This window comes from Theropithecus gelada, chromosome 6 (genome assembly GCF_003255815.1).
Source record: "Theropithecus gelada isolate Dixy chromosome 6, Tgel_1.0, whole genome shotgun sequence".
Taxonomy (NCBI): Eukaryota; Metazoa; Chordata; class Mammalia; order Primates; family Cercopithecidae; genus Theropithecus; species Theropithecus gelada.
In genome coordinates, this window is record NC_037673.1 from 30478063 (window position 1) to 30550151 (window position 72089).

A 72089-nucleotide genomic window follows, 5' to 3' on the forward strand; every position below is an offset into this window, starting at 1 on the left:
TGGCTTTTGTATAGTTCAAAAATGTTCATAATTGCAAATTGAAAACAAACTGATCAAGATCCAGATCTATGTATCTGTCTATCTATCTGTCTATGGAAATCTTACAGAGAAACGTAAACTCAGATTATCCTTTGTCTTTGGTTAAAGATCCTTGTCTTCTCTAATAATTTCTCATTCCTATTTACTCTCCTTTATGTTTGTTTCATTTTAAAGATATGTGGTATCAGCAGAAATTAAATTAAGTGAAATTATGTTATTTGAAATATTAGATCAATACTTAGTTATCAGCATTTAATTCTAGATTCTTAATAATAAGTAGCATTAAATATGCCTAACAATGTCTAGAACTTTGTAGGTTTTAAATAAATTATAGATTTATTTTTAGAATTACTTTTAATTATAAATTATTACTTTTTGTTTTTATTAGTTTTATTTTTATTAATTATAGGTTTTTAAGAATTTGTAATAATTTTACATCATATATTTGAGTATGATAGATAATATGATGATACAATCATATATAACAATTATATATCAATTATATATATAGTTATAAACTCCAAAAACAGTTTTAAAGGATATTTTAGAGAAGATGTGAGTATGACATCATCATAATAAAAATTTATTTATTCATCATGTTTCTAAAAGTAATGTATATCATGGTATTAGTTTACTCTTAATGCATCAAAGACTGCATTCTGATTATCTTAGCTTGTAACAAAAATTAACTGTGAAAACCATCAAGTAATCATGACAGTATTCCTTAATATGCAAATGGATACAAATTCTGTGTCATTCACATAATGTTAGATTCACCTAAAGGCAAGATCTCTTTATCACAATTTCTCAATTATTTAGGGGATAAAGAGGTAACATTTTGCATGACTTTCACAAACCACAGAAATTTGAAAATATAAAAATTATAGAATAATTCACGGCATTTGTTAAAATGTATTCACAACACTAAATTGGTTACATTAGGAAATGGATAATTTAACTCCTACATAAATTATTCAACTGAGTATGAAATCAGTGTTTCTAAAGCAAAGAAATAGCAGACATAATGCTGATCATGTTCATTGTTCTTTATGAAACATGGAATTTTCCTACGCCAAGATAATTTTAAAATACTTCAGTTTGTGTATTATCAGAATAAATTATTTATATGAAAGAGATGTAGGAAAATAGGCAATAGATAAAAATAATTAGACATTCAAAAAAGAAGGGGTTAAAAACCCTCAAGATAATTGGTATCTAGTGAAAAAAGATTCTGGCGAGCTAGAATTGCACAACTTTCCTGAAAGTGAAACGGGTTCCTCATATAGACCTTGCTTCAGCATTCTAGGAAAATTTCTTTTCCATTACAATCATGTATTGCTTAGCAAAGAGAATACATTCTGAGAAATGCATAGTTACGTGATTTCCTTATTGTGTAAACATCGTAGAATATATTCACACAAACCTTAGGATATAGCCTGATACACACCTAAGCTATTTGGCATAGCATACTGCTCCCAGGCTACAAAACTGAACAGCATGTTACTGTAGTGAACGCTGTAGGCAATTGTAGCACAATGGTAACTATCTATCTAAACATAGATACCCTTAGAAAAGGTACAGTAAAATTACAATATACAAAATAAAAATTGATATACCTATATAGGTAGCTCCATTATAATAGGGCAAATCCATTATAATCTTATGGAACCACTATTGTATATGGTGGCCTGTCATTGGCCCAAATATTGTTATGCAGTACATGACTCTCCCTACTTTCACATCTTGGAGGCTATTTCTTCTCCTAAATCCCTTGGGGATGTGTATGAATTACATGTTGGAAAGTAAATTCTCCCTGGGGACTTCAATTTTGCCATCCACTTTCTGCTTGCTCATGACTAGAAACTTAAAGATTGCTTTTGGGACTGAAAAAATAGATTTTTCAGCCCAGAAATATCGTTTCTTTGATAACATATAATGATCTCAAAATGTAGTAGGTATTTAGTCTATTTGCTTGCAGTTGGTTCTGTGTGTCAATAACCATGGGTAAACTTCTTTTCTGGACTTAACAATTATGGAAACACCATCGTATTTACTGTCTTCATTCTTTTTCCTTAAAGCTTGATTCTTGGGATACAGAAGCAGCCAGACTTTTTAGTTTTGTGGAGCCTCAAATTTCTGGATCTTTCTATGTCTTTCTTTTTCTGTTTACACACAGGAAAGTTCTTACCCAGGTTCATCTGTTCTTTGTTAAAACAACCAGGAACAGGTAAGATATATCAATATAATTGCTCTCATCTCAAAGCTACAAGCACTGTAGCCATTTCCCTCGAAGGCACTGTAGAGCATTTTCCTTCCATGTAGCTGTAGATGACAATTTTAACAAATGTTTGTCTAAGGTCTCACAAGGTCTCAACCTGTAGCATCAGATTCTCTATAGCTGTTATGTGACCACTAGGCCAAAACCACATATTTCTAAGTCTGCTCTGTTGCACTCATTTCTGGTTTCAAATAATGTGTCAGGCAGAGTTCAGTGGAGGAAATAAACTTGTTATTCTAGGTAGTTTAAACATAAAGAGGAATATAGTGGAATAGGTTCTTACAAAGTCCTGTAAAGTATAAAGAAGCATCTTCTAGCCCAAGTCTCTTAGAAAACCAAAAGAGTAGAGAACTGGCTCATCATGGAGCTACTTCCTCTGAGACCACTGTTGGAGCAGTTTCACTGAGGTCTACAGCCACCACCACTGCCCTATTATCTTGGACCACAAGAAACTAAAGGTTAGGCAGTTGAAGACATGATCCAAAGAATTACTGTTTCAGAGCCACAAACCAATGCAACCCTCACTGTTTCTTGACACTCAGGAAGCTGGAAATAAATGCTGGAACTTGCTTCTGGAAAATTACTACCTTACTAGCTGATGTGCATGGGGTTTCAGAGGGAGTCACCTTTCTCTAACTTGTGTCTTTCAAATTCACATTAAAGAGTTTCTTGGAACAATTTAATTTTTACCAAGAACACTGAACAAAAAAATAAAGAAAATCAACTCAAAAAGATACCACAGTGGCAAAAGTCAAGGAATAAAGATGAGGATCCCTGTAGTATGACTGCTGTGGGCTGCATCCTAAAGATGTCCTCCAAGAGTTTTACCCCCTTGTTGTTCAATCAAATGCTACTCTGGGCGCCAATTATAGGGGATTTTGTAGATGTAGTCAAGGTTGTGGTTCTTAAAATAGAGAGATTATCCTGGATTATCCAGCTAAATCCAATCTAATTCCATGAACCTTTTTTTAAAGCAGAGAAAAATCTATAGCTGGAGGCAGAAGAGATGCTGTGGAAGGGGAAGTCAGAGAGATTCAAAGCATGAAAAAGACATTACCTGCTGTTATGACTTTGAAGATGGAGGAACAAGGCCACTCGCCAAGGTACAAGGAGCCTCTAGAAAGCTGAAAAAGATGTCAGCTGACAATCAACAAGAAAGCAAGGACCTCACCCTTAAGACCACCACGTGAATCTGAATTCTGTGAACGACTTGCATGAACTTGGGAGCAAATTTATTTCCAGAACCTCCAGCAAAGGAATCCAGCCTTGGTCAAACCTTGATATTGGCCTTGAGAGACTCTAAGCAGAGAACCAGCTGAGCCACTCTGCACCTAAGCTTCTGACTCAGAACATTGTAAACTAATAAATTTGTGTTGTTTTAAGCCACTAAATATATGAGATTTATTCTGAGTAATAGAACATTAATATGCTAAGATACCATTAACACACTACACACAGACACACACTCACACACACACACTACAATAAAGGGTGGGGGGAGGAGAGGATTCAGAGAACAGAGTAGTCAGTCTTGCCCAGAGTTTTCAAAGAAAATTCCATGGGATATGGTCTATGTAAGGCTTAAATAAGTGTAGAGAGGTAGAGAAGAAAGAAATATTTATCAATGAGGAAAATGGCCTGAGTAAGATACAGGTAATTCAAGAGACTATGTATCCGATCAGGGATTTTTGTTTGTTTGTTTTTGTTATTTCTTGGAGAAAAAGATGATAGAACTGATGTTGAAGGATAAAGTTGGGAGGGAAAAAATAAGAACAGAATGTGGAGGGCTAGAACAAGAGTCAGCTAATATATTTTAGAAAAATAATTATATCACAACATGCAGCACACACAAGAAATAGGAGACCTATGAGTATGTGTCTAGAAAAGACAATACTACCACAATTTTCATGAATGTGTTTCTGCTTACATAACTGGTGCATCAGTTTGCTCCGTCACTGGAATTTTCTCCCAACCTGTGGAAATCTCCACCATGGACAACAAGCTTCTTAACTTTTCTCTACATAGAATTACTGCTGATGTCTGTCTGCATGAACGTTCAATATTTGCCTAGACTTATGGCCATGTCTAAACCATAGTACATATGATTCAAAAGTAGATCAAGTAATAAAATTCGACATGACTGTGTAAGCCTGACAAAGGTCAAGAGAAAAAAGCTATATTTTCATTCATTTGCATATTGACATTGTTAACACGTGGACATCATCTTTTCCCATAACAAATGGCGTGCATATAACATAGTAAGTCTCCATCTCTCAAAGTTATCTCATGTGATTCTCTATTAGGCAGCAGCTGATTTTTATTCAAGTATATTTTATTAATCTTTAAAAATCACCAGATTCCCCCATTCTACTTTCATCTACAGTTTTTAATTTCCCAATAAACTATATCAGTATGACTAGAACACTCAAATATTATCTATGTGCCTTCAGTTTTGCTTGCCAGTTGTAGAACGCTGGTGCTGGATAAGCATTTGTAAACTGAGAAATACAATTGCAAAAATAAACACATACAAAGCCTTTTAGCAAACTGGTGGATGCCTGTGGAGCTGCCATCCTCAGATGATGCATCCAGCTCATTCATGCCTCCAATTGGAACAGCATTAAACAAAAATGCACGGGATTCAGGTCCAAATATTGGTACATGCTAACAACAAATTCTGTGTACTTCCTTCTTCCCTCCCTCAAATGGCAGCATTTCAAGCTAAAATAGCTTTTTTAAAAAAAGACATCAAATTTTTCATTACATTGTATCACCAACAACTGACTTGCTGTAATGTCAAATATATTCAAATTGGCAGAATCAGTTACACATGGGTAAAGATGCATCCTTAAATTTTAAAGCAGACATTTAGTAATTTTAATTCATTATTTTAATTTGACCCAGATGACTCAAATATCTTAAATATCGATTATTAACGCTTTCTTTTTGAAAATTAAAACTTTTTTTAGAAGGACATTTTCTACTATTACATAAACTTTTAAGTATGTCAAAGGGAAGGGGCACAACATCACCCCTCTCTTTACATAGCAAGAGTGACGTGTACTCCAGCTCCCAACAAGTTCCGCATCTCCATCTGAGACCACCTCAGCCTGGATTTTATTGTCCATATCACTATCCACATTTTGGTCAGAGCCATTCAACAAGTCGCCAGGAATTTTCAGGCTTTTCCACATTTTCCTGTTTTCTGAGCCCTCCAAACTGTTCTAACTTCTGCCTGTTACCCAGTTGCAAAGTCACTTACATATTTTTGAGTGTCTTTACAGCAACGCCCCACTACCCAGTACCAATTTATTACATTAGTCTGTTCTCACACCACTAATAAAGACATACCCAAGACTGGGTGATTTATAATGAGAAGAGGTTGAATGGATTCACAGGTCCACATGGCTGGGGAGGCCTCTCAATCATGGCAGAAGGCCAAGAGGAAGAAAGACACGTCTTGCACGGTGGCAGTCAGGAAAGCTTGCATAGGGGAACTCCCATCTATAAAACCATCAGATCTAAACCATCAGATCTCATGAGACTTATTCACTACCACAATAACAGTATAGGGGAAACTGTCCCATGACTCAGTTATCTCCACCTGGCCCTGCCCTTGACACGTGGGGATTATTACAATTCAAGGTGAGATTTGGGTGGGGACACAGCCAAATCATATCAGGCCTCAAACAGTTTAGGAAGTTTATTTTGCCAAGGTTAAGAATGCAAGCCCAGGAGACACATCTGTACCTGTCTCCCAAGATGATTTTGAGGACTTCAATATTTAACCAGGAAAGGGCAGATATTTAGGAAAAGAGGAAGAAATGTTTAAAATGTATGCATAGATAAGAGATAAACAGTTGCATTCTTTTGAGTCTGTGATCAGCCTTTCAATGAATACACAATTTATATGTCAGAGAGGAATAGAGGAATCTTCACTTACGCCTTCTTCTAGCTTGGTGAATCTGCATTTTTACATCAGAGGAAGCAATCAGTTATGTATTTGTCTCAGGTGAGCAGAGGGATGACTTAGAGTTCTGTTCTTTGTCCTGCACCTGTGAAGTTAAGCTAACAGTTTACATCGTCGGGGCAAAATTCAACAGAACTATTTCAGGGTAAAGATTTTGGGACCCACAAGGAATTTTCTAGAGGGAAATATGTAAGGAAAGTAAGTAGCTCTTTTACCTTTGTAGATATCTTATTTAGGATTAAAATGTGAGCCAGGTTTGCCTCATTCAGTGTCCAGCTTGACTTGTCCCTTTGGGTTAGTGATTTGGGGGTCATGAGATTTATTTTCTTTTCACAAATAAAAAGAAAAATCTGTCAGATTGCCACTGCAATTTGAAGATGCTTAGAAGATGCTGGAAGAGCTAGTCTATAAATTACTGTAGACATTAACCTTTGGTTTTCTTATATTTCCATAGAAATGTCTCTTATCAAAGATCTGTTTGCCTGTATCATATATAGAGGCTTAGGCCATTTATTTGCAGTGCCACCTCCTGGAATGGCACACTGTTGTTTAACTGAACTAATCTGTTCTCAGGACCAAGAGACAGCTAGAAGATATGGGATGATATATTTAAATTTGCTCTTTTCTGCTTATCCCAATTTGTCTTTTAACTCCTTTGTCTATTTGTATCAGATAACCTCTAACCTATAGCTTCAAATCTATCAGTGTGGCTTTTAGTATGTAAAACTTTTTTAAGTTTCAAAGAGGGAACTGAAGGAAATCAAAATATTTTACCCTAAAATATATTTCCTTGACATATTTTGTGATGGCTGTCAGAGGGCCAGCAAATAGAAGGGTCCCTGTAAAACTGTCTTTTGCATCTGTAGAGAATCTTCTATAATATAGCAAGGACTTCCCTTGTCTGGATCTAGGAAAGATGAACTGAGAATCTTACAGATTTAAAGGTTTGGGAAAAAACAAACAAACGAACAAAAACACTTACCGTATATTCTTTCTGAGGGCTGTGACCTGTGAGGTTTTATCTACATAACAAGATTACCTTTACTAGTCAAGTCTCCTCTTCTCTCTCTCCCATAACCTGTCTTGCCATGTGATTTATCACCCTAACCTGTTTTGCGCCATGTTCCGAGTCCCCAGTCTTTCTCTAACCTGAAGATGGCATGTAAGTTTCTGCACCTTATTGGGGTGTTGGGTTCTTCATTCTGAAGGCTCCTGTGTCATGAAAAACTATCATCAAATACATGTGTATGCTTTTTCTCCTATTAATCTGCCTTTTGTGAGTTGATTTTTCATTGGACCTTCTGAAACAAAGGGGAAGCTTTTTCTTTGCCCCTATAGATAGAAGGGGAAAAAAAAAAAACCTAGAGGGTTTCATTACAAAATACCAACTTCCCTTGCTTCATTAAGCACCAACATAAGAGAATTTCAGACTTGATTTTCTAATCATTCTCTTCTGCTTGCACTTGGAAACATCCCCTGCTGTCGCCTGAAAAATTACTAGCAATGTTCTAAACACAGAGGACCAGAAAAACCTTTGTCTGTTTGTATTTGTCTATAACTAAAGCAAAAACAAGTTTTCCTTTACTTTGGCTCATGTTGTCATCAAGACTTAATTAGTATTCTAGTTATTACCGAGAAAGTTTAGCTTCCCAATCCAAGAAGAATATGCTGCTATTCAAAGCTATTATGGCTCCCCATGCAGAAAACTTACATTACAGTATAAACGTATGGCTGGTCATTGTCTGGTAGTCCCTCCAGTTACCCTGTTTAACATTCTTTTGTGAGCATTTCTAAATATTGGCTTTATGCTTAAAATGTGCTTAAAGATAAAATATTTTTTTCCTTTCTAATATCTGTGAAGTCAGTCAACTAGGATTTACAAACCAAATTAATATATCCCTGGAGGTCCTCACCAATAAGAAATAAAAACATTAAGAAACAAACTTACAAAGCAGAAACCTCAAACAATTGTCATGTAACCAAAAGCTGAGGGCTCTTTGGAAAATCAGGGGGTTTCTTTTAGACTCAGCATCATCAAATCCTTCACAACTTTAGAAAGTATTAGCACAAGTGAAATTATAGATGATCTTTGGATGTGATGTACTAAATTATAATCTATGAAATTAAGTCTCTCTCCAGAGTCTCTTTGTTATCATGTACTGAAAATACTTTTTTATTCAAAAATAATTAAATTGTATCTTTTTCAAGAACTTACCTAAACCCTGATGGTTTACTCACAACAGATATTACTCAACACTTGAAGAGGGCCATATGTGCTCTAATTTAGAAACTTAACAATTTGGGGGAATTTCTGGAAAGTTTTTGTGCTCTTGTACACTTATAATAACTTTATGCAAAATAGGTTATCACAGTTAATCACCTTGACATGGCTTGTATTGTGAATTTTAAAGAGGATAAAATAGATAAGCTCTGGAGAACTTCAAACCCTTGGAGATACAATTTAAAGGAAGTGGGGTCGATAAGAATTAAGGAAGTAGAAATATTTAGTAACTGAAAACACTCAGGTGTATTGACTTACAGAAGAATCTAGGTATGAAATCTACTTAATCACACAAGTCCCAGACCAATAATTATTGTTATACATAATTATTACAAAGAAGAGATTCTCACTTATTCTAAAGCTTTGAAAATTTGCCAATAATTGTGTGTTTCTCCTCTAATGAGAAGCCTTAACATGTATGTGTTATCCAATCTCAAAGGAAATGAAAACTAAAAATGGTTCCAATCTAAGGAAAGATTACAAACAGCACTTCCTGATGTGAACGTGGTTTTCTTAAATTTATAATCAGAACCCACTGGAAGTCTTTCAGACACAGATAAGAAATGTTCCTACAAAATATGGGGAACAGAGACTCATCTGTTATCTCCGCCTCCACCATCCATAGAAATTTCTAGGATCAGATGCGCAGGTTAATAAATACGCTGCAGTGAAGATTTTTCAGTGTGAGATTATTAGGTATGTATCCAACCCCTGCTGCTTTCAGCCCCAGGTTTGAGAGGTGGGTCATATGCTCTTGCTTAAGTTTACCAGCTCAGTGGTATTTCAGCTGAATGGACCACCTGTCAGGCAGAAAATGTGACCCAGTGGGAGGTCTGCACTAGCATCAAAAGTTATCATGAAACTCGTTCATTTGTCTTCTTTCTATATTTAATCAGCGTTAGGAATGTTGGAACATGGTAGAAATGAAACACATAGCGTTTTTCTTCTTAAGCAAGCATGTTTTAGAGTTTGGGAGCCCTAGATTCTTCTCATAGGAGTGACTGTGAGCTGTCAGGAAGTAGCTTTCAAGCACAGCAGGAACCTTAATGAACAGTGGGAATAATATCTCCATATGCGACTGTGAAGACTGAGAAAAAAGCAAGATAATAGCAAACGAATGATATTATTGAAAACATGATTTTAAGTGGAACTGTTGAAATGTGTTCCACTTTGGGGAGGCGGCAACAGTTTGTTACAGCACACAAACCAGCAAGCATTTTTTTATTGTGTTCTTATGAATTTGTGATAAGATGCCAAGGTCTGAACATATGAAAAAGCTAAGATGATAAATAGAAAGATTAATGTCCTCAGGAAAATGAAGTAGTAGGTGTTTCAGAGCACATGAAAAATTTTAATAGTTTTTTGTATCTGAAGCTTGTGATCTTTTATTTGATAAACAAAAAGTAAGACACAAAACAATTTGATTCAACTTTGCAATATATTTACCTTATTAACAATAGCGGGGGCCGGGCGCGGTGGCTCAAGCCTGTAATCTCAGCACTTTGGGAGGCCGAGACGGGTGGATCACGAGGTCAGGAGATCGGGACCATCCTGTCTAACACGGTGAAAACCCGTCTCTACTAAAAAATACAAAAAACTAGCCAGGCGAGGTGGCGGGCACCGGTAGTGCTAGCTACTCGGGAGGCTGAGGCAGGAGAATGGCGTGAACCCGGGAGGCGGAGCTTGCACACCAGCCTGGGCAACAGAGCGAGACTCTGTCTCAAAAAAAAAAAAAAAATCTCATTGAAATTCAATGGCTATTCAGAAATTGAGACAAAAACAAAAGGTAATGGTTCTCCAACTGTCAGAGGCCTTTGAACCAGAGCAACTCCATCTTGAATAGGGGCTGGGTAAAATCAGACTGAGACCTACTGGACTGCTTTCCCAGGAGGTTAGGCATTCTCAGTGACAGGATGAGATAGGAGGTTTGCATAAGATACAGGTCACAAACGCCCTGCTAATAAAACAACATGCAGTAAAGAAGCCGGCCCAAACCCACCAAAACCAAGATGATGCTGAAAGTGACCTCTGGTTGTCCCCACTGCTCATTAGATGCTAATTATAAGGCATCAGCATGCTAAAAGGCACTCCCGCCAATGCCATGACAGTTTACAAGAGCCATGGCAATGCTCAGAAGCTACCCTATGTAGTCTAAAAAGAGGAGGATCTGCAGTTTTGGGAAGTCTCCATCCCTTTCCCCCCGGAAAGCTCATGAAAAATCCACCCCTTTTTTAGCATATCATCAAGAAATAACTGTAAGTACACTCAATCAAGCAGCACATACCACTACTCTGCCTATGGAGTAGCCATTATTTTCTTCTTTTACTTTCTTAATAAATTTGTTTTTACTTTACTGTATGGACTTGCCCTTAATTATTTCTTGCATGATATTCAAAAACCCTCTCTTGGGGTCTAGATGGAGACCCCTTTCCAGGAATACAACTGGTGGTCATGGAATGGTAGTACATAACATTTTCATAAAAAGCAAATGTCAGAAAGAAAAGTGTAAGCGGTCTGAAATGTTTTTAATTTAAAAGGCAGTTTTCCTTTGGTCTTCCCAAACGAAACTTCTTAGGCTCTTATCCTTCTTTAGGATAAGGTTCTTAACATACCTCAGGGATCAAAACATTACTCAGTTTCTTGGAGGACAACACATTTGACTCTACCCATAACTTGGGTGTGGTTCCCAGGAAGTCAACCCTGAGGACTGGATGTGCTTGCAATTGATTTATCAAGGATGGGAGGTGTATTAGTTCATTTTCACACTGCTGATAAAGACATACCCAAGACAGGGCTATTTACAAAAGAGGTTTAATGGACTTGCAGTTCCACACAACTGGAGAAGCCTCACAATCATGGTGGAAGGCAAGTAGGAGCAAATCACGTCTTACATGGATGGCAGCAGGCAAAGAGAGTGTTTGTGCAGGGAAACTCCCCCTTATAAAACCATCAGATCTGGTGAGACTTATTCACTATCACAAGAATGGCACAGGAAAGAACTGCCCCCCATAATTCAATTACTTCCCAGTGGGTACCTCCCACAACATGTAGAAATTCAAGATGAGATTTGGGTAGGGACACAGAAAAACCATATCAGGAAACCAGGAAAAACTGAGGAAAGAAAAGGGGAAGTAAGGACAGTGAAGAGGAAAAAGACAAGCAGGAGCAAGACTGCAGAAAAAGACCTAACTTCAATGCAATTGTAGAGCACAACTTTGAAGTGTTAAATATGACTCAGAATTTGTCCTTAAAGTCAAAGGAGATGAACTGTGCTAGTTCCATTCCAATCCTTGAATAAAGACTCTCTCCAGGTGGAACTACAGGTGTGCACCACCACACCGAGTTATTATTATTATGACGCTTGAAGTTCTAGGGTACATGAGCACAACGTGCAGGTTTGTTACATACATATACATGTGCCATGTTGGTGTGCTGCACCAATTAACTAGTCATTTACATTACGTATTTCTCTTAATGCCATCCCTCCTCCCTCCCCCCACTCCATGACAGGCTCCAGTGTGTGATGTTCCCTGCCCTGTGTCCAAGTGTTCTCATTGTTCATTTCCCACCTATGAGTGACAACATGCGGTGTTTGGTTTTCTGTCCTTGCCATAGTTTGCTGAGAATGATGGTTTCCAGCTTCATTCATGTCCCTCCAAGGGACATAAACTCATCCTTTTTTATGGCCGCATAGTATTCCATGGTGTATATGTGCCACATTTTCTTAATCCAGTCTATAATTGATGGAAATTTGGGTTGGTTCCAAGTCTTTGCTATTGTGAACAGTACTGCAGTAAACATACGTGTGCATGTGTCTTTATAGCAGCATGATTTATAATCCTCTGGGTATATACTCAGTAATGGAATCACTGGATCAAATGGTATTTCTAGTTCTAGATCCTTAAGGAATCACCACATTATCTTCCACAATGGTTGAACTAGTTTACACTCCCACCCACAGTGTAAACACATTCCTATTTCTCCACTTCCTTCCCAGCACTTGTTGTTTCCTGACTTTTTAATGATCACCATTCTAACTGGTATGAGATGGTATCTCATTGTGGTTTTGACTTGTATTTCTCTGATGACCAGTGATGATGAGCCTTTTTTCATGTGTCTGTTGGCTGCATAAATGTCTTCTTTTGAGAAGTGTCTGTTCATATCTTTGCCCACCTTTTGATGGGGTTGTTTGATTTTTTCTTATAAATTTATTTAAGTTCTTTGTAGATTCTGGATATTAGCCCTTTGTCAGATGGGTAGATTGCAAAAATTTTCTCCCATTCTGTAGGTTGCCTGTTCACTCTGATGGTAGTTTCTTTTGCTGTGCAGAAGCTCTTTAGTTTAATTAGATCCATTTGTCTATTTTGGTTTTTGTTGCCATTGCTTTTGCTGTTTTATTCATGAAGTCCTTGCCCATGCCTATGTCCTGAATGGATTTTTTAAAAATATTTTTTATTTTTACTAGAGACAAGTCTCTACTAAAGGCCAGGCTGGTCTCAAACTCCTGGCCTCAAACTGCTGGCCTCAAGGGATCTTCCTGCCTTGGCCTCCCAAAGGACTGGGATTACAGGCATGAGCCACCACTCCCACCCCTAGCATTCTAACATACTTGTGCCACTTACCATTCAGCTAACCACATGCTTCAGTTCCATCTGTATAAAAGAAAATTGAAATAAAACATATAACTGCATCAGTACAATTGTTTTTTACTCAGTATATATGAATCCTTGTTAAATCACTACATCAAAGCACTGAAAAAGAAAATATTAACAAGTGCAAATAAATTGTAAGATAGAAATGTGCTATGAAAATATGAACAGCAATAAAACTGGCTTGGGATCAGAGTCTACATGAAGTTATGTCTTTGTGGCCTTACCCCTTTTCTTGACTTTTTCATATGTATTTTCTTCAGGTATAAAATATAAAATGAACTTATTAATCCTCTCACCTGGAAATTAGCCTTTAAAGTATACAGAGCTAGTTTGAAATATGTGTGGTTCACTTGAAGTCGTTAGTTCTTCGGAATTCTATTCTACATAATATTACCTTTATTGAACAATAATTCACTTTGTACAATTTAAGCCACATTTCATATTCCATTCTGAGATCTTTAACAAAGAATGAAAGAAATAGAAAATGTGCTATGTAAGAAAATTTTCTCTAGGTCACTTCACCCTACACATGTACTGTCATCTAGACAAGTGCTATTTCACTGTAAGCAATGAAATCCCCACTCTGGCTGTGTGACTGTCCCCAGTGATCACTTGCTCCTGTGATGCCCTTCACATTCAGTTCCTTAGCACAGACAATCTGGTCATTACTTGGGAGTCCATAATGCCCCCAGGACAGAGGAAGAGGCCTGGCATTATTCCAGTTCACATAATTGTATTCTTACTACCTAACATTTCCTCATATTTCCAATTAAATATGGCACTTCATTTTATCAAATCCCTATGTGCCAGTGAACAGTTGCTATGTTCTAATTTGTTCTTCACCTCATGACAGGTAATGTTTACAAAGTCTGTAAATGTACAACCTTAAATGACACTATGTAAATATAAACAAATCAGTTTCATCACAGATCTAACTTTGACGGTTTATGAGGGAGCTACAGGCTTTCCAAGCCTCTTTCAGAACATCAGTAGTTTGCCTGGAATCATATTTGAGCACTGTCCAAAATTTTGATGTCAAGTGACCTTTCCTGTTTAATGGAAAAAAATAAAAAAATTGTATACCTAGGGAATCGAATCTAGATAGATTGTTGGTTACAGGAAGTAAATGATGGAAGCACATTACATAATACTGGAAGAGGCCATAAAACCCCATAAATGCCACTGCTTTCTAGGTAATTATACAGAATAAAAGACTGACTAGCACATTGATGAGTTTACCCCTGTATATTTTCAACTCAAAAGAAATAACTGTGGCTCTAACATAAAAATCTCAACGAGGGTTTCTGGTCTCATTGACTAACAACATTTAATCATAGACTACGTTTATAAAGCTATCTTATACTTCATTTCAAATATCTATACTTTAAACCATCTAGAAACACTTTGTTCGGCTCAATTCTCCCAAGGACCTTTAGTGATGACATGTGGGTAAGGCGCCAACTATGACAGGCAACAACGATTTTTATGCTCTTTGTGGTGTTTAAATAATACTTAGTCTGTAATCAAACAAGTTGAATGCAAGCGTACTGTTTTATTTGATTCTTTTTGCCATGTCTGAAGATCTTCTCCTTGCAGTTAAAGTATAAGGCCCTCAGGCTATATTTCTATATTTTTTTAGCTTCTAGTGGAATTGAGGGCATGAGGTACCTGTAACATGGGTACATACAGATGAAAAAAATATCTAGCCCTCGGAGTTAACTGATTTGCGTAATCACAGCCAGGTAACGGAAACACCAAATCAAATTCTAAGTTTTCTGATTCAGTATACAGTAGGCATCCAACTCCATTGCAGAATTCCTCCTAAGAGAGGGAGTTTGCCCTTAATTCTCAGCTGCTTTCTGGCTCACCTCTCTGGACAGAATATTTCATGAGGTAGAGCAGGCTATTTCAACTCCAAACAGCTTTACTGATTGGAGAATGAACCTTTTGATAGAGGAGATGGACATTAGAGATAAATCTTATCGGTACATAGCATCACTAGGGGCTTTTCTGATTGGTTAGGAAATCCACTCCAATGAAGACATAGAACAAAAGCTTATTCACTTTTAGGCAGAAGCTAATCAGTAGCACCACTATCACCAGCTGCATCTCAGTGTTGGGGCATTTGCAGCACATTAGTCCTTGGGGCAATTAAAATGTAACAACAAGCAACATCTCCTCTTTGTATAGAACAAAGCCTGGCAGAGTATGTAGTCAATGCATGTTCACTGATTTTGATTGCATTGCTCTCTGGAATCATAACATTTCTAATATGCTTATATACTCATTCAAGGAAATATAATATAGAAACATTAGAGGGAAGTTGTGGGATGAATAGTTTCCACTTATGAGGACCACAGAGATGCTGCAATTTTGGGGAAGAATTGAGTTTCAGTGATGGACGGGAACAAATAGAACCTATTGGGGAAGAAGATCAGGATGGGATAATTTTGTTTACCAACAGCCTGTATTCCTAAAGATGTATAAGGATTAAAAACGGAAGTAGATTTTAGGTATCAGACCATATATCATGCACCTCACATGTAGTACCTTCTGTGGTCATTGAAGCAAGCCCATGAAGTATTGATTTCTAGCCTATAAAGCTAGAAAATACATTGCAGGCTGGGTGCAGTGGCCTGTAATCCTGGCACTTTGGGAGGCTGAGGCAGGTGGATCACTTGAGTTCAGGAGTTCAAGACCAGCCTGGCTGACATGGTGAAATCCCAACTCTACTGAAAATACAAAAATTAGCTAGGCATGGTGGCATGTGCTTATAGTCTCAGCTACTAAGGAAGCCGAGGCAGGAGAATTGCTTGGACCTGGTAGGAGGAGGTTGCAGTGAGCTGATATCACACCATTGTACTTCAAATTTAAAAAAAAAAAAAAATGGAAAAAAAAAAAAAAACCTAGAATTCACAAACAAGTCTTTCTCACGTGAAAACTCTTGATTTCACAGTTTATCCTGCCAATAATGAAATACAAGACAATATTCAGATAAGCTCGTAAAAATGTATGTCAGTTATACTTAACAAAGTGATTTTCTAAAAGTATATAGGGGTGTGTTCTGAATTTAAGAGTTGAAATGAAATTTTTAAGGGAAGAAGATTAAAATGGAAGTCCAGCAGGGTTAAATACCTCTCAAGGTTCAAATGGCTCAGCCCAAGGCTGCCTATCAGCAAAGGCCAAAACTCTGAAATGGTCCTCCAGGGAGTCCTATGAATACTGGTGAGTCGTATAGGTTTTCTTCAATATACCCCTCCCTAGCTGGATGGAAATGGGGAGCAATTAATTTGAGAAAGTTCAATCTGGGTAATGGGCATGAGGAAGCTTTGGGTCCCACATGTACTGTGAGAAGTTTGAAAAGACCAAAACTCTGAGGTTTCCTCATCAATTACAGAGAAAAGAAAGAAGAGCTCTGGCTACAAGCTCAAATTCGGTAGATTCTAACCCTGGCTGTGTTTTAACCCTTGAATTTGCTGGAGAGAATAAATACTGTTTTGGTGTTTCAGTCTCAAATATTCTGATTTTAATTTGTCTATAGTGAAGGAAAAGCTCAGATTTTTGATTTTCGTTGTTGTTTGTGTTTTTCCCCCTTAGTGATTAGCTTTGAAAGCTAAATTGGAGAACAATTCATAATTATTTCCCTCATTGTGAATGGGAAGGTAAGTTTATGAGCTATTTCAGAACCCCAAGAAAAGCATGAATACAATCATTGAACTATAAAGTCTGGAATTGTGATAACTTCAAATATCTCAAAACTACATTAAAAACCCCAAAACTCGAACAGACAATTCTACATTGCAAAAACCACATAAGAAAAAGCATTACAATTTTAAAGAAGAAATCAGTCTAAATGTCACTTTTGAGAAGAACATTCTGGTTTGGGTCAAAGAGATAAGCAGTTTTATTAACCTGTATGTAAAGTTTAGAAAATTAGACAAAAGTAACGTCAAAGGTACATAACCAAAGGAGGAAACCCTATTCTTCTAAAATATTGATATTTTCCTTTGTCTTCTTGTGTTACTTGATTAGAAAACTTTTAACCTTTCTATTGTGTATTGTGATAACAGAAATGAAAAAAAGTAGTTAAGGGAATGCTTGTAAGTTACAGACAGAGAAAAGAACTTAACAGCTGGTTTGGTAAAAGACAATTTTCAAAACATACATTTATTTTTACTGTACAGCAAACCATTTTAGGGACTAAAATCCCTTGTTGTTAATAAGATATAGAAGGCACATTCTAGCTGTTCTATCTCTAAGCATGTGGCAAAATTTGGATGTTTTTTAAAAACATTTTGCAATGCAAGGCAGAAATAATTAGGTTCAGCCTTCTACTAAGATTATCAGTTTACCCATTTGGTTATTGAAGGCTCAATTTTGGCAAATCACCACACCACAAGATAGACAGAGGCTTTAGTAGTAAGTACGTACATTTGCAGCTACTACATTAAATTTAGTAAATCCCTGAAAATTAATATGTTCTGCCTGCTGAGAGAAAGCTCAACCAAGATATTTGCAGACACTTGGCATTGTTCACTTTGAGAAGCTCTACTAACCAAGCATTTGCCAGCTTTATTAATTCTTCCTGACTGTTGAGTTTTCCCAATTGTTTATTTGTTCACTACCATTAGCAGATTTCTTTATAAATCCTCTCAATGCTGCCATATGTTGCCGCCTACCATCAGTCATGAGTGGACTGGAGCAGCCAGCAGAGGAAATTGAATTATGGCAGAATTGAGGAAAAATGTAACTATTTCTTTCTTACTGAAATACAGTTTGTTCTTTTCAGCTGGTGATATGGAATTAAGAATTGTGCAATGAAACAACTGTGGTACCCATCCAAATGAACTGTCCACTTTTTATAGAAGTTAAAGAAGAAAACATCTCATAGCTCATGTGCCAGCATTATAAGTCATTTTCAATGTGTTTCTTTATATTTTAATCCCAAATTGTAAATAAACTATATGTTTTGAAAATATTATTTTTTTGAAAATGTTTCTGAGTAAATCTTTAGGCAACTAGATTGCTTTGTTCTTACTGATTGTTTTAATAAGAAATCACCACAATTAAAAATTTTTCTTACCATCAAGAGAAATCTATTGAAGCATCTTCAATAACATTTATGATTACATATAAGATAATATTTTTTAAATACTAAGGCTGAGCATGGTGGCTTATCCCTGTAATCTTAGCTCTTTTGGAGGCTGAGGCAGGAGGATTCCTTAAGCCTAGGAGTTTGAGACCAGCTTGGGAAACATAGGGAGACCCTGTCTCTGTTAAAAAAATAAAAATCAAAAATTTAAATACTAAAATAATACAGATGGTGTTTGGAAATAACAGGTTACAAGGAAGAATTACCTGCTTGAAGACATAACATAATTTTACTGTAAAGATATACTCATTGTTTGGATTTTACATTCTAGATATTCAAAGAAATATCACTGTGGAAAAATACATTACCTTTTAATTCTTTTTCTGCCCCAAATTTGGTTTATTTTACTAGTTAATTTACACACGCCATCTATGTTGTTTTATTTCGTCAGTTAGTCCATATTTACTCTGTGCCTAGTAAGTCCAGGAGAGAGAATAGCAGGTGCTTTGAGTGGAAAGTACATTACACAAACATCAAGGATATGTGTGGACAGAGGAGCTAGCAAAGGGAAGCAAATAGGAGATAAAAATAAGAGATATCAGGGAAACAAAACTGGACTTTTACTCTAAATAAGGAGGGAAGCTAATGGGCTAACATAACAGAAGGAAAAATTCATGTTTCAGGTGTATCTCTGGCTGCAATGTGGAAAATACTGACAAAGGAGGGATGAAGAAAAAAAAGGAAATGTGGAAGCAAGTTTGGCTTTAATTGAACAAGGTAAATAATGGTGGTGTGGTCCAGAGTAATACCGACAGGAGCAGGGGAAAGGGGACAGATTTAGGGTATACTTTGAAGGCAGAGCTATCAGAATTTGCTGATTGACTGGATTGTGAGGAAAAGAGAGTAGTCAAGGATACTTCCCAGGCTCTTGGTCTCAGGAGCTATAAGTGTTGAATTACCATTTACGAGATGATGAAGACAAGAGAAGGAGGTTTAGGAGCAAAATGAGGACTTTGTTTTCAACCATGTTGATTATAAGATGTTTATTATGGAGCCAAATGAATCTTTCAGATAGTCAGCTTCATATAAGAGTAGACTTTAGAGAGCAACCTAGCTTTACCGTATAAATGTGGGAGTTATCAGCATGGAGATAAAATTCACAGATACGAAATGAAATGATACAATTTACAAAATGAGTATAGATATGAAAGAAGTTCGTGAAGTAAGCCATAGAGCATTTCAAGGGTGAAAGGTTGAGGAGAAGACTGAAGTTCAACAAAGGGGAACTAGGTGAAACAGATGGTGAGGTAGGGAAGAGCCTATCCAATAATTATTTGAGACCAAGTGAAGGAAGTATTTCAAGAAACAAAAACCAGTAAATGACTCCAAATTTTGACAACGGTTGAGTACCACAGGGGTGAGGATTAGATTGAACTAGATTGGATCAGATTAGAGTAGACAATTTGGAGGTTACTGGTGATTTGGAGAAAGCTGTTTCGATGGAATGGTGGAGACAAAAGTTGGGTTGGACTAAATCCAAATGAAAATGAGAGGAGAGGACGCAAATAAGAAAAGTATAAATCACCCTTTGAGGATTGTGAACCCAAAAGTATCTGAGATAGGTCTCCATCAATTTAGAAAGTTCATTTTTCCAGGGTTAAGGATGTGTCCATGACAGCCTCAGGAGGTTCTAACAACATCTACCCAAGGTAGTCAAGGCACAGCTTGGTCTTGTACATTATAAGGAGACCTAAAACATCAATCAATATGTGTAAGATGTACCTTGGTACAGAAAGACAGGACAACTCATAGCAGGGTAAATTATAGGTACGTATAGGATTTATTTAAATTAAGATAATGAAGAAAGAAGTAGAAGATATAGTAAGAAAACGAAGAGAATTATGAGAGAAAAAATGATAATCGATGATACGTTTTTAAGTACAGATTATACACTACAGAAGGTAAATAGGTATTATAGGTAAATAAGATACAAAATTTTGCATTCTTTTGTGCCTTTGATCAGCCTTCCACTGAGTACACAATTTTCATGTTAGAGAGGGATAGACAAATAGTCACTTAATACCTTAGACTGGCTCAGTGAACCTGTATTTTTACATAACAATAGGACCGAAAAAGCAATCAGGTATGTATTTGCCTGAGGTCAGCAGAGGGATGACTAAGAGTTGTATCCTGTGTCCTGCAGCTGTGTAGATAAGCTGTCAATTTACGTTTCCAGGGTGAAATTCAACAGAATGATTTCAGGGTAAATATCTTGAGGTCCACAGGGAATTTCCTTGTAGACAAATTGTGAGGGAGGTATGTAGCTTTAAAAATATATATATTTGTAGCTATTTTATTTAGCAATAAAATGAGAGCCAGTTTTCCTGATGAAGTTCCCAGCTTGACTTTTCCCTTTGACTTAGTGACGTTGGGTTTCCAAGATTTATTTTCTTTTCACAGGAGTTTGTCTGCATAGAAGTGAAGGGAAATGGGATCAACACATGGATGGAGGAATTGTGGGCAGATGAAAACATGAATGGGCTGGTTTTTTGTTTGTTTGCTTGCTTGTTTGTTTTTTAAGGATTTAGGATATTGTATGATTGGGGAAAAGGAGTATAGCATTAAAACTGGTATAGCATTAAAACTGTTGAATAAAGAGAAATACAGAAGAATTATTGGAGCAAACTCCTTGAGTAGGAGGAGTAGATGAGTCTTAGTGCACATATGTTGGCACAGATCACTGTGAATAGCATAACCATTCACCCAAAGTGATAGTAGGAAAGGCAGAGTGTATGTGCTCAGATGCCTGTAGGGAGATATGTCTGATAAAAGCTCGTTATTGTTCTCTTCTTACTGTTTCAAGCTTTCTTAAATATCTAGAAAGCAAAGCCAACCAGCTAGTAATGAAGAGAACATAATTGACAGGAGATACGTAGAGAAGTAAAAAAATACGAAATGTTCACGTAAAACATTAATACTTGAAGTACAGAATTTGTAGCACCAGATTCCAGAAAGGTAGAGCTACTCAGGAAAAAACCTTTACATATATGCATAGAGAGCATCTTGAATGATTCACTGATTATTAATCTGTGCATATGTAAAGTGAAATTCCATGATATTGAGTAAAGAACAACTTTCAGGGAAAGAACAATTATAGGGGAACTATAAGCTAAATAATCAACAGAACACACTAAAAGCCAATAAATGTTCAAATTCTCACTAGCCAGAGTGAAGAAACCTTGTTGAATATAAGAGAACTGCAGCTGAAAACACAGGAAGATCATGCCTTTCTTGTGGGGCTAAATTAGCTCAACTGTATAGATTACGATAGATCGCCTTTTAATCACTTCTTAAAAATATTGAAAGCTCAAACTTATCTGCCAAAAACTTAATTGAGTGCAATAACAAAGTCCAAGACTCTTCAAAAGAAAACAACAAAAGTCAACATTTAACAATGTAAAGTACACAATGACCATAAACCAATAGAAAATACTACATATACATAAACAGAAAACTGTGACCAATATTCATCAGAGGACAAAAAGGGAAAGACAAAAAAAAATAACAGAGATAAGAGTTAACTGACAAGGGCATTAAAATAGCAATTATAAGTATATATGCTCAAGGATTTATTTAAATTAATGTAATGAGGAAAGAAGTAGAAGATATAATAAGAAACCAAAGATAACTATGAAAGAAAAAATGATAATCTATGATATGTTTTTAAGTACAGATTATATATATACTACAGAAGAAAACAAAACAATCTAAAGTCATAGCAATAGAATATATCCTGAATGGAGCACAGAGAAGAAAGACTGAGAAAAAGAAAAAAAGATTCAATGATTTAATGACTGTGCGAAAATGTTATGTGTCATGCATGTTTGTAACTTGAATCCCAGATTGTGAACGTATGTGTGTAGTTCATTTTCACATTGCTATAAAGAATGATCTGAGACTGGGTTATCTATAAAGAAAAGAGGTTTAATTTATTCACAGTTCTGCATGGCTGGGGAGGTCTCAGGAAACTTACAATCATGGAGGAAGGCACACGGGAATCAAAGCGCATCTTGTATGGCAGCAGGAGAGAGAAAGAGAGGGAGGAAGTGCTACACTTTTAAACCATCAGATATCATGAGAACTCACTCACTATGAGGAGAACAGCATAGGGGAAACCACCCCCATGATCCAATCACCTCCCACCAGGTTCGTCCATAACACTGGGGATTACAATTTGAAATGAGATTTGGGTGCGGACACAGAGTCACACCATATTAGTAGGGATCAGGAAAAAAAAAATGTTTGAAGAAATAATGACCAAAATTTTTCCAATTTTGGTAAAAACTATAAACCCACAGATATAATAATCTTAATGATTCCCAAGTTCAATAAACAAAGCAAACCAAACACATGCACAATATAATCAACTTTCTGAAACCACCAATAAAAATAATAATATTTAAAGCTGCTAACAATACCAACACATTACATAGAAAATAAAGAATAACTTCTCAGAAATCATGCAAGCAAAAAGATGGAGGAATGATCTTTTAAAAAAATCTCAATTTAAAAAATCCTATAAACCTAGAATTCTATATTCAGTGAAAATATTCCTCAAAAACAAAGGCAAGATAAAGAATGTTTCAGATGGTTAAAAGATGAGAGAACTTACCATCAACAGGACTGGACTTTCAGAAATATTAAAGAAAGCTCTTCAGGCAGAAGAAAAACAACACCAGGTGAAGACTTGAATATACAGAGGAATGCAGAGTACTGGAGATGATAAATGTGTGGGTAAATATAAAACACATTTTTATTATAATTAATTTTTAAAAATACAATGGAGAGTTTAAAGTAAAACTAGAATAATACAGTTTGGTGTATTTAAATGTATGCATAAGTAAAGGGTATGAGAGGTAAACAGAGGGAAGAAGAGGAAAAGTAAATCCAATTAAATTTCTATAAGTTCCTGTATTATATCTGAAATAGTACAATATTAGTGAATATTGACTGTAATCAGTTAATTTTGGGTATTGTAGGACACAGAGTAGCCCTTAAAGAAACAGTGGTGAGTAGACAAAAATTTTAAAAGTTCAATTAATTGTGAAGAATGATGGTAAAGCAAAGACAAAAAATAACAGATGAGACAAACAGAAAATGTCAACATGGTAGATTTAAACTCCCAAACATAAATACTTATATTAAATTCAAATGATCTAAATACATCAATTAAAAGGTACATCTTATCAGATTAAACAAGGCAAGGTAGAAGTGTTTGCTGTCTAAAGGATACATTTTAAATAACAAGGGGAGTTAAAAATAAAATGATAAAAATATATATTATGCCGTTCGCTAATCGAAGGAATATGAGTTGTGAGATAACTATCAGAAAAGTAGTCTTCAGGACAAAGAATTATACCAGAGATAAAAGTGAGTCATTCCATAATGATAAGAGTCAATTCATGTAGAAGACATTACAATCTTAAGTGTCTAAAATGCTGGAAACAAACTGACAGAACTGAAAGGAGAAAGAGACAAATTTACAATTGTAGTTGGAGATGTTAATGCTCCTCTCAGCAACTAATACTGACAGAACAAAAAGATTAAAATGAATAAGGATAGAGAAGACATGAACAACACTATCGACCAAGTGGTCCTAACTGACCTTTATAAAATACTCCATCCACTCTATTGGGTTAAATAGTGTCCCCACCCAAATTAATGTCCACCTGGAACCTCAGGATATGTATTTATTTGGAATAAGGATCTTTGCAGATATAATTATGATAATGATCTCGAGATGTGATCATCCTGGATTGAGGTGGACTCAGATCCAACGATATCATCCTTATAAAGACTGAAACAGAGGAGATACAAAGAAAGTGACAAAAATATCAAGGCATAGCTTGGAACATGTTTATGGTTTGTAGGGAAACCAGAGATTATCTCTACTTCCTCCTTTTAGCTCTTAGTGGGCTCTTCAGCTGGATCTGAAAACCAAATTGACTTCGGGAAGATTAACAAGAGAAAAGTATACAGAGTTTATTAGTTTTACACGTACTGGGGATTTTCACAAAAGAGTGAAGATCGATGAAGTGGTCAAAGCAAGATTCTTTTATGCTTTTCAGAAAAAAAGTACTATAAATTTGAGAAGAAATGGGAGGACAAATAATACCTGGCTAAGGGAGTCAATTTCTAGGGGAATCACTAGGAGATATATGGGGGAAGTGTAAAACAGGTGGAAGATAAGAGTTATTCTATTAAGCATACTTATTTAGGTCCATTGCAGCCCCCAATTCCCAGTCTCTGGTAAGAAGGGCTATTTTCTTACCCTGGTATGGCAAGGGTACCCCTCCTACAGGAATCTGTTTGGTTGGCTGCAAGTAGGAAGAGACAAGTCAGTTAGACCTTTCTCAAACTATAATTTCTCCAATGTTTCAATGCAAAATAAGAAGTACACCAATATGGCATATTTTAGGATGGCACATTCTTTACTGCTTAAGTTTCTAAAAACCAAGGAACACCAAGAATCATTGATGGCCACTGAAGCTAAGAAAGAGGAATTGGAATGGATTCTCCCACAGAGTCTAGAAAAGGAACAAAACTTGCCAAAACTTGATTTCAGACTTCTGGCCTCCGGATCTGTAAGAGAATACATTTCTGTTGCTTTAAGTAGCTTAATTTGTTGTAATTTATTACAACGTCCGAAGAAACTAGTACACCCACCCAATGACAGTGTAATACCCGTTCTCATTCTTTTCTTCAACTTTTACTTTAAGTTCTGGGGTATATGTGCCAGATATGCACGTTCGTTGCATAGGTAACAGCTATTCTTTCTGATGCTCTCCCTCATGAAATCTTCGCCCATGCCTATGTCCTGAGTGGTATTGCCTAGATTTTCTTCTAGGGTTTTTATAGTGTGGGCTTTACATTTATGTTTTCAATCCATCCTGAGTTAATTTTTGTATAAGGCATAAGGAAGGGGTCCAGTTTCAAATTTCTGCATATGACTAGCTAGTTCTCCCAGCACCATTTATTAAATAGGGACTCCTTTCCCCATTGCATGTTTTTGTCAGATTTGTTGAAGATCAGATTGTTGTAGGTGTGCGGTCTTATTTCTGAGTTCTTTATTCTATTCCATTTGTCTATGTGTCTGTTTTTGTGCCAGTATCATACTTTTTGGTTACTGTAGCCTTGTAGTATAGTTTGAAGTCGTAATACCAATTCTTTACAAATGCACATGTAACTTTCACTAAAATTGACAAGTTGATCATTCTAAACACATTGAGATCTTGTACAGAAACTTCCAGTGCGACGACAATATTAAATTAGAAATCAGCTACAGAAAAATGTTTTGAAGTTACAAGTGTTTTGAAACTAGACAAAAAACTCCTAAATAAATCATAGGTCAAGGAAGAAATCACAAGACAAACTAGAGACTACTTTGAACTGATGGAAAATAAAACCACAAAATCTTTGGGAGGCAATTATGATGGTGATTAAAGTTACAGTTGTATGTTTTGCTTTAAATGCTTTTATTTAAAAACAAGTCAAAAATTAATAATCTAAAAATTAATAATAAGAAGCTAAAAGAATATTAGCAAATTAAATACAAACAAATGGAAGAAAAACAAAGTCAATGAAATAGATGCAGAAATCACAGAGAGAAAATCACAGGGGAAAAAAACCAATAAAACCAAAAGGTAGTTCTCTAAAAAGATCAAAAACATTTGGTGGGCATGGTCACTCAGACCTATAATCCCAGAGGTCTCTGATGGCTCAATTGGGAGGATCACTTGAGCCCAGAAATTCTACACTATGGTCAGTCTTGATCCTGCCATTGCACTCCAGTCTAGGTGACAGAGCAAGACCTTATCTCTTAAAAAGATTATATTCCTATATTATAATCATCATTTAAAAAAAACACAAATTACTAGTATTAGGAATAAAATAAGAGAGAGAAGTACATATGCCACAGACATTACCAGAACAATGAAGGAAAATTACAAGCAAATAATGAAAATAAACTTAACAATCTACATGAAATTGTCAAACTATTTGCAAGTCACAAATTACCAAAACAGACTCAAAATGAAATAAAAATGGCTGCATATCTATCAACAAAATTGACTTTATAATGAAAAATTGAATGTAAAGAAAACCTCAGACCTGTATAAAATCTGTAGAACATTGTTAGTAATAACAAATCTCACATTTAGAAAACCGAAGAGAACATACCAATTCATATGAAGTGTCTATCATTATTAATTATACTGATACCCAAACTTCAAAATCTAAAAAATGTATTTATACAAATAAGTGAGTGTAGTAAGTTCTCATAATAAAAGGTTAATATATTAAAAACACTTTTGTTTTTATGTACTAGCAATACAACTTTGAAGATAGAAACAAAAAATAAGAGCTATAACTGTATACACTTGAAGCTGTTAAACATTAAGAAAAACTAATCAAGATCAAAATAAATGGTGAAATGTAACATGATGATTCAAAACAGTCACTTCTTGTCAAATCAAGTTATCAAGCCAATGAGTCCCAATTGCAAATTTCATGGTAATTTTTCTAAAAATTGACGAGCTGATCCTAAAATTTATACAGAAATTCAAATATAATAGAATAACCAAAATAGTGGCTAAAAAGAAAATTGTTGGATTACAGGATTTACAATAAAGCCACAGTAAAAAAATAATTTGGTATTCATGAATAGAAAGACATATAGATGAATGAAACAGGATAGGGAGTTTTGAAATAGATTCACGTATATGGTCAGTCAATTTTCACCAAAGGTGTAAAGTTTACACAATTGAGAAAGGATCATTTTTCAACAAATGATGCAGGAACAAATGGATATCCATTTATAAAAATGACCTTAGCCAATTGTTCATATTATACACAAAGAATAACCTAGAATTTATCATGCCATAAAAGCTAAACCTTCCTCTTAAAAGAAAAATATCAGGAAAAGTTTTGCAACTTTGGGTTAGAAAAATATTTTTCTTAATATTTTTTTTTCTATGTGGTAAAAATGTACGTAACATAAAATGTACCACCTTAATCATTTTTAATCATACATTTCAGTGGTGTTAATTATATTCACATTGTATTGACACTGATCTCCAGAACATTTTTATCTTGCAAATCTGAAACTCTATACCCATTAAACAATTCCCCTTTTTCCTCATCCTCCCAGCCCCTGGTAACCACCATTGATTTTGTTTTTGTTTTTGTTTCTGTTTTTGTTTTAAATGGAGTCTTACTCTATTGCCCAGGCTGGAGTGCAATGCCACGATCTTGGCTTACTGCAAACTCCTCCTCCCGGGTTCAAGCGATTCTCCTGCCTCAGCCTCCTGAGTAGCTGGGATTACAGGCTCCCACCACGACACCCAGCTAATTTTTGTATTTTTAGTAGATGGGGTTTCACCATGTTGGACCAGGCTGGTCTTGAACTCCTGACCTCAAGTGATCTGCCCACCTAGGCCTCCCAAAGTGCTGGGATTACAGGCCTTGAGCCACCATGACCACCCACCATTATTCTTTCTATTTCTATGAATTTCACTACATTAGATACTTTATATAAGTGTAATTATGCATATTTGTTTCCTTGTGAATGATTTATTTCATTTAGCATAATCCTCCTCCAGGTTCATCCACATTGTAGTATGTAATATAATTTTCTTCCTTTTTAAGGCTGAATAATAGTCCACTGTATGTATATATCACATTTTCTTTATTCATTAACTGATGGATATTTAGAATGTTTCCACTTCTTGTCTATTGTGAAATGTGCTTCTGTGAACCTGGGTATGCAAATATGTCTTTGGGATCTTGCCTTAAATTCCTTAGGGCAGGGGTTCCCACAGGGGTCTCCAACCTTGGGGCAATGGACTGGTACCAGTGTGTGGCCTGTTAGGAACTGGGTCACACAACAGGAAGTGAGTGGTGGGTGAGTGAGCATGACTATCTAAGCTCCCTCCCCTGTCAGAGCAGCGGCAGCATTAGATTCTCATAGGAGCATGAATCCTATAGTGAACTGTGTATGCAAAGGATCTAGGTTGCACCCTGTTTATGAGAGTCTAACTAATGCCTGATGATCTGAGATGGAACAGTTTCCTTCAACCATCCCCACTCCATCCGTGGAAAAATTGTCTTCCATGAAACTGGTCCCTGGTTCCACAAAGGTTAGGGACTGCTGCTTTAGGGTATATATACTCAGAAGTGTGATTGCTGAATCATATAGTGTATTCATTCTTTCTCACATTGCTATAAAGTAATACCTGAGACTGAGTGATTTATAAAGAAAAGAGGTTTAATTGGCTCACTGTTCTGCAGGCTGTACAGGAAGCATGGCTAGGGAGGCCTCAGGCAACTAACAATCATGGCAGAAGATGAACGGGATGTGGAAGCTGGCACATCTTCATGTGGCCAGCGCAGAAGGAAGAGAGAGAGTGGGGAGGTGCTACACACTTTTAAACAAACAGATCTTGCAATAACTCACTCTTGCCATGACAAAACCAAGGCGGATGGTGTCAAACCATGAGAAACTGCCCCCATGATCCAATCACCTTCCATCCGGCCCCATTTCCAACACTGGGGATTACAATTCAACACGAGATTTGGGTAGGCACACAGATCCAAACCAAATCATATGGTAGGTCTATTTTTTAAAATTTCAGGAAGTGCTAGACTGCTTTTCATAGTGTTTGTATTATTTTACAGTCCCACCAGAAGTGCACAAAGGCCCCAATTTCCTCCACATTCTTATGAACACTTTGTTTTACAATTTTCTGATAATGGCCATTCTTAAAGGATGTGAGGTGATATCCCTTTGTACTTTTCATTGGCATTTCTTTGATGACTAGTGATGTGGCACATCTTTTCTTATGCTTGTTGGCCACTTGTACATCATCTTTGTAGAAATGCCTATTCAAGCACTTTACCCATTTAAAAAAAATTTTATTTTAAGTTCTGAGATACATGTGGAGAATGTACAGGTTTGTTACATAGATATACATGTGCCATGGTGGTTTGCTGCACCTATCAACCCATCATCTAGGTTTTAAGCCCCACATGCACTAGGTATTTGTCCTAATGCTCTCCCAACCCTTTCCCCCCACCCCCTCCCAGGCCCCAGTGTGTGTTGTTCCCCTCCCTGTGTCCATGTGTTCTCAATGTTCAGCTCCCACTTATGTGTGAGAACATGCAGTGTTTGGTTTTCTATTCATATGTTAGTTTGCTGAGAATGATGGCTTCCAGCTTCATCCATGTCCCTGCAAAGACATTAACTCATTCTTTTTTATGATTGCATGGTATTCCATGGTGTATATGTGGCACATTTTCTTTATCCAGTTTATCATTGATGGGCATGTGGGTTGGTTCCAAGTCTTTACTGTAGTAAACAGTGCTGCAATAAACTTGTGTGCATGTGTCTTTATAGTAGGATGATTTATAATCTTTTGGGTATATACCCAGTAATGGGATTGCTGGGTCAAGTGATATCTCTGGTTCTAGATCCTTGAGGAAACTCCACACTGTTTTCCACAATGACTGAACTAATTTACACTCCCAGGTTATTCAACTTTTTGTTGAGTTGTAAGAGTTATTTATATATTCTAGAAATAAACCCTTTATCAGATATGTAACTTCTAAAATGTCTTTTTTCATTCCATATTTTGCTTTTCACTCTGTTGACTGTGTCCTTTGTGTACACATTTTTTTCAAGTTTGATGTACTCTCATTTTGTCTATTTTTGGTTTTATTGCCTGTGCTTTTGGTGTCATATTCAAAATCATTGCCAAGTTCAATGTCATAGAGATTTTCTGTTTCCTTCTAGGAGTTTTGTAGTTTTAGGTTTTACAATACAGTCTTTAATCCACTTTTTGTTAGTTTTTGTATGTTGTTAAACAAGGGTCCAGCTTTATTGTTTTACAGTTGATATTCAGTTTTCCTCACACCATTTGTTAAAGAGGCTGTCCTTTCTTTTACGAGCAGTCTTAAGATTCTTTTGTTGAAGGTTATTTGACATATATTTGAGGATTTATTCCTGAACTCTCCATTATATTTCATTGTTCTATTTATCTGTCTTTGCGCTTGTGTTACACTCTTTTTATTACTGCAACTCTGTAATATGTTTTGAAATTAGGAAATATGAACCTTTCAGTTTTATTCTTTTTCAAATGTTTTGGTATTTTGGGGTTCCTAGGATATTCCTTTAAAATTTTCAGTATGTATTCTTTATATGCCAGATATGACATTGAGATTTTGAAAAGGATTGTAGTGAATCTGTACATCTCTTTTTGTAGTATGGACAACTTAAGAATATTAACTTTTTCAACCCATAAACATAAAATGCTTTTCATTTATTTGTTTTCTTTAATTTATTTCAAAAATATTTTGTAATTTTAACATACGTGACTTATATCTCCTTGGTTAGATTTTTATTCCTAAATATTTTATAATTTAAGATCCTATTGCACATGAAATTGCTTTCTAAATTACATTTTTGGAAAGTTAATTTTAGTGTATAAAAAGAACTGATTTCCATGTTGATTTTGTATCCTGCAACTTTACTGAGTAAATTTATTAGTCCTAACAGGTTTTTTATTTTTTTTTTAATCTTTAGAACTTTCTACATGTAAGGCTATGTCATCCATGAAGACAGATAATTTAACTTCTTTTTTCCAATTTGGGTATCTTGTATTTCTTTTTATTGCCTAATATTTCTGGCCAGAGTCTCTAGCATTATATTGAAAAGAAATGGCAAGAACCAGGATCCTTGACTTGTTCCAGAACATAGAAAAAAGCTTTCAGACTTTCTTGCATTAACTGTGATGTTAGCTGTGAGTTTTTCAGAAATGACCTTTATTACGTTGAGGTATTTTCCTTCTATTCTTAATTAGCTTGAAAGATTTTATAAAATGTTTTTCAATTTTTTCAAATGTTTTTTCTGCATCAGTTGAGATTCTCATGTAGACTTTTTCTCCATTCTGTTAATGTGCTGTGTTACCCCAATTGTTGAACCATCTTTGAATTCTAGGAATAAACCTATACCTTCACAGCTCCAGCTACTCCATACACAAACACTTTAAGTTATCAATATCAAAAATTACATCTTTATATATTATATATCCATGAACATAGATGTAAATTTATTTTTTTATCATTTAAATTCTAGTCATCAAAATTACAATAGTACAGGTTACTATATTTGACCATATATTTACCTTCACTGGAGAACTTTATATTTTCGTAGAGGTTCCTATTGCTATCTATCATCTTTTTGTCTAAATTTGAAGGACTCTAGCATATCTTGTACAGCAGGCCTAGTGGCAACCTCAGCTATTATTTACCTGGGAAGCCATTCATTCCTCTTTTTTTGAGGGGGGAGGGCATGGAGGACAGAGTCTTGCTCTGTTGTCGGGCTGAAGTACAGTGGCATGACTTTGGCTCACTGCAACCGCTGCCTCCCAGCTTCAAGTGATTCTCTTTCCTCAGCCTCCTGAGTAGCTGGAATTACAGGCATGTGCCACCATGCCCAGCTAATATTTGTAGTTTTAGTAGAGACTGGGTTTCACCATGTTGGCCAGGCTAGTCTTGAACTCTTGACCTCAAGTGATCTGCCTACCTCAGCCTCCTAAAGTGCTGGGATTGCAGGTGTGAGCCACTTCACCTAGCCACTTTCTCCTTCATTTTTGAAATATAGTTTTGCTATATGCAGTGTTTTTTATTTACATTTTTTCTTCTGTACTTTGAATATATCATCCCTCTTCCATCCTGCAAATTTCTGCTAAGAAATCCACTGATAATTTTTTGGAGCTCCCTTGAATATGAATTGCTTTCTTTTTGCAGCATTCAAGGTTCTGTCTTTGTCTTTGACTCTAAACAGTTTGATTACCTGTCCTGGCATGTTTCTCTGTGGATTTATTGTAATTTAAATTATGTGAACTTCTCGAATCTGCATGTCTATTTGTTTCCTCAGATTTTATAATTTTCAGCCATGATTTCTTCAGATAAGTTCTCTGTTCCTTTCTGTTTCTCTTCTCCTTATGTGATTTATATGCATACATTGTTTTCCTTGAAAATGCCCCATTAGTCCATTAAACTCTGATTTCCTTCATTTTTTTTTTTTTTGCTCCTCTGACTTTAACTGTCTTTAAATTCACTGATTCTTTTATCCCTCTAATGAAGTCTGCTGTTCAACCTCTCTAATAAATTTTTCAGTTTAGTTGTTGCATTATTCAGCTTCAGAATTTCTATTTGTTACCTTTTTATAGTTTTTATCTCTTAATTCTCATTTTGTTTATGGATAATTTTCCTGGTTTTGTTTAGTTGTTTATTTGGGTTTTCTTTTAGCTCAGTTGACATCTTTATAATAGTTATTTTAAATTCTTTGTCAGACAGCTCATAGGTCTGAATTTCTTTAGAGTAAGTCTCTGAATTTTTTAAAAAATTTCTTTTATCGCGATTTATTACCTTGCCCTTTGTATGCCATGTTTTATATTTTTCTGGGGTTGGGCATGTATAAAAACAACCATCGCTCCTAGGCTTTGCTTACTGCTTTCATGCAAGGGAAGAGCTTCACCAATCACCCTTGCTGAAGATTCTAGGACCTTTCATGCCTTTTCTGATCTCTTGCTCCCTCTCATGACTGCTTGTAGAATTATACCTGTAGTGTATTGCTTGCCTGTTTTCAGGAGCTTCTAAACTCTGGTGCAGGTTCAATTAACAATCAGACATGCAGCAACTAATTCCTTCAGCAGCCCTCAGACCAACCCAGAATGTTGACTATGTGGTCCATTCCTTTGTTTTCATCCCAAGAGAAGATTCCCAGTATGAAAGGCTTCTTTTCAATTGCATCATGCTATGCTGAATAGGGAGAGGGTCTCAAATGAGCTCACCAAATGCTATGTGTTTTCTATTATTTTTGCTGAAATCCTGTCTTGGTTTTAGAATAGCTTGGCTGTTATTGATTCTCAGCTGGTCTCTTGAGTTTTCACAGAGGTGTTATGGTCCACGTGTTTTTTTACTCAGTGTCTCTGTGAGGAAAGGAGGGCTTATAGCTTCTTAGTCTATCATGTTGTTTATATCAAGAAAGATATTTCTTAAATTGGACACTAAAGGATCATCTACTAACAGTTACAAGATGAAAACCCTGGCTCAAAATTTTAAAATGGATACTTTTCAAGGTAAAATATATGGATGACCAATAAAAAATTATATCACTCCTCATCAAATAAATGCAAACTAAATGTAAAATTATGTATCATTAATTACACACATTCTTTAATGACTAAAATTTGTCAAATACTAGCAACTTCAACTTTTTCCAAGGATGTGAAGCAACAATAACTCTTGTACCTTTTTGCTTAAAATGTAATATGGTAAAATCACCTTAGATAACAGTTAAGCACTTTTTTAAACAGTTAAATGTATACTTACCATACAACTCAGTTATTCCACCTTTATGTATTTACACAAGATATATGAAAACATATATCAACAGACACACGTGTACCCTAATGTTCAAGACAGTTATAGTCATAGTTCTCAAATATTTGAAACAATTAAAATGTTCATAAATGGGTAAATGGATAAATATAACAGTCTAACCATAATATAAAATACTACTCAACAATAAATATGAACATACTACTAATGCATGCAAAATAATGAATGCATCTAAAAATATTATGATGAGTAAAAAAAAAATTCAAAGAGAATATATGATTTTATATATGAAATTATAGAAAACAGATAGTAAAAGGAAATAGAGCAAGATAATTGGCAATTTACCTTAGATTTTAAAATTCCTTGAATTGAGGTTCTATTAATTTTCCATCTATTCACATTTTTGTCAATATTTCATCTAATCACATTTTAAAAATGGCTAGGCTCCATTTTTTTACATTAAAAGACTCTGCCTATTCTACCAACTCCTATATTTTTTCTCTGTATATAGAAAATCCTAACTACAAGTTTTTGCCCCTGCCTATGTCCTGAATGGTGTTGCCTAGGGCTTCTTCTAAGACTTTTATGGTTTTAGGTCTTACATTTAAGTCTTTCATCCATCTCGAGTTAATTTTTGTATAAAGTATAAGGAAGGGGTCCAGTTTCAGTTTTCTGCATATGGCTAGCCAGTTTTTCCAACACCATTTATTAAATATGGAATCCTTTCCCCATTGCTTGTTTTTTTCAGGTTTGTCAAAGATCAGATGGTTGTAGACATGTGGCATTATTTCTGAGGCCTCGTTCTGTTCCATTGGTCTATATATCTGTTTTGGTACCAGTATCATGCTCTTTTGGTTACTGTAGCCTTGTAGTATAAAGTCACATAGCATGATACCTCCAGCTTTGTTCTTTTTGCTTAGGATTATCTGGGCTATGTGGGCTCCTTTTTTGTTCATATGAAATTTAAAGTAGTTTTTTTTTTTTTTTTTTCTAATTCTGTGAAGAAAGTCAATGGTAGCTTGATGGGGATATCATTGAATCTATAAATTACTTTGGGCAGTATGGCCATTTTCACAATATTGAGTCTTCCTATCTATGAGCATGAAACGTTCATGACTAAAACACCAAAAGCAAAGGCAACAAAAGCCAAAGTTGACAAATTGGATCTAATTAAACTAAAGAGCTTCTACATAGCAAAAGAAATTATCATCAGAGTGAACAGGCAACCTACAGAATGGGAGAAAATTTTTGCAATCCATCCATCTGACAAAGAGCTAATATTCAGAATCTATAAGGAACTTAAACAAATTTACAAGAAAAAAACATCAAAAACTAGGCAAAGGATGTGAACAGACACTTCTCACAAAAAGACATTTATGTGGCCAAGAAACATATGAAAAAAAGCTTAGCATCACTGGTCACTAGAGAGATGCAAATCAAAACCCCAATGAGATACCATCTCACACCAGTTAAAATGGCTATCATTAAAATGTCAGAAACAACAGATGCTGAAGAGGATGTGCAGAAATAGGAATGCTTTTACACTGTTGGTGGGAGTGTAAATTAATTCAACCATTGTGGAAGACAGGGTGGTGATTCCTCAAGGATCTAGAACCACAAATATCTTTTGACCCAGCAATTATAAATTATAAATTATTCTACTATACAGACACATGCACACATATGTTTATTGCAGCACTGTTCACAATAGCAAAGACTTGGAACCAACCCAAATGCCCATTAATGATAGACTGGATAAAGAAAATGTGGCACATATACACCATGGAATGCCATGCAGCCATAAAAAATGATGAATTCATGTCCTTTGCAGGGACATGGATGAAGCTGGAAACCATCATTTTCAGCAAACTGACACAGGAATAGAAAATCAAACACTTCATGTTCTCACTCATATGTGGGAGTTGAACAATGAGAACACACGGACACAGGGAGGGGAACATCACACACTGGGGCCTGTCAGGGGTTGGGGGGCTAGGGGAGGGATAGCATTAGGAGAAATACCTAATGTATATGATGGCTTGATAGGTGCAGCAAACTACCATGGCATGTGTATTCCTATATAACAATCCTGCATGTTCTGCATATGTATCCCAGAACTTAAAGTATAATAATAATTTTTTTAAAAAAGAAAGAAAATCCCAACTACAAAAACTGACCTATTTTTATCAAGCCGAATCATTGACACATCCATGGATAAAAACATAACAACTGATAAAAATGTTTTAAGAAATAAATTGATTAGTTAGCTTCATTAATTAAGCAGTAACTCAGATTTTTAAATTCTACATATATATATACTGTGTATATATATTTATATATATGATGGAAATGCAGTAGCTTTTTTCTTAAAGATTAAAGTATAGGGTTCTTGATACATATTATTTTTCTTCCCATTTGCAATTACTCTCATATTTTGTGTTTGCTTACATGACACCCACATTTGAGAAAATTGCATGTGCTTACTATATTATAATAAAAGTTTCCATTGGACATTTTTTCTTCTAAGAACCGATTTAGTCTATGTAAGAGCAAATGTGAATATGTTTTCTAAGTAAGAGTACATGTGGATATTTGAATTCTATTTAAGTTTGTTTATTGAATAGAAATTGAAAATTGTTTAACTAGTTTTCACACTTCTTCAACAGGTCTAGGTGTTGAAAGCAAAGGTTGATATTATGTTCTGGATTACTTAATTCTCTTATTAAGTTCTGAAGAAATGAGAAGAATCTTAATCTAAACATGTGTTCAGACACTTCACATCTTCATTGCTGCATCTAGAGAAACTAAAAATTTCTTCCAGAACAGGCTTTTTACTCATTTTTCATGTTGATGGTCTCCAGGGCCAGACAGAATTAAAAATTATGGCATTTCACCTGTACACATACTTTTTAACAGTGTATACAAGTTTTGCTGAGCTTAGAAATTATGCTGAAGGTTTATTTTGTGTTCAGGGCAAAGAGTGACTTCTTTCTTATTGCAAACTGTTTCGCTATCTCAATCTTCCATGAAACAAGAGGCAGAATTTCCTTCAGAAAGTCATAGCCTTGCAGGAATACAAATTACAAGTCAAACAAGCAGTCCTCAGGAAATATAAAAGTTAATAGTAAGTAACCTGATTTGCATGCACGTCCCATCAAACAAGACTGTTCTAGATTTGATGGCTTAGTGAGAAAAAGATTTTTCCTTTAAATCCTGACAGTATGTTCTTGCTACTACCTTTACTAATCTCACCATGGTTAAAAAGATATCCTGTCATGGGATCCTGAGCAAATGCAGTATTTATTTTGAAAGACAAAACTATCTATGATTCATCTCACATAGGCAAGTCTGCTTAACATCTTAATAAAGGATGGCTTAGAATTTGGCAAAACTCCAACCTCTAATATTAGACAATATAGAGACAAAAGTTCATGAAGCCTACGAACTCTTCAGGGTTCAGAAGAAGATGAGCGATCATCATTAATAGTGAATAATACGAACATTCCCAAATAAGAACAAAACTAAAAGAAATAAGGTTACACTTATGCTTATTAACATGTGTAAGTAAGCATGCAAAAAGTAAGGATAAGAACCAATTTTTTGGGAGAATCCCGGCTGCATTTAAGAATTCTTGATTGGAATCACTATTGATCCATTCATCTGTCTCTGTCTTGAATGAGAGATCAATGTTAATAATTAATGTAAGTAAACTTCAGACAATATATTTCCTATGCATGAATGAGTCTATAAAATTTCAAATATGTTATTATAGGAAGCTCAGTTACCCTTCTTCTGAATTTTTTTCAAAATTGATCAATGGCTGACATTTATACACAGAAAAATAACATGATTGATATCCACATTCATACATGATATATATGTGGGTGTTCATATATGTGTTTAGTGTCTATGTCTGTTTTAAAGAAAGAACTTCAAAAGAAAAATATTGTGCACACTTTAGAAAGATAGTATCCATTATTTTATTATTAATTTAGGTAAATAGATTTTTTAAAGAATACTAATGTGATCTCAATGGATCATGTTTTCTTGATGTATTAGCAACATTTAAGGGACTATTCTTTGGAAAGTGCCTACACTTGAGTGTCTGATTTTCTTGGTGTTTTCAACTTATAGTGTATTACTACTGCCAACTAACAGTATTGTAGTTTATTTGTTACAAAAATGCCGGGCGTTTGGTCTAGGTCCTGCTGCTCCCCTCACAGAAAGCTAATCACTAAGACACCTACATTTGAGCATCTGCTGTATGGAAAGTTCTTGCAAAAGTCTGGGCATGCAAAAATAACTAGGGAATATGTCTACTTGCAAAATTCATAGGATAATAAGCCTTACTAAATTTGAAATACTAGAAAGACAGCACAAAACAATTGCAATCTCTAAAAGAAACAGACCTCAAGACTTCTTATATCTTTCTAAAGTGTTTGGAGAAATATTCCATATTTTAATCTTTTTGCTAAATGTTATTGTAAGTTTTATAGATTGTTTTTTATTAAAGTAATACATGCACAGTTTAAAATTGTATTGGCTTAAAATAAAGGACAATGGATTCTTTCTCCACTGTTCACCTTGTTAATCCCACTTGAAGAACTCCTATAAAATACGTATGTATTTCCATTTTTCTGATGGTTATTTTCAAATCTCTAAATAATATGCTCATATGGCCCTGTCTTGATGCTCCATTGTTGTAGACATTTTATAAGATAAAAATATTAGTGAATATATTGTTCTGTCACCAGTTTACAACAAGAAGGATAGAATTTATATTCTGCACAATCATAATTTGATGTGATCTTTGCACATTACTTTTAAATGTTGAAAAGTTCATACACTAAAATACACATTATTATGAATGTATAAATATTATTTAATGTAATGTCAGGTAGTATGATGATATGTTCTTTCTTGAAAAAGTTTTTTTGGTATTTTGTATTTTTACTCTATCATAGACTTAGGGAGTTAAAAAACTAATTTATACTACATTTTTATTAATTATTTTTAATTTTTGCTTTTTCCCAAATATAGCATCTCACATTTTGCTGAGATCACAAGATTTTTTAAAAGTTTATTTCTGTTCTCTTAATTGTCTCGCTTTGCACAGTGTCTGTTTAGTACTTATTCTGGTCTTCTTTGTTTTTTCTTCTAAATTTTCATAGGAGTTTTCGTTCTTATCCTTTTATATTTAAGAATGAAGCAATGGAAAGGTTTTTGGCATTTCTCAGTATCTTACTGGATGTTGCTGACTGGCAGGATTTGCATAGGAATTAGTTTTGGGGCAGCTATTACACGAAGGTATCACAAGTAAAACAAAAAATGGCTTTATTTGCAGCACAAATACATTAGCTGAAGCATCATCTCATAATCACTTTCATTTCTGTAAGAAATAGTTCAGAAATATATGTGTTTGCATTCTTCTGGCGAAAATGTAAACACCTTTCTCTGTTCTCTTCATGTGATTGTTTGGAGAGTCTACTATTCACGCAGGTTTCCTCCGTCAGTGCTTTATTCCCTACCTAACTTCTTCCTCGGCTTCCACCATCCAGCTGAATCAGGAGCCCTGTAGTTTCGCTATGTGCATATCCTATATTCCAGCTGCTCTTCTTCTATTCCATTTCCCCCATCACTCCTCTTACACAAGATTTCCCTCATTCTACTATTCTACTTTAAACACTCCTTTTGTTCTACTGTTTCACTTTAAAAACTCCTTTATTCTCATTATAATGTATGCTCAGGAAAGAGAAACTATAAACGCTTGTTCTTCCTATGAACAAGTGATCTAGCTCCTAATTTTCCATCTATAAAATGAAAGGGGTTTGGATATTTGGCTTACATTAGCATTCCCCTCACTATGTACCTCAGAATACTTGTTCCATTAAGTATTAATAGATACTTTATGATTAAATAATAGATGCTGCATAATCTATCCACTGCTAGAGACTTACATACACTTTAGTATATGAACATCTCTGAAAATCCAGTGAAGAAACTTGTTTAACATTTTGTAAACCAACATTATTCACCGTGAAAATCTATAATTAATGAAGAACCTATAATCTCAAAGAACTAGTAAATTTGTAAAAATTTTCTATATAATGACTCTATGAAGTTAGGGAAAAGTCTATGTCACAAGCTTCCTACAATGGAAAATGGGAAATCTTCACAGCACATTTGCTCGATTGTTTAGAAATTATTGTAAAAACACAGCAAAAAGAATCAATCAATGGAAGTACTACAGAGCAAAGATCTCACGAATAGTCTACTCTTCATTGACATTTGTGAAACATTAAGATACCTACTTATTAATATAGTCAAAAGTGTAGACCCTGCCAAACATTCTTGGTCATTGTGCAAATCTATACTTAACAAGAAGAAAATACTTTAAAAGAGATGACCTAATTGCTTTAATGCTTATAGGAATCTAAGAAAATCAAAACTCTGCAAAAAACATTTATGAAAAGGTTAAATAATAATGCTGATTACCAGGCCTGCTGATTTTCTTGGTGTTTTCAACTTACAGTGTATTATTACTGCCAACTAACAGCATTGTATATTTGTATCAAAACACCAGGGGTTTGATCTAAGTCCTGTTGCTCTCCTCGCAGAAAATCAATCACTGAGACAATCAATCACTGAGAAAATCAATCACTGAGATTGCTGGGAAGGAGGCTTTATTTGGGTGCTGCAGATCAGTCTCAAATTCATCTCCTTGGACTAAAGTTAAGGGTTTATATAGCAGGGAAGAGGTGTAATTATGTGTGGGTATACAAGAATTAGGGAGGGATAAGGAAGAGAACTTGGTCAACTGATAGCAGGTGATCAGTTAGGCGATCAGGACAAGTGATGGGTCTGGCATTTCATTGTCCGGATATGGAGATCTGGAAAGTTTCAGTTCCTTAATACTATCTAGGAGACCTGATGGTTGGTTTCCTGAGAAAGGAATTTAGATAAGACAAATGTAACTTTCTCAAGTTTTAAGACTGGGAAGGTCAATTTCTAGGTTTATTCGAGAGAAACCATAAAGCTCATTTCGATGGGATAGGGGACCAGTTTTATATTCAGCATTGAAGTTTAAAACAAGGCTATATAAAACCTTATCTAAATATCAGAATTCCTTGAATGAAGGGTAACTTTTTGTGGTTGGGAAACACAGCTAAAGTTAGCTCTAAGCTTTTCTCCTTATTTCATACAGTCTCTACACAGATCCTGACTTCCAATCAAGGTCCATCTTGTCTCGCTCAGGCTGGAGTGCAATGGTGCGATGCCAACTCATTGCAATCTCTGCCTCCCAGGTTCAAGGGATTCTCCTGCCTCATGTGTTTTATATTATTTTATTATTTATTATTTGTTGGCTCTGCATTTCTTAGTCTCCCTATCTAAACTGTGATTTCTTGAAAGCATATTAATTTTATTCAGCACCTATTAGTGAAACCATTATCATTATTAAGACGTTTATTGATTGATTGGAATGCAAAAGGAAGAATCAAGATAGTTCTTTTAAAGCCAAAATATGAATCATGTGAAATAAAACATCAATTACACATTACAGAATTTGAGAGAATGTGGAAATTCATTAATAATTTTGAACTGTTTTTATTAATAATTAAATGAATATATGATAAATGCCCATAAATTTTGACCCAATGAATTGCACAAACACATTTACATCCTAATTGAACATATATTTTGGCAGTATTCACAGAACCTTGAAATATAACTGTGGAGTCTCCACTTTAATACCCACAACTACTCTAATGAATAAAAACAAACAAGAAGATACATTCTCTACAATCTTTTGTATGTTAAATAAAGCCAATAACTGCCTAAAAGAGATATCTATAGATGTATATAGATATGTGTGTGTATATGTGTGTGTATGTGTATTAGATACCTGTACATATACACACACACATACACACACACACAAACACACAAATAGAATACATGTCCATGCTTTGGGAATTTGCTTTCATTATGCAACTGTCAAGCATCATACAACCTCATATTTTTTCAGCCTATTGGCACATATAGTTGACGTTGTTCTATATACATATTTTAGTATTGGTCCATAATTGTCTATGTAACTTAAAATATCTCTCTTGATTGAGTAACAAAACTAATAAAGCCTATTCAAATATAATAACAATGTTTCAAAGTTTTACCAAAAATATAAACAATTATTGAAGCATAGATAATGAACTGGATACTTTGTATAATTAAGATTTAATAATATATATTATCCTTGCCTTCAAAGATAACTAAAATAAAATAACAAAAAGTATAAATAAACATATGTATTAATTTTAAGTTATTAATAAGTTACCTATAATGCAAACAATAGAAGAAAAACAAGAAGGTTATGAGGAATGGCTTTATAAGAAGGTAACAATTAAGCTGGATATACAAGCCTCTGTTAATACTTGAAGGACCTGGAGTTTCCTTATGACTTTTTTCTTTTATTCAATAAGTAAATAATGCATGCGTACTATGAACCAAGCATATTTATGATAGGAAAACCTTCAATTTTTAAGACTAGATATGGTTCATTAAACTTTCTAAAATCACCAGACCCTACATAGTGATGAATTTAGGTAATATTATGTTTGATCTAAAAGTACATGTGAATTTAAAGCAGTAAAGTAGAGTTTTGATTATGACTGGTAAAATACATTCAAGGACATATTTTAAAAGTGTCATAACATTGTTTTGATTGATTGCAACAATTTTTTTTGAAAAAAGAGGATTATTTTAAAGGAAAATTTGTATTGCAAAAATTGTTAGATTAAAACTAATTATTTTTATAAGGTATAGCTACACCAAAGATCCACAGGCTTAAAACAGCATTAACTAAGATCTAAGATAAACCAAGGTCAAGATTTAAACGGTTGCAGATCATTTAGACATGACTTGCTTCTTCTTCCTTGCTGATTAAGACAATCATCAGTATTCCATAGCTCATACATTTAGTGTAAGATTTAAGTAGACCAAACTTATTAAGCAATTTGCTGTTTGGAGAAAAACTTGCTCAGCTAAGTAAGTATGAGATATATACTGTCACAAATTAATTAACTTGATTACTGTTTCCTTAAGTATTTTTCTAGGAATCCGAGCCCAAAGAAATGTTTCTATAGTCAAAATCAATTTCAAGCCACAGACTCAGATGTTCAAGGAATATAATATTCTATACTGTTTTTTCATTAAACACAATTCTATTTTGAGCCTGTATTCCAACTGATTATAGAAATAGTTTTAATCATTCGAGGACCATAGAAGGATAAGGAACTTCTGGCAGGATTTGTTGTTGCTTACCACAGGTAATGTCTTCTGAGAAGCCCTTTTCCCTTTCTCATGCTTGGTGACTAGGTCATGCAGACCACCCCTAACCAATCACTGGATGCTGTTCAGGGCTGCTGGCTCTCTGTGCTAGGTCCACGCTGGTCTCATTCACATAAAAAACATTATTGTGCTGCACTTTCATGGAGCCAGGACACAGGCTGCCTGTGCTTTAATTTATCAGCTCTTTGTTTCCCCTGTGATACTTCTCTCTTTCACCCAGTTCACACACACACACACACACACACACACACACACACACACACAACCTTAGAGAGTTTCCTAAGAGGAAACCTAATCATACTGGCTATTCTAAAAATTGCAAATCAGAAATGCTTTTCAATTTGACATTCTTAAAACTTATTACAGGGCACTTTAAAACAAACATTTATTAGCATTCACCAAAACGAATGTTCCCACGAACACAGCTTGAGAAACACCTGGATTCATCCTTAGAATATTTTGGTAGCAGTAAATGTGCAATTAAAACTTATTGCTACTGTTTAGAAATAAGGGAGAAAACTGTATAAATAAAGTTACTAAAGTGTTTTGACATGCAATAACACCTAATTTTAAATTCTGTTCAGTTTTATTTTTAAATATTTTTGTATTGGAAAGAAATATTTAAAATAGGTGCTCAAAGAACAGAATAGGACATTTTATCATAAACCCAAATTATGTAATTTTGAAATCGTTTCCTTGTTTCAGAGGAATACCTCCAGTCTTTGCCATGAATCTGACACCATTAGTAGATAATGAATGTCCTTTGTAACACGCACTAAAGAAAGAGCAGTTTGCTTGTCATGTAATGTCATGCTTGGGCATTTCATTAAGCTTATATAAAGCCTTACTAGTTAGATCTCAAAAATCTAAGACCTTTTCAACAGTTTGCCTTTTAGGTCTACTCCACAGTTAGACAATTATTTAAATTTTTTAAAAGTATTTTTAATTATCTAATGGGAAGTTAGAAAGTAGATAAGCATATATTTAATATCATCATAAAAGCATTACTATACATTTTGGAATCAGCATCGTGATGCATTTTATGTCCAAATTAATGTTCCTTGGGAAACCGTATATAAATTTATGATTCATGTTATCATAATTATCTTATGAAATTAACTCTGAATCCACAAGCAGAGATTTGTATATTAAAATTTAGTTTCATCTATAGATTTGAAATGTTCCTGATTTACTTAAGGCTCCCCCCCCTTCATATTTCTAAGTGTGATAAAAGTGAGTAATGTTAATGAGATTAGGCCTTTATTTTTCTTTAGATTGTCAATGATATCTGAATATGTTAGTATTTGATGCTTTGGATTTGAGAATCTCTGCAACAAAAAATAAATTAAGTAAACTAAAGATTAGTGCAAGTAAATGAGAAAGATGTAAATACAGGGATTATGTAGATGATGCAAATTTGCTGGATGATATGGCAAGATACACGTTTTCTGTGTCATAGAAATTGTAGAACTTTTAAAATCTTACCTTTACACAATTGACATACTGAAAATATTTTGATTTTTACTATAACTATGTATTTTAAACCTAAGATTTTAACATATAAATATTATTTTTTAAATTTATTAAATTGGTTTAAAATACAGAAAAAATAGAATTTATTACCCCTGTAATTTTATTTTTTTCCATATATAAGATAGTAAAAATGAAATTAAGAGACTGAAAAACAGTTGAAAAGCCACTCTTATGGGAGACTAAGGAGAAAAGAAGATCAAAATTCATAACTCTATCTCTAATTGGCTGTTTGCCATTTGGCCAGAAATTTAATTAATGTGACTAAAATTAATCAATTATAATAAACGTCAGTCATGTAAAGAAAATTTATGACTTAATATAAACCTGGTATGACATGTTGCATTCAAAGGCCTCCTATAGTGTAACTGCTATATATTCATCTGAAGTTACGTTTTATCATTAAGCTACTATCCCACCACATACTAATGCCTGTCAGAGTGTTGGAGGTGGTAAATGACTGAGATTTATTTATGTTTGACAAACTTCTGCCCCATAATAACAGGGTACTTTGAATAATGGTCCTGGGTAGTATTCGGTTTGTCATTAGTGTAAGGCATTGTATGTTTTTAGAATTAGTATAGGAAAGCAGAAACAAACATAAACTCTGTTATCCTAAAATGACAAAATCAATACCAATTTGAACGATCATGCTGAAATCTGCCTTGGGCAGCTTTCTATCTCTGCATTGATGATCAAGCAGTAACTCGGAAGTAATACAAAGTATAATTCTCACACCACAAGAGCTTTCAGAATGCAAACAGAGCGCCTTAAGCTGAATCAGTCATAAAACTGGGTAGGCAGATAGAATGAAGAATAGTAGTTCTTGATATGCCAATGAATTTTAAATCACCACCCAGTCAATTTTATAAGATGCCACTCAGTCAATTTTATAAGAGATCTCATTGGTGCAGTAGAGATTTGTCTCCACCAAATTTTATTTTGACGGCAAAATTCTGAGAGCATGATGACATGATCTGATTGTGCAAAAGTAAAATGTAAAATTAAAGATAATCTTTTTCACTAAGAGAAAAACTCTAGGGACTTAAACATGAAAATTTCTTCTTATTACATAAGATTTATTATTTATTCATTCTATTTATAATTACTACTGTAAACTAAATTTTATTAAACATACAAAATTATATCTTTACTTTTTTGTGATAGAGTACTCATTGCTATTTATATAAAAATTTGGACCCGATTTTAATTAGATTCACATCAAGTGGTTTTTTTCGTAGACCAATTTGTTTTGAAAAATGAGAAATTTCCTCTTTGTGTCAAGACCAGAACTCAAAATAATTGCACTTTTAATACTTAACCCAATGATCACATTGTACCAGGGATTATTTAGATTTCAATTTATATCATAAATATACGTAGTTACAAAATCCCTAATCTCCACAATCTTGAGCAAATCGTATCAATGATGTAATAAGAAAATACTGTGAGGGCAACGTGTTATGTTCAAATTATATTGATGCATATATATATATATATATATATAAAATTATAATTTTGAAACCATAGCCACATATGAATGCAAAACAAAACTGTGTTTTTTGCATGGATATGATGTATTGCATTATTTCAACAACATTTGTGGTGGCCTTTTTATTATAAAATAATCTTGTTTAAACACAGTTCATTTGGAAAACATGAAAATGTAAAAAAAAAAAAAAAAAAGAAAAAGAAAAAGAAGAATTAATTCTAACCAGACCACTCAGTGATTACCTTGAACACCTGAGATGGTTTTTCAAAATATCTTTTTCTATTCAAATGCATGCAATTATTTCTTTACAAAAATAAATTCATTTTTTTCTGCTTCTTTACATTTGCCAAAATATTTTGAACATTTTTAATCATAAGATATTCTTTTATACTGCCCTATTAAAAGGTTACATGTGTGCCATCGCTTATTTAATTGAGTTCTTCTATTTAAGAATATTTTATTGTGGTAGGAACATAACATGAGATCAATTATCTTAACACATTTTTAGTGTACAACGCAGTGTTGTTGACTATAAACACGATATTGTACAGCAGATCTCTAGAATTGATTCATCTTGCTTAACTGAAACTTTATGCCCATTGATTTAGTAACTCCCCATTTCACTCTTCCTCAAGCCCCTAAAAACCATCCTTTCACTTCTTGATTCTATGAATTTGGCTATTTTAGATACTTCATGTAAGTGGAATTATGTACTATTTATCTTTCTTTGACTAGCACAATGCCTTCAACATTCATCCATCTGGTTGCATATTGGAGAATTTTCTTCCTTGGTAAGACTGAATAGTATTCCATTGTATATATGTGTACACATTTATGTATACCACGTTTTCTTTGTCTATTATTCTTCTGTTGATGAATATTTAGATTGTTTCCACATTTTGTTTCTTGTGAAAAAGTGCTGCAGTGAACATAGAAATGCCAATATCTCTTGGGAGATCCTAATTTCTTTTTTTTTTTTTAAATAAATACCCGGAAGTCTGTTTATTATATACACTTCTTTGTTGAATTGTTGGATCATTTGGTAGTTGTATTTTTAATTTTCTGGGTAGCCTTCATATTGTTTTCAATAGCAACTGTATCATTTTGGATTCCCATCAATAGTGTAACAAAGGTTGTAATTTCTCCACATCCTCACCAACACCTGTGGTGTTTTGGTTTTTTCATAAAAACCATGCTGATAGGTGTGAGATCATTACCTCATTGTGGTTTTGCTTTGCATTTCCCTGATAGTGATGTTGAGCATCTTTTCAAACACTTATTGGCCGTTCGTGTTCCTTATTTAAAGAAATGTCTGTCAAAGTCCTTAGTCCATTGTTTAATTGGGCTATTAGTTTGTTTGCTATTTAGTTGTAGGAGTTTCTTAAATATTTTGGAAATTAGCCTATCTTAAAATATACGGTTTGCAAATATTCTCTCCATTCCATAGACTGAATTTTGCTTTTTGACTGTTTCCTTTGTTGTGCAGAGGCTTTTTTAGTTTGATGTAATTCCATTTGTTCAGTTTTGCTTTTGTTGTCTGTGCTTTGGAATCATAGCTAAGAAATCATGTCTATGACCAATGTTGTGAAGCTTTTTATTTGTTTTCTTCTATTAGTTTTAAAATTTTGGTACTTACATTTAAGTCTTTTATCTACTTGGAGTTGATATTTGTTTGTGGTATAGCATAAGTGTTCAATTTTATTCTTTTATATATGGATATCCAGTTTTTGCAACATCATTTACTGAAAAAGCTATCCTTTTCCTAGTCTGTATTATTGGCACTATTGTCAAAGTATAGTTGATGATATATACATGGATTTATTTCCAGGCTTTCTATTCTACTGGCCTATATGTCTGTCTTTATTCCAGTATCACAAATAAAGAAAGAATAAAACTCACATTATCATCTCAAATGATACAGAAAAATCATTTGACAAAATTCATACTGGAATCAACTGTTTTGATTACTACAGCTTTGTAATATATTTTGAATCAGGAAATGTGAGTCCTCCAGCATTCTTTTGTTTTCTCAAAATTCATTTGGTTATTATGAACTTTTGTGGTGCCATATGAATTATAGCACTCTATTTTCTATTCCTATTTTAAAAAATGCTATTGGATTTAGATGGGAGTTTCATTGAATCTGTAGAGTGCTTTGAGTGGTACAGGCATTTTACCAATATTAAGTGTTTCAATTAAAGAACATAAGTTATTATTCCATTTTTTGTGTCTTCATTAATTTGTTTCATTAATGTTTTGCTATTATCAATATACAAGTCTTTAACCTCCTTAGTTATGCTTCTTCCTAAGTACTTTTTTGGTGGTATTATAAATGACAGTTGTTTTTCTGATTTCCTTTTCAGACAGGTCATTGTTAACATATACTAGGGCAACTGAGTTTGTATGTTGATTTTGTATACTGCAATTTTACTGAATTCATTATTAGTTCTAACTTTTTTTGGTGGAGTTGTTAGTGTTTTTTATATGTAAGATATCATCTGCAAATAGTAACAATTTTACTTCCTTCTATTTTGGTTGTCTTTTATTTCTTTTTCTTGAATAATTTTTCTACCCAGGAATTTCAGTATTATGTTAAATAGATGTGGCAAGGGTAGGCATACTTGTCTTACTCCTGATCTTCCAGGAAAAGCTGTCAATTCTTCACCATTGAGTATTATGGTAGCATTGGGCTTTTCATACATGGCCTTTGTTATGTTGAGGCACTTTTCTTCTTTTCCTAGTACGTCAAGAATTTTTATCATGAAACAATGTTGAATTTAGTCCAATTCTTTTTCTATATCAACTAAGATAATGGCATGATTTTTATCTTTTGTTCTGTTAATGTCATGCATCACATTAGTTGATTTCCATATGTTGAACCAACCTTGCATTCCAGGAATAAATCCCACTTGATCATTCTGTATGATCATTTAAATGTGCTGTTTGGAACAGCTGCCCAGTACTATTTTTTTGAGGAGTTTTACCTTATATTCACCAGGGATATTGACTTACAGTTTTGTTTTCCTGTAATGTCTTTCTGTCTTTGGTATCAGGGTAATGCTGCTTTAAAAAAAATAATTTGGAAGTGTTTCCTTCTTTAAAATATTTTCTGAAGATTTTGAGAATCATTAATAATTTCTTAAGTGTTGGTATAATTGATCCTGGGCTGTTTATTGAGAGGTTTTTTATTATGGATTCCATCTTCATACTAGTTACAGGTCTGTTCAGGCTCTCTATTTTTTCTGGACTAAATCTTGCTAGGTGATATGCATGTAAGACTTTACCAGTTTCTTCTGGGTTATCCAGTTTGTTGGCATATAATTGTTCATAGTGGTCTTTATAATTCTTTTGATTTTGTTGGCATACATTTTAAAGTCTTTTTTTTATTTCTGATTTGAGTCTTCTCTTTTTTTTATTTTTAGTCTAGCTAAGGGTTTGTCAATTTTGTTTACCTCTTCAAAAATTTAACTCACTTCCATTAATTTTCTTCTATTTCTTTTCTATTTTCTAATTCACGTACTTTGATTCTAATCTTTATTATTTCCCTTCTTTTGCTTGATTTGGGCTTAGTTTGTTCTTTTTCTAAGTCTTTGATATGGGAAAGTTTTCTTATTTACTTGAGATCTTATTTTTTTAATATAGGTATTTATCAAAATAAACTTTCTCTTAGTACTTCTATTTCTGCATTTCATATGTTGGTATGTTGTGCTTTTGTTTTTGTTTTTATTTGCCTCAAGGCAAATTTTCTTTTCTAATTCAACTTTTTAAATCATTTTTTTTAACCAATGGTTGTTCAATAGTGTTTTTTAATTAGCACATAGTTGTAAATTTTTCTGTCTTTTTCTGCTATTGATTTCTAGTGTTATTGCACTGCAGTCAGAAAAAAGTAATTGGTATAATTTCAATCCTCATATATTTGTTAAGATTTGTTGTGTGATCTATCCTGGAGAAACTTTCATATACACTTGAGAAGAGGGTGTATTCCTCCCACGTTAGATAAAATGTTCTACATATTTTTGTTAGGTATGTTTGCACTATAGAGTTGTCTGAGTCCTCTGTTTTCTTATTGATCTTCTGTCTGATGTTCTATCTGTTATTGAAGGTAGCCATTAAAGTCTCCTATTATTATTTTATGGCTGTCTATTTTACCCTTTGGTCTGTTAATGTTTGCTTTATATATTTAGATATTCTGATGTTGGGGCATACATATTTATGATCATTACATTTCCCTAGTGGATTAACCTTTTTATCATTATAAAATGTCCTCATTTGTCTCTCATGAGAGATTTTGACTTAAAGTCTATTTTGTCTGGTCTCACTATAGCCAATCCTGAACTCTTTTGTTTACCATTTGAATGGGCTACCTTTTTTCAGCCCTTCACTTTAATCCTATGTGAGCCCTTAAATATGAAGTTCAGCTAACTGGAAACTCTCTCAAACAAATCATTTTTGGTTTTGGAAACTTCATTACATTAGCCTGATTGATTAAATCATTGGCACTGGTAATCACCTAATTACTTTATGTGTGTGTGCATGTATATGTGTGTGTGTATGTGTGTGTGTGTAAATTAATATGTGATTATATATATATTTCACAGCATCAGTTATCCCACCTCTTCATGATCCCTTACATTAAAATGATCATCTAAGTCAAAAGGTACTGATACATTACTAGAATTCTATTCAGTCATGAGTGATTAGTCCAGCCTATCATCATATCATATGGAAATGTCTCTCAGGCGGAGGACACTCAGGTTTGCAGCCTTCCATTTAGTCTTGTCAGGTTGGTTCCAAACACAGGATTAGTCTTGGCAAACATACAGCTTCACCCTTTAGGTGTATGATATAATTGAGCTAAACACAATATCATCTTTTGCTCTGAACCTCTTCTGAGATGTTAATGTAATATTAGATTTCCCTCAATCCATAACCCAGTTATGTCTTTACCTCAGCTATTACTTCTCCCTCTCTCCATTGATATCCAAACTTTTTACCTTTGGATGGGACATTAGAATTAGCAACTATGCTAGTCCAGACATTAGGCAGTAATACCAGTTTAGCAAGCACCTGCTCCTCAATATATATTTGTTGACATTTTTCTACATTTACCAGTGTTATAACTATTAGATAATGGTGACCAACCAGAGTAAAAAGAACACAGTGTTGTTCATAAAATGAATTTTGCTAGTTCTATAATATGAAACTCATAAATAGTACCTGGACATTTGTACCTTCACTTTGGAGGAACATGGATTATATAGCTAATAATAATCATATAATAATTGCTAATTTTCATTTATTTTAAACTGTATATTTCCATGTAATACATAAAGGTGTTCTTATGTATTTTTTATTTGATCATCAAAAACTTAAAATTAGCATTTCTCTATAAACAATCAATCTATGCAGTTTGCTGAACTGGACAATTATTTTCCTTTCTGTAGAAATTCATTTTTATCAAAATAGTTTAAATCTGATTCATCATATTACTAAAAATTTCTAAAACCACAACACCTTCTTGTGGTCCTTTATTAGTAATGTAGTTTAAAAGTGCACCTAACTCAGGAATCTTTTCTGTAGTAGGTCTAATTTGGGGGCTTTGTGTTCGACTTCCAGAATTCTGATATTGATTTCTTAATAACAAATGATGCATGCTGGGAGAGACCATATGGCTTCCAGAACAACCTCATGGGAATAATGACTTCAAAATTCTTTGCACACCAATGTATTAAAAGGTACTTCCTTTGCATTTTATAGCATGCCTTGACAATGATAAAGGCAGATTGAGTTTGGGATTCCGGTTCTCACTCAGATTTCACAATTCAGTTCTTGGCATTTGATTCACTACGAGTTTTATTGCTTATCTTTATTATCCTCTAAGATGATGCCCCAACCCCCAAACCGTGTTCTGCAAATTCCATGTTATACTTAATGATCTCATGTTGGCTTCTGTGCATATCTTAGAATTAAAATCAAGTGCATTTTGTAAGATTACTGAAGCACATGTATTTTCAACACCTAAATATTAATATTATAAGTTTAAAATTTTAAAATGTGGCTTCCTTTACCCTATCTCTTTCAAACTTTTAATATTCCATAGTGACACAACCCAGTCAGCAGAACTCAAAACCCCCTTAACTTCTCCCTCTCCTTCATTCCCTACTGGCTAGCATTGTCCAATTTCTCTCTATTTTGCTCTGACACCTCTTTCCCCCATTCTCCCTAAAAGAAGCTCACACACTTCAAGACCTGTTAAATCCAGAAAACGTTTCTTAGATCTCCCAAAGTTGAACTCTTTTATGTACTCTGCCAAAACGCTCATAGGATCATAGAACACATGGTGTTAAAGCAGTCTAAGAGATCTAATCTAAGTCTTTCTCTGTGTTTTTCCTGAAGCAGAGCTCAGTTTCTGTCTTCCTTCACATCTGGCTCAAAATTCACATGGCTTCCTCTAACTGAAATTAGGTTCAAACACACCAGCTTGTCATTTAAACTTGCAACCATCTGCAGTCAATTCATCTTTCTGGCTTTAGTGCTTTCCACTCCTGTCTAGGATTCGTACACTCCAGCTTGCCCATCTTACCCCTTTCTAGTCATTTACTAATATATTTTTCTTTCCAACCCCCATCTATCAATATTTGATTCATACCAGTCCATATTCATCTAACGTTACTGTAGCTAAAGAGAACTTCAATCTTTGAGTTAACTATTGCTATGTACATACAGTGTGGCTCATCACCATCTTGTGCACCATACTAAAATAAATACCACTTCATCTTTCTTTCCTATCAAGATAGTAATCTTCTTGAAACATTAGACTATCTATATTAGGCTCACATCTTTTTCTTCTATTGAGCACTTCCAATTGAGCTTTACATATAGGAGTTTTGAATAAATCTTTGATGAGTGAGTCAATTAAATCAAAAGATAGCTTTTTATTGGCCTTCCAATCATCCTTTTGGAATCTTTCAGAATACAGGCACTGAGCTCACAACTTTCCCAGCCTCAAGAGTATATATATATACACACACACACACACACACACATATATAATGTACACTGATATTTTTCATGGGTCTCTATGTTTTAATGACCATGTTCCAGAGATCTTTATTTTATTTGCTCTATACTGTTTTGTGCAGTTCTAGCAATATTATTTTCCCCTCTGATTGGCAGTTCTGTACCTGCAAATGATAAAATCATAGGTACAGTGACTTCCTATAGTGAATAATAAGATGATTGCAGTTTCAGTGAATATAGTAACTGCATTGTGATAAAAGCATCTTTACAAAATACACACTCAAAAACAAACAAAAAAGTGATGATACACTGCCTTTGCTTTTCAATCTTCTTATCTTTTTTACATAAAAATCCCACCTCACATGTTTTTCTCTTTGGCATAAAAATCTTGAACTTCTGGGAGAAAAAAATCTCTCTAACTGATTTTTATCGTGGTGTTAGTGTCCTCGGTTTTCATATTATAAAGAAAAAAAGCATGTTATTTACTACTTTACTTATTCAATTCATATTCAATTCATGAATTATTTTACGGAAGAGTATATAGTTTTATAAGTCATTCTGGAATTTTGTATGTTAACGTCTTAGTTTAGTTTTAAATTAAGGTAAGAACAATCCAATATGTACTAAAATTTCCTTTTCACTCTTAGCTACAATATAATATAAAAATTTACCCACAAGACTGTTTCACATTCCAGGTTCATATGATCAAGAGAGTCTTACTCCATCGCTTTTTCTGCCACAAGGAATGGATAAGAGTGTGAAAGAGTTTAAGAATGAGAATTAACACAACTGGAGAATGTGTAGTAAACATGGGTGATGGTTAATTTTATGTGTCAATTTGGCTGGGCTAAGGGATGCCCAGATAGCTGACAAAACATTATTTCTGGAGATGTCTGAGAGGTTGTAGCTGAAAGAGATTAGCATTTGACTCAGTAGACTGAGCACAGAAGATCTACCCTCACCAATGTGTCCATCATCCAATGCATCCAAAACATGGAGTGTCCAAATGGAACAACAAAGGAAGAGGAAGGGCAAGGAAGACATCTTCTTCAGTTGATCTACCTTCTCCTGTCCTCAGACATCAGACTTCCTGGTTCTTGGCACCCCACCAGCATCCCATACCTGCACACTCCTCCCCCTGTTCTTAGGCCATTGGCCTCTGCCTGCACTAAGAGTGCACGCAATTCCCTTGAATACCTTGATTCTCAGGCCTTCAGACTCAGACTGTAACCACACCACTAGCTTTCCTGGTTCTCTAACTTGCAGATGGAAGATCATGGGAGTTCTTTTTCTCCTTAATCATGTCAGTGAATTCTCATAATAAATCTCCTTTTATACACCTATAATTGTATATGTTCTATTGATTCTGTTTCCCTGGAAAACCACAACTAATGCAACGTGGTTGTACAATATGACTTAACACATATGAGTTTAAGTTTAGATTTGTTTCCATCTTAACACCTACATTAGAGGTATTTCAAAACTTCTATGACTTCAGAGTTCAAGTCTACAATGAAACCTCCCCCTTAAATATCTACATTTTTTTTAGCTATTTAGCATATCCATAGTTTTAAAATGCATTCTTGTAATGTGACACAATATATAACTTATAAATATTTTTAATTAAATGCTGACTTTTGCCTTATATAAAATTGCCTAACTTAGTAATGTAGCTCATATGCAAGCATTTTTTCTTTCTTCTTTAATCCAGAAACACTTATTAAGTTCCAATTTTGTACCAGACTCTATCCTTGTCATTGGAGATGTAAAATTAAGTAAAGCACCCTTCAGCCAACAAAGAGCTTACAACTTAGAGGAAGGAGACACAAGTTTACATAAGAGAAGACAATCCCATTAGACTAGTGTGACATCTTATGCAATTAGAAAAGATATTAAACTGAGTCATATGAAAATGTGATTTTGTAAGTCAAGAGTGGCTGAATATCAAAATTTCATATGGTTCTTTTTATAGAAAGAAATAAGCAACTCTAAAGGGAGAAGAATGATTATTAGAAATAAAACAACTCTTGAATAACAAATCTGCATTCTCTACACCAAGCGAAATACAAATTGTGTCTTTCTTAGACTTGTTTGCCTTTGGATCTATTTCATCCTTCCTCTTTTTCTTTGTCACGAGGAAAGACGCCTTTAAGCTGTGGTTTGGCCAATTGAGACATTCTCAGGGGCTTGGAAGATAGCCCTTCTGCATCTCTTGAGGTGTCTTAGTCTGTATATGTGTGTCTTCTCTGTGGCTAAAACTTCTATTGGGCAAACTCACCAGTATTTCTGTTTTTTCTACATGACCAAAAACTCTTAGGCTCTGGTAATGTTATCTCCTTCCTTTGTCCCTCTAGTTGAGGATATGTAGTGTCCTCCTGCCATTATGAATCCGTAGTTGTCCCATTTCCCTGCCTAGCTTTTCAGATTTTTTTAAATACCTGCTTTAAAGTATCTCAGATTTACATATGCATAATATCTTGTCTTAATGGTAAACCTTGACTGATACAAAATAAGGGACCAATGCACTCACATCTCTTTCATTTTCTCAGTTAATTGCTTAAGTCTGCATCTGCCTTGTTGGCAGGAAGTTCAAGATTTTCGTCCTCACTCTGTTTTCTTCAGTAACCTTAAGGAATAATATAATCTAGATATGTATTGACCTTGAAAGGGAGCAGATCAAATTCTCATTGTTGAACAGTTGTCCTACAGGTGGCCTTATATTATGTAACCAAAGATGGTTAGCCATTATGATGATGGCATCTCGCTGATCCACATTCTAGCATAAACCACCACCGCATGTCCCTGAAGAAGAATCATCCTATTCCTTCAAAGCTACCTTAGCCAAGATGTCCCTTTCTTGGGCTCTCTTGTTCCCTTGTCTAATGTTCGGGTCATTGGACTATGCTACATCTCAAAGGTATGTTAGCCACATGACAGCCAGCAAAGGAGTATATGGGATGAAGCTCCATAACCTGCAAAACTTCCTCCCTTACTTTTTTTGAGTTCACAAAAAGTTGAAGCCCTTTACCAATTAGACTTGCAAACATAAAGTGAACTATGCAACTCCTTCCCCCTGGACAATCATTCTACTCACGCATCTTCCTGAAGAAGGATGTTCTTCAGTGCCTTTGGGGGACTGACCAGTGATTCCAAAGTATCTGAACATGAGAAGAGGTTTTTTCCAATGATTTGCAGGCTATTTTCTGTTCTACAGAGCTGACAAATTCCCTTTGCTAAAGAAAAAGAAAAGCAAACAAGCTAAAGGTAAAATGTAAGATCTCTCTGATAGGGTTTCCTTTACTCCAGGATTTCTGTTACAGGGGAATGATCATTCCAAGAAGAGACATGGCATTGTGAAACAACGGGGGTGCTTTGGGAGTTCTAGTTATAGATGGCTAAACTAGAAGTAAGCTAAAAGGCATAGAGAAAAATGATATGAAAGCAGGGACAGAAAAATCAAACTCTACTTTCCTTAAGTAAAATCTGTTTCATATCAATATAATGTTTTTAAATCTCTTGTGAAAAATAAGATAGTTGCTTTTTTCTTTAACACAGAGTAACTGTTATTTTCTTTATATTCTTAAAGTGGTTCATCCCAGCACAACTCAGTTGTTAGCCTCAGTTCTCAGTTCTAATATTTATACTGATTACTGATCTGGTCTGAGGAATATGCAGGAATGTGAGAAAAAATTTGACATGTTACCCTTAAGATTTTTATATCAAAGAGTTAATTTAATCAAAGTTATCTATTGGGATAGAGAGAAAAGTGGAAGCCATGAGAACCGTTAGAATTTATTAAAATGTACACATGTAAAATAGTCCTGAGCTTTAGTGGCAACATAGGCACTACAGGAAACTAGATTCCAGACACATTAGAAACATCAATTTTTGAAATGTTGTGGATAATACTAAAATGTAAATAAAGAAGAAATATTACTGTCAGGATTCCAGATATTAAAAAAGAGATAAAGGCACTGGAATCAGAAGAATCAGATACCTGGAGGAAAGATTTATCAGAGAAGTGAGATAATCCATTCCTGACCATAGGCCATCATTTCTGTCTTAACATCTCTGCTCTTCAGAGACATTTCTTTCCTTCAAGAACAACATCTGATCCACCACCATCCTAGGAAAGATAAAGGTCATACTCATCCTAGGAAAGATAAAGGTCATACTTCTCCAGCCTCCTTGATTTCTTTAGAGACAAATGTGATTAAGCCTATTGACCAGTCATTAAGCTAAAGATTGTACTGCTTCTAAATGAGCTTCCCTCATCCCATCAAGTACTATTCTTTTCTAGTAACTAGGAAGCCTCAATTTTAGCCAAGATACTTTCTGCCAAGTAACCCTGATCCTAAGAATAATTTGTCAATCTCTGACCTCTTGATGGCACTGATGGCTAGATGTAAGAGTTTAACAAACTATTCTATATAAACCAGGCTATATAAAATATATTCAAGATATATATTCAAGACTGCTTTCTAGAAATACAGACATTAACTTTTTGCCCAGAAATTCTGACTCAGGGGGTCTGAGTGTGTCTAAGAAACCTATTTTAGTGGAGTATCCCAAGAACACTCTGATGAGGATTGTCCGTAGACCATGCTAAGATACGCTGCACCAGGGGAAATAACCAGAAATACATGGATATTTGGGTTCAAATAGCTGGTTGTCTTTTTTTATTATTATACATTAAGTTCTAGGCTACATGTACACAACGTGCAGGTTTGTTACATATGTATGCATGTGCCATGTTGGTGTGCTGCACCCATTAACTCATCATTTACATTGGGTATATCCCCTAATGCTATCCTTCCCCCGTCCCCTCACCCCACAACAGGCCCCAGTGTGTGATGTTCCCCTTCCTGTGTCTAAATGTTCTCATTGTTCAATTCCCACCTATGAGTGAGAACATGCAATGTTTGGTATTTTGTCCTTGTGATAGTTTACTGAGAATGATGGCTTCCAGCTGCATCCATGTCCCTACAAAGGACATGAACTCATCCTTTTTTATGGCTGCATAGTATTCCATGGTGTATATGTGCCACATTTTCTTAATCCAGTCTATCATTGTTGGACACTTGGGTTGGTTCCAAGTCTTGGCTATTGTGAATAGTGCCACAGTAAACATACATGTACATTTGTCTTTACAGCAGCATGATTTATAATCCTTTGGGTGTATACCCAGAAATGGGATGGCTGGGTCAAATGGTACATCTAGTTCTAGATCCCTGAGGAATTGCCACACTGTCTTCCACAATGGTTGAACTAGTTTACAGTCCCACCAACAGTGTAAAAGTGTTCCTATTTCTCCACATCCTCTCCAGCACCTGTTGTTTCCTGACTTTTTAATGATCGCCATTCTAACTGGTGTGAGATGGTATCTCATTATGGTTTTGATTTTCATTTCTCTGATGGCCAGTGATGATGAGCATTTTTTCATGTGTCTGTTGGCTGCATAAATGTCTTCTTTTGAGAAGTGTCTGTTCATATCCTTTGCCAACTTTTTGATGGGGTTGTTTTTTTCTTGTAAATTGTTTGAGTTCTTTGTAGATTCTGGATATTAGCCCTTTGTCAGATGGGTAGATTACAAAAGTTTTCTCCCATTCTGTAGGCTGCCTGTTCACTCTGATGGTAGTGTCTTTTGCTGTGCAGAAGCTCTTTAGTTTAATTAGATCCCATTTGTCTATTTTGGCTTTTGTTGCCATTGCTTTTGGTGTTTTAGACATGAAGTCCTTGCCCATGCCTATGTCCTGAATGGTATTGTCCAGGTTTTCAAATTCCTGAACACATACACCCTCCCAAGACTAAACCAAGAAGAAGTTGAATCTCTGAATAGACCAAAAACAGGCTCTGAAATTGAGGCAATAATTAATAGCTTACCAACCAAAAAAAGTCCAGGACCAGACAGATTCACAGCCGAATTCTACCAGAGATACAAGGAGGAGCTGGTACCATTCCTTCTGAAACTATTTCAATCAATAGAAAAAGAGGGAATCCTCCCTAACTCATTTTATGAGGCCAGTATCATCCTGATACTAAAGCCTGGCAGAGACACAACAAAAAAGAGAATTTTAGACCAATATCCCTGATGAACATCGATTCAAAAATCCTCAATAAAATACTGGCAAACTGAATCCAGCAACACACCAAAAAGTTTATACACCATGATCAAGTGGGCTTCATCCCTGGGATGCAAGGCTGGTTCAACATACACAAATTAATAAACATAATCCATCATATAAATAGAACCAATGACAAAAACCACATGATTATCTCAATGGATGCAGAAAAGGCCTTTGACAAAATTCAACAGCCCTTCATGCTAAAAATTCTCAATAAATTCGGTATTGATGGGACGTATCTCAAAATAATAAGAGCTGTTTATGACAAATCCACAGCCACTATCATACTGAATGGGCAAAAACTGAAAGCATTCCCTTTGAAAACTGGCACAAGACAGGGATGCCCCCTCTCACCACTCCTATTCAACAATAGTGTTGGAAGTTCTGGCCAGGGTAATCAGGCAGGAGAAAGAAATAAAGGGTATTCAATTAGGAAAAAAGGAAGTCAAATTGTCCCTGTTTGCAGATGACATGATTTTAAATCTAGAAAACTCCATCGTCTCACCCAAAATCTCCTTAAGCTGATAAGCAACTTCAGCAAATTCTCAGAATACATAATGTGGAAAAATCACTAGCATTCTTATACACTAATAACAGACAAACAGAGAGCTAAATCATGAGTGAACTCCCATTCACAATTGCTTCAAAGAAAATAAAATACTTAGGAATCCAACTTACAAGGGATGTGAAGAACCTCTTCAAGGAGAACTACAAATCACTGGTCAACGAAATAAAAGAGGATACAAACAAATGGAAGAACATTCCATGCTCATGGATAGGAAGAATCAATATTGTGAAAATGGCCATACTGCCCAAGGTAATTTATAGGTAATTCAATGCCATCCCCATCAAGCTACCAATGACTTTCTTCACAGAATTGGAAAAAACTACTTTAAAGTTTACGTGGAACCAAAAAAGAGCCCGCATTGTGAAGTCAATCCTAAGCCAAAAAAAGCTGGAGGCATCACGCTACCTGACTTCAAACTATACTACAAGGCTGCAGTAACCAAAACAGCATGATACTGGTACCGAAACAGAGATATAGACCAATGTAACAGAACAGAGCCCTCAGAAGTAATACCACAGATCTACAACTATCTGATCTTTGACAAACCTGACAAAAACAAGAAATGGGGAAAGGATTCCCTATTTAACAAATCATGCTGGGAAAACTGGCTAGCCATATGTAGAAAGCTGATACTGGATCCCTTCCTTACACCTTATACAAAAATTAGTTCAAGATGGATTAAAGACTTAAATGTTAGACCTAAAACCATAGCTGGCCTTCTTGTTCAATGTCAGTGGGTCAGTGTCCTTGAGATAGTCTTTCTCCTAAAAAGCTGTTGGTCTAAAAACTTTGTAACTAGCACATTTCTAAAGAACTTCTTAGTGACTTTGCTTTTTCAGGACTAGAACCTTGAGCTGCTGATGACTTTTTGATGGAGGAAACCAAACATGATTTTCAGAGCACGGCCATGCACAGTGTGTGTATGTGTATATATAATCTACTTACCTGCTAAAATTGGGATTCAGATGGAATCAACTCACATGTGAGTAATATAAAAAGACATAGTAAGAAAAAATAAGCCTATGTATGTTTATTTTTACTCCTTGAAAAAAAAGAATAAGTTTCCTTAAATGGCTCTAAGAGTTTTTCTGGGGTATCAACCCACTATCATTTAACTGGATTATACTGCTCAACCTCAGGAATCAACATTATTTATTGAGTTATAGTGAATCAGTCTGACTGATGTAACATTGAATGACAAAATAAATCAAAATTTTTATCTCCTAGTATTTGTTCTTTTTTTAATAATTAGTAATGAGAAATAAAGATTACACTAACTATAATTTCTTTATCTTTATTTTAAAGATAGGGAGATAGTATAAATAAGCTTATGTAAACAGATTTATCAAATGTATATTGACTTAGCTGAAACCTCAAGTTTTGGACTGCATGGGGAAATAGCAATGATTCCTTAAGTCATAGGAAGAAGGGGAAAATAGACATTTTGTAGGGATCAACTTAGGACTGAGTTCCTATTTCCAAGACACATGTTTGGGGAAAGCTTACTTCTCGCGGACATTTTGCAGAAACTATCACAAAGTAATAATAACCTAAGTGCTTAAACTTTACCAAGAAATTGGTCATGAGATCTTTAAAACATTGATGGAAAATAGCACATTATTTTTCTTTTGTTAAATTAAGTTACTTTCTACACATGGATTTACATTGCTCTTTGTTTTCAAAGTACTGTGTATTCTTGGAGAAATATGTGCATATATTCTTATTTAAGCTATTGTACAAAGGAAATAAGGAGTTGAGCTCCAGGAAGTTATCAAAGTAATGGACAATGATTGGTCTTTCCCTCACATTGCAGCGCCATTAAAAAAGAAACTATTCTGGCTAGGCATGGTGTAGTTTGACCTTTAACACTAATATCACCACATGTGACAAATTAACCCACAGTCTAAGAAACGCTAAGCAATGAAAGAGCTCTTCCTTTGTTACATAATTTACAGAGAATAAAATGTGAGAAAACAACCCTCATCTACGTACATGTACTTCCTCTATGAAAGCTGAATCATTATAATGTGAAATGATTGTCTTTTTGGAGACAACAGGTAGAATTACATCCTTATGGGAAGGATATGGGGGAATCTGTTCAAGGATATATGCATTTCCATTGCCAATTATGTGGAATAATATGAAACACAGAAAGAAACAAAATAAAACAAAAATGAGTCATTAGAAAGCAGACCGAAACTATGAAGAGACATGTTTTCTTTCTCTGAACCTTGCTATCATTGGCTTGGATTCTAAGGATGCCAGTTATTATTAGGAGTGCTGTCTGCAAGTTAAGAAAAAGCAGTCTCTGGCATTTTAAACCAGGTTTAGAGCTAGATAAAAATGAGTCTTAAATCCAGTAGATTGAAGCCATGTTGATGGAGTGGTAGGCATCGTAGAGTGGGCACCATGAAGATGGACTGCTCAGTGATACCTGGACTTTCAAAGAAGTCAATATCCAACATTTTCTCATACTTTATTAGTAAGTACAGTTAAATAGACTTATACTCTTCCAATTTCTTTAAAATGAGGCATTAACTCAGCTTCCACTGGAGACATAAATTGCTATCTAGGTATCATTCACTTATTTAATCTCCCACATTTTAGTAGTGTTATATATAATAAATTATTGACTGGACCACAAGATGATCATATGCAAAAAAGAGAGGGTGAATGGCCCTTACTTCACACTATACAAAAAATTAACTTGAACTAGACTGTAAACCAAAATGTAGAAACTAAAACTACAAAAATTTAGGAATTAAACATTGGAGAGAAAATATTTTGACTTTGAAGCCATCAAACATTTCTTATATTGCACACAAACAGCATAAGCCATAAAAGACTGCAAGAGACACCACTAGTAAAAAAACGACAAGCCACATATTGGGAGAAAACATTCGATAAGGACTGTTAGCCAGACTAAATAAAGAATTATTATAAATTAATAATAAAAGCAAATAGTCACATTTTTAACGGAGAAAAGATTTGAACTAAAATTTTATTTTAAATGGTATACAAATGTCCAATGATCACATAAAAAGTGCTCTGTGTCATTGGTTGTCAGGCAAAAGCAAATTAAAATTATAATGAGATACCACTTCACATACCTCAAAATAACTACAAATAAAAAGACTGAAAATACAAAATGCTAGCAAGGATGTTAGAGCAACCAGAGAGCTCAAACATTGTCAGGGGAAGCGTAAAATGGTACAACCCTATTGAAAAAATTTATGACAGTTTCTTCTAAAACTCAATGTAAATTTACCCAATAATCCAGCAATTCTACTCCAGGACTTTACTCAAGAGAAAAGAAAACATGTGTTCACAAAAGAAAGCATTTTACAAGGGTGCTTATAGCAACTTTATTCCTAATAGATTTAAACTGGAAGAAAAATTCCATCAATAGGAAAATAGACAAATATTCAATGGAATATTACTCAGTAATAAAAAGGAACTCATACAACAACATGAATAAATCTCAGAAAACTATACACAGGGGAAAAAGGCTAAATATAAAATCTATAATGGCAAAATAAAATTCCAGAAAAGGAAAATACAATCTATAATGACAAATATCAGAAAGTTGATTGTGTCTGGCAGAATTGGGGCCAAAATTGATTGTGAAGAGGCATGAGAAAACATTCTAGAGTAAAGACAACACTCCATATGTTTATATGAGTTTGTTTCACAAGTATATGTATTTTTCATGAAAAAAGTTACATCAAAACTCTGGACATACTAAAATTCATTTACCAACTTGCATGTTGAGATATTTGGGATAAAATGCACTATTACCTGCAATGTACTCTGAAGCAAAACATAAGTTTCTTTGATGAATGAAGAATAGATTAGTGAATAGAAATGTGTTTTAAAAAAAAAAAAAATCTTGTAGCAAAATGTAATGATTAGAATATAGGTGGTGGATACATACACATTAAGTGTAAAACTCTCTTAAATTTACTGTCTATGTTTTTTAAATTATTTGAAAATTTGGAGGAAAGTAAGGTTTTGAAAAGATGTTGCAAAAAGAAGATATATGGAATAAGCATATGTAAAAATATTCACCATTAATCATCAGAAAAACATTAAATAAAACACATTGAGATACTACTAGACAGCTACAAGAATGGCTAAAATTTAAAGGGCAAGCAATTGTAAGTGTTGATGAGATTGTGGAGTAAACAGCACCTTTCATACCTTGATGACTGGAATATAAAACTGTACAACTGGCCGGGCACGGTGGCTCAAGCCTGTAATCCCAGCACTTTGGGAGGCCGAGACGGGTGGATCACGAGGTCAGGAGATCGAGACCATCCTGGCTAACACGGTGAAACCCCGTCTCTACAAAAATACAAAAAAACTAGCCGGGCGAGGTAGCGGGCCCCTGTAGTCCCAGCTACTCGGGAGGCTGAGGCAGGAGAATGGCGTGAACCCGGGAGGCGGAGCTTGCAGTGAGCGGAGATCGCGCCACTGCACTCCAGCCTGGGCGACAGAGCGAGACTCCGTCTCAAAAAAAAATAAAAAAACAAAAACAAAACTGTACAACCACTTTGAATAACAATTTGGCAGTTTCTTATACTATGTAACCCAATAATTCCGTTCCGAAGTGTTCAACCAAGATAAATTAAAGCACATATCCATACAAAGACCTATGTCCATGAATCTTCAAAGTAGCTTTATCTATAACAGCCAAAAACAAGAAACAAACCAAATGTCTAACAACCAGTGAATGGACATGTAGTGGTATACCCATACAATTGAATACTACTGAGTAATAAAAGATTGGATTCCTGATAGGTTCTATATCATGGGTGAGTCCAAAACCATCATGCTAAACAAAAGATACCAAAATTAAAAGAGTACATTTATATGAAAGCGTAGAATAGCAAACTAATGTTAGTTTCAGAAAACACTGGAGGTAGAACAATTGACAGCAAAGATGAGTGAAGTTTTGAGGATGTTGGAAATATTTCAAATCTTCTCCGTTGTGTTGTGTGTACACATGGGTGTGTACATTTGTCAAAACTTACAGAACTGTGAACTTAAAATGAGAGTATTTAATTGTAAGTAATTTAACCTTAATATAGTCAATTAAATATGAAAACATGAATTGCTGTTATGATCTCTGCTGTGAAAAAATTCCATGCTTGGGAAGAAGGTGGTAAAGTACAGGGTGGTGTCTCCTCAAGTGTGAAGGAGACCAGCAGTTCCTGCAGTTCCAGGTCATTGTTGTCTACCTCCCCAGGGGATAGAGTTGTGTTTGACATGGGAATGGCCTCTATCATCACTGAAGTGAGGCAGAAAGGAAAGTGAGAAAGGTAAAGAGAAAAGCCAAGGTCAAAAAAACAAAGAATAAGAGAAAGTCACAGACCTGGACTTAGAATTGGAATTTTTTTTAGAGTGATTACATATCCCAGTTTTCCAGGGATCATTTCCTGTTTATTACTACTGTGCTAATGTGGTTACTAATAGTGCCCCCTTGTACTCTGGAAGGATATTGCAGGTAGAATCTTAATATTACAGTCACCAATCTTGCCATGTATTTGATATTAATGATTAGAATCATTAGTGTTATGAGAGATCAACTTACTGTTTCCTACCAAGATTTGACTACTTCTTAGGTTTTTTAACTCCTGTGATACATCCCCTTTTCAAAATTGGGAACACTTTTATAGATCATTTTTAGAATTTTTCTAGCTGTTTGTATCTTTGGACCATGTACCCACCTGTTAGGTTTAAACCCCAGAACCACATACTGAAAGCAAGTCCTTCCTCCTGACCTAGTCTTTGGGACTCACACCTCATATCACACTTTCTTTCTATCCTCTCTGATTGGCCACCTTATTTCATAGCAGAGTGGAAACCTCATTCTTCATGCTATCTAAAATATTTTAAGCAATTTTGTTAATTTTGTTGTTTAAAAAGTTTAATTATATTATTAGAGTTTAATTTGAAAATGCTTCCTAAAATGCTGACATGAATTTACTTCAAAGTGAGTTTATCTCATTCATTCTGGGTTATAATAGAACTGTATATTCCCCAACTATCAGGACATTCTCTTCTATGATTTTCTAAACTATGCATGAATTATATAAAATCTTATCAAAATCACATCAATGAGTGCTTTTCTTTTTTTGTTTGTTTTGTTTTTTAGATAAGAGAAATGTAATGTGCATTTTACAGTTTCCTCCTGAGTGTTCAAATGTTTGTGTCTCCACTGCTGTGAAATCCTTATGAGTTTAGACTATGTCAATTATCCTCAAGTATCTCATTCTATGCCCAGAGAGGTATAGGTGTACAATAATGGTTTACAAGTTAAAATAAATTTTGTGATCTGACTGCATAAAATAAGAGTGAAACAAAGAGACAGAGAAAGAGGAAAAGAGAGAGATTGCAAGAAGTTTTACTGCCTGTTTGGGAAGTGCACAAAGCTAGGAATCTCATATGGTTTATTGAGCATGCTGAAGACAAATCAATAATCAATAATACAGATACAAGATAGCATTAGTATTTGCTATACCCCGTTTAGGAGGAATTACTATTGAGTTCAGTGCAGCTCTAAAGCATATGGAAAATCAAATTTATTGACAGGAATACTTTACCTTAAAAAGCCATGGAAACAAAATGGCAGCACAGATGTCAAAACACAAATGTGTTTACTTTTTCTATCCAAAAAGGATATACTTTTTGATCTATTATCATAAAGCTGCAAGTACAATAACATTGTTTCACTCTTCTTTTGCTCTACGTACCACTTTTCGAGGAATATCAAACATAACTGCATGTTTAACTATCTTTTGAAAGAAAAACAGAAGTAATTATTGAAATTATCCTACTGCTTTGACATTGTGTTAGTATTGTATCTAGTCACCAGCACCAGTTGCTAAGGGGTAAGTGTCTTGTTTGCAGTACACTTTCATAAGTCATTTTTTAATTACAAATGTGCAAGCTAACAGCAATATTAAATTGCTGGAGGAAAGGAGAAAGCAAGAATGAAACCTTATCTAATCTGTAAAATACAATGATTAAGTGTACTGTCTTCAGTAAGGTACTACAGAAAGTCAAATGATGAAACTTTCCATCAAGATTCTGAATTATGCAGGGGAGATATATTCAACAGCAACATTTAACAACACCACAAGTGTCAGGGAGTCAGGAGGAAATTGTAAAATGCCCTTTACAAGGGCTTCTTTGTCTTACATTAGAAAAAAGTTTATTGGAGTGATTTTTAATAATATTTTATAAAATTCATGCACAATTTAGAAGAAAAATCGCGCTAAATTATACTCTTTATTTATAACTTTGGGTAATGTGTCAGTGTTAGTCTTATGGTTTGAGCAGCTGATTTGGAAAATAATCAAAAACGGGCCGGGCGCGGTGGCTCAAGCCTGTAATCCCAGCACTTTGGGAGGCCGAGACGGGTGGATCACGAGGTCAGGAGATCGAGACCATCCTGGCTAACACGGTGAAACCCCGTCTCTACAAAAATACAAAAAACTAGCCGGGCGAGGTGGCGGGCCCCTGTAGTCCCAGCTACTCGGGAGGCTGAGGCAGGAGAATGGCATAAACCCGGGAGGCGGAGCTTGCAGTGAGCTGAGATCCGGCCACTGCACTCCAGCCTGGGCGACAGAGTGAGACTCCGTCTCAAAAAAAAAAAAAAAGAAAAGAATCAAAAACGAACACACAAATCCTTAAATTAAAACTCAATTAAGAATAAAAAATTATATCATAATCCTAAGTTTTCTTAGCTATAATATGATTATTGCTTTCATAAAAATCTATGCTCTTCAACTGGCCTATATTTTCTTTGGTGGAGATTTTAGCTACTATATAAGTAAAATCTAAAGCATGGAAAAAGACTTTCTTGTAGCTGGACTTGCTTTTCTAAAGTCACTCAAAGATCATGGTTTGATTATGTAAACAGTGACCAAAAAAAAAAAAAAAAAAAAAGGAAGAAACATGTATGCAGAAACTGAAAAAACAGTAACAAATGCTTGTATTTTTAAGATACTTCCCAATTTAGAGAACATTTTCCCAAATATTACCATGCACTTCACTCAAATACAGGCACTATCATCCCCTTCTATAGATGAAACAACTGAGCAATGGTAAATGTAAGTTGGTTCCTACTCTCACCAGTCAATAAATAACAGAGCAAAGAGTCAAGCCCAAGTTTTCTGTCTCCAAAACTGAATTGTTGCTGTAATTCTAATCTACCGGTTGCTTGCATCCAAACTCTCCATGATCTGTTTGAAAAAATGAGATGAGAGGCAACTAATTGTATAAACCAGGCATAGTTCCAGAACAGCCTCAAATTTGATAATGCCACAAATATTTGGAATATCACCAAAATTCATAAATTTATTATAGTTTTAAAAGTGTGTGTGTGATTGTGTTTGTCTGTACATGTTATTACCAGAGTACACATTTCAAAACAGACCATTTTATAAATAAGCTTGCTTATGTAGAGCTAACCATGTTTGGGAAATTTATTTATGGTCTTAGGATTTTTGGTTGAGAGTAACAAAATAACCTATTCAAGATCAAAAATGTTTATCATTGTTTGTCTGCTTTTAAATGTTGCCACACTCAAAATTTCAAAGTCATATTGCCCATATTTTGTTGTGGTCTGTCTTTTTCTAGTTTATTCTATTGGAAAGTTAAAACCAGCATCTGTATTGCTAAGAAACTTCTTTGAAAGTGATAGCACCAACAGGTTTCCAAAGGCCCAATGATGACACATAAGGTCACCTGGAAATGACTGCTTTGACAGTAATTATGTTTACGTATCTTAAAATCAGGTACTCCCCTTAAAAATAATCCTGTATTCAACCACATCTATGGCCATTTCTCTCATGTCATCTACATCTCTTGACTCTTCTATGAGTGTTCACTTTACTCTCAGGTTGTTTCTCTGTCTCCTCCCATTAAATGATGCACAAAATGTGTGATTCTTTTCTCATTTCTCCGATTAGATCTTGGCTATTGTGCTGCCTTCTCCCCATCACACCTAAATCCCTGCATCCCACATAAATATAAGTGGTCTCCATTTTTTAACCGTGTTGCCTTTTCTTGCTAAACTATTTGCCTTGAGCAAGATGCAAACAAAAGCAGTGAAAGAATTCAAATTTGGGGCCAGACAGACAAGTATCCAAATCTCTGTCTGCCACCTACAATCTGTGTGAATTTTAACAAGTTATCTGTGCTTTCTGGGCACCACTTCCACCTCTATAAATGGAGGAGGGAAGTGGATGATAATACCTGCTTCAAAGAGTTGTAAGAAATAGTAAATCAACATATAAAGCACTAAGCCATTGGAACATAGTAGAGGTTTGATCACTGATATTAAAATTTTATGAAAAATGATGTGATTCTCTCCCACCACTTTCAATATTACTAATGTGGAGATGGTTCCCAAATCCATATCTCTCTATATTAATTACGAAGTTTCTTATGTTAGCTATGTTTTACATTGCATCTTAAGTTTTTGCAATTTTGTCAAATCTGTTTTAATAAGATGTTAGATCTTATTGAAACTGTGTTCTTATTATCCTTAAAAATATGGATGAAAGAGAGTATAATATCTACATAAAATCCCTCACAATATAGATACAATGATAACTAAAGGAAAAATAATAGAAAGAGCATAATCCCCCAATTTTTATTGTTGATATTTTAATTATATTGGTATTTCACTCTAAGACTGTCCTGTGCAAAATGTGGGATATTTGTATATGAGTAATTATGTCATATTCTAACATTTGTGTGTAATTGGACACCAGAATTTTCAGTAAGGAAAAAAGAAAATACAAAAGTAAAACACAAGATATAAAGTGAAAAATCCTCTGGAATTTGAAGTAACAGATGAAATAAATAAAATATTTTATCTTTAGATAATATAAAAAATATGTATGTAATACTTACACCTAGAACATTTTAATATATGTAAGGTGACTGAATTTGCATATATGTGCATGCAGACTATAAACACACTAAAATAAATATATGTCCAATCTCTGCCTGACTCATTTTTATAAAGAATACAGTTGTTTCTATAGTTTCTTAGATGATTAATGATGGGGGATTGGACCCTTCTCTTCAGTGATTCTCAAAAATATATTTTGTAGCTGGTTTACATTGAGAGTTTCTTGTCCACATGCCCCTGATTGTACGTATTTTACTGGTTGCCAAAAAGGGGAAAATATTAGGACTTTGGTGGAGAAGAACTGTTAAAATAAGAAAAAAAAATTTTTTCTTCGTATGTCTTCATGGATGCCATTTCTATTTACCATTCCATTCCATTGTCATTGTTAATGTGTATTTATTGACTGAAGCACACATGTAAAATCAGGCTCTTTTGTAAACAAACTTGCCTGTGTAGAGTTAACCTTGTTTGGGGAAGCTATTTAGAGTCTTGGGTTGCTTGCTGAAAAACAAAACAACCTGTTCAAGTGGAAAACTGTTCAGTAGTGATATAAACATTTATACGCTTCTACCACAGATAGATGAGAAACATATATCTAGATGTAATTGCATACACTCAGAAATATTCTTAACTGCTGCTGAGCTTGGTGCATCCCCAAACTTTAAGCATAATAGTTTTGTCTTGTTTTGGTTTGGTTTCAGTTTTGGTTTTGTTTTTTTCTAAATCACATTGAATTCTATTTTGTAATGACACACTTCCGTAAGTTGACTTCAGGACTGTTGGCATCAAGAGTTTGTCCTCTGGACTTTTTTGGTGTGTCTTCCAGCAGTATTTCTGATAAATGATTCTATCTCTTCAACCTAATTATTTGTTAAGAGGTAATTAAGGCACATCATATACATGTTTTTTCCAGATTTTGAATCAACAAGAAGCCATGTGTCATCCCCTCTTCCAAATCACTCTTCAAAATCTCTTCCACTTAGCTGAAGCAAAAGAAATAGTTTGCTTACAACCTGAAATTTCTGAGAACAACTTTTGTCTTTTCTCTGTGGTTCCACAAAGTTTTCCCACACTCCTCCTGGCTTTTGCATTTTTCTATTTCTTTGTAAGAAAAAAATTTATTTTCTTTTCTGCCTGAAATATTTCTAGCCATTGATGCAGATTAGATGGTCTTTGAAATTTCAACACATTAACACTTCTATTAATCACAGATTAAACTTTGCAAAATAAACTTCCCTAATAAGAGGACTCATCTAAAATGTAAGTCAATTTTGTAAAAACATATTTTTACCAATAATAGGAAAAATACTTTCCAGATTTTCTAGAAGAAGATTCAATTGAGTTTCCTCATATTACTTCTGGGGTCATGATTTTACTCAAATATTGGGGTCTCTATTGTACAGATTTTGAGGGACCACCTGTGTTCCTTACAGAAATACCTCAGAATGATTTTGATACATTTTAAAACTCTCGAAACAGTTCTTCAGAAAGCATCTGTCTATTTTATTAACAAAATAAGAGTGAGAACATTGTTGGCTGAGGTAACACACAGGAAGTGTTTAAGAGAAGAAGAGAGAAATAAGCCATCTAAAATTAACACCCATATTAAGGGGGAAGGAGAAAAAAAAAAAACCAAGTAAGGAGAATAAAAATAACTACTAATGTAGACTTGTAAGAAGAACAAGAAGTGCATCTTAGAAAGAGAGAAAAATTTTACTAAGTCATATGCCTCCCCTTTTTAAAAATAACTTTCTTGAAATACATTTCAGAGTCATATGGATTTGACTATATTTCCTGCCAAAGTGGGAAACTGGTCTCTAAAAGAAGTTACAGAGCAGTAAGTCACCCTGAGTGTTATGTGCTTTTAGATGGAAATCTGCGACACCCTGGCAAAATAAAGACCAAGGTAGCAAATGGTCTTATTTCATGAAAGGTGCTATGAATAGAAAATTGAATATCTATGAAGGCCTGTGTTTTATTAAAGAATTTTTATTAAAGATGACATGACACCTCCTTTGAACCACAGTATCAACATAGATATAAGAAGTTTACAAAAAATACTTTTTTTATAAAAAATAGGTAAGTTTCTACAGTTTTCTTTTGCTATTTCAGCTTTGCAACTTCTGAAAGAAACACCTCTGTTCATAATTTCCCTCATTCTTGTGCCATGTTATCTTCATTTTAAATAAATAACCTCATTCACACATACACACTCCAACAATACCAAGCCTCATCTATCTAGAATTTCTTGTCCCCAGAATGTTCTAGGACTGAGAAAATCTCTCTCAAATCCTCTTTCTATAT